Source organism: Paroedura picta, chromosome 6 (assembly GCF_049243985.1).
Source record: "Paroedura picta isolate Pp20150507F chromosome 6, Ppicta_v3.0, whole genome shotgun sequence".
NCBI classification, from domain to species: Eukaryota; Metazoa; Chordata; class Lepidosauria; order Squamata; family Gekkonidae; genus Paroedura; species Paroedura picta.
Genome location: NC_135374.1, coordinates 37,106,214 through 37,178,302, shown reverse-complemented (window position 1 = coordinate 37,178,302; position 72,089 = coordinate 37,106,214). Strand labels below are relative to the sequence as shown.

Genomic DNA, 72,089 nt, shown 5'->3' with positions numbered 1-72,089 from the left:
GAGCCAGGCCAGGGTCTACACCTTGGGGAGTTCTGAAGCCATATAATGGTCAAGTAGCTGGGGAATGGAGACAAAAGCTAAGCCGGAGTCAGGAACCAGGAATAAAGTCAAGAGCTAAGCTGAAGTCAGGAACCAGGAACGAAGTCAACAGTCAAACTGAAGTCAGGAACCAGGATCAAATGGGCAGAGCTTCACCACATCAACTAGGAACATCGGACATCTAAGCTGATGGGCAGGGAATATATACATTGCACCCCTGTAGAGGCTTGCCCTTTTGCTGGGTGGGGACGCCAGTTACTGAAGGAATTTATAGCTTAGCCTAGTCCTCATCTGAGGAAGGACCCCTAGCTGGGCACCATTGGGACTGACAGTGTTCTGACAGCCGGGCCGATCTTCTGACAGCTGTCAAATTCATGCAGCGGTGCTTCCACTGCCACTCCAGAGAGTCCTCCGGGCTGGACAGGGTCTTCTCCCGGAATCTTGAGGGTGCTGGCAGGTAGGACTGGGTAAAAGCTTGGCTGGGCCCAAGCTGTTCATCATCTGTAGGAACAGACTGGCCCCGATTGTCAATCAGATCCTCAGTGGCAAGGTCTGGAGGCAGCACAAAGGGTGTGCACCTAGGTCAGCTATGGTCTCTGCAGTGCCCTCCAGAGCCTCAACAGGAGGTGCAGCAGGTGCGAGCATGATAGTCTCCACATGGAGGTTGGCTACCTCTGGGCTGGAAATATTCCTGGACGTTCAGAGGAGGGCCTTAAAATGCTACAACGCCTCAGAGTCCACCCTCCAAAGTAGCCATTTTTGCCTAAGAGCTGATCATTATAATCTAGAGATGAGCAGCAATAGTAGAGATGATGGTAGAGGTTTGCAGACTGAGGTTGGGTGGAGTGATGTGGGTGTGTCCTGCCTAGGCTTTGGCTGTTTGTATTTTCTTTGTTTGTATTTTGGGGCACACACTGACAGATCAGCATGGGTCCTGCGAGTCTGGAAAGTGCAGTAAGATCAAAATAAAGAATATTTACAGACGGAAATTGTAAATGGTGAACAAGTAAATGTTAGATAACAGAACATAGGAACTGAAGTGACTTTTCTTGAGTGTGGCCTGGTAAATAAACACCAGTATTTGCCAGGAAGGTCCTTCAAAATCAAAGGCATAAGTGGCCCATAATTTCACGTTAGTTTTACAGGAAAGTAGACAGTGAGACCCTGGGGCAAACTAGGTGATCCACTTTTATTAGGCAACGACTTGCCCCGCAGACATCAGGAATTGCAGTTGCCAGTAGTAGGCCTCAGGCATCAGAAGGGAAGACATCACCAGCCAAGCAACAGACTGTGCTAGCCAAGGGGTGTCTCTTGCCATGCGCATTTTGAAGGCGAACATTTATTTATTTATTATTTATTTGATTTCTATATGTGAGGGGAGAGAGCTTTCCCTTCAGCCTAACTGCCTGGAGATAAGCTGTACTTCCAGGAGATTCTCAGACAGCACCTGGAGGCTGGTGTCCCTAAACCTCAGTGGGATACAATGCTACAGAGTCACCTCTCCAATGCAGCCACTTTTGCCTGGGAAGCTGACCTTTATAGTTGGGAGATGAGCAGCACTTCCAGGAGATGTCCAGGCCCCACCTGGAGGTTGGCTGTCCCTGGTTTGGAAATATTCCTTGAGGTTTAGAAGTGGGGCCTCAAAAGTGTATAACACCTTCGCTGCCACCTAACCAGCCACATAGCACCCCCTGGCCTTTTTCAGATCAAGAAAACATTGCAGAGAGGAGGTAAGGTTGCCAGATTGATGTAGGTTCAAGTTCTGGAATTCCACACTACCAAGGTGTGCATAAACCTGACTAGGGTCAAGACTGCTGTGCACAGAGATACCTCTTCTTAGGGTTGCCAGCTTCCAAGTGAGGCACTAAATCATGAGCTAGCACCCGTTGTATTACAGAATTTACTACTAGTCAATGAATAAAATAAGTATGTTTTTGTATATTGTCCTATATATGATACTATCTGGCCAAAACCCTAAATTCACTCCCAGTTAATGGAATAGTGACTCCGAGAGCCATAAGATATCACTTCTTCCTAGTCAGGATATAGCCGACAGTGTGGCAACATTTTTGCAATTAGCTATTAAGCTCTGGGAACTTAAGTCCTTACTGATTCTATCTTGATTTGTCTCATTACATATTTTGTAAATATTTTATATGCCAATAAAGGTGCTTGTTGTTGGTATGATAGTAATTTTGCCTTCTATTCTGATCCACTGGGGATCCTAAAACTGTGATTTGCAGGTATGAAAGCACAAGACCATTTCTGTGGAAGCGCCTTTAAGATGTTTAGTTGTCACACGAAACGGTAGCAAGCTTACTGGCAAGTCCGCCTGCTGCAGCTGTTACTGCAAAGCAACGAAAGAGAGTTCAAAAAGTTCCAAGCCTAGAAATATCAAGATTACAAATATGGATCTTTGCCCTTTGATTATCTGTACACCGCCCGTGGCGCCGCGGGCGCCACGGACTAAATAAAGCTGTAAGCCCTCCTGGGGCGGGATGTGTCCGGGATGAGGAAGGGTCCGGATTGGACCCTTCCTCATGACAGACAATCGGCAGGACCAATCGGAAGGCGCGAAGCGCCTGCCGATTGGTCCCTCTGATTCCCTGCAACTGCGAGTCGCGCGCAGCGCGGCTCGCAGTTGCTCCCGGCCTGACGCGGCAAGAGGCGCGAAGCGCCTCTCGCCGCGCCAGGCCGCCGCTCGAGGAAGCCCCTGCCAGTTGCTCCCGGCCTGATGCGGCGAGAGGCGCAAGCGCCTCTCGCCGCATCAGGCCGCCGCCCGAGGGAGCCCCCGGCAGCCGCGCGGAGCATGGCTGCCGGGAGCTCCCTGCACGGCTGCCTGACGCTGCGAGAGGCGCGAGGCGCCACTCGCAGCGTCAGGCCAACGGCCGACGGAGCCCCTGCCAGCCGCGCTCCGGTGGCTCCCTTCCTGCCTTCGTCTTCCCTTCGAAATCAGCAAACTGCTGGCAGCTATTTTGCATTTTCCCTTCCAGGCTCCCTTCCTTCCTTCGTCTTCCCTTCGAAATCAGCAAACTGCTGGCAGCTATTTTGCATTTTCCCTTCCAGGCGCGTCCCGGGGGCTCCCTTCCTTCCTTCGTCTTCCCTTTGAAATCAGCAAACTGCTGGCAGCTATTTTGCATTTTACCTTCCAGGCTCCCTTCCTTCCTTCGTCTTCCCTTCGAAATCAGCAAACTGCTGGCAGCTATTTTGCATTTTCCCTTCCAGGCGCGTCCCGGGGGCCCCCTTCCTTCCTTCGTCTTCCCTTCGAAATCAGCAAACTGCTGGCAGCTATTTTGCATTTTCCCTTCCAGGCTCCCTTCCTTCCTTCGTCTTCCCTTCGAAATCAGCAAACTGCTGGCAGCTATTTTGCATTTTCCCTTCCGGCCGCGTCCCGGGGGCTCCCTTCCTTCCTTCGTCTTCCCTTCGAAATCAGCAAACTTCTGGCAGCTATTTTGCATTTTCCCTTCCAGGCTCCCTTCCTTCCTTCGTCTTCCCTTCGAAATCAGCAAACTGCTGGCAGCTATTTTGCATTTTCCCTTCCGGCCGCGTCCCAGGGGCTCCCTTCCTTCCTTCGTCTTCCCTTCGAAATCAGCAAACTTCTGGCAGCTATTTTGCATTTTCCCTTCCAGGCTCCCTTCCTTCCTTCGTCTTCCCTTCGAAATCAGCAAACTGCTGGCAGCTATTTTGCATTTTCCCTTCCGGCCGCGTCCCGGGGGCTCCCTTCCTTCCTTCGTCTTCCCTTCGAAATCAGCAAACTTCTGGCAGCTATTTTGCATTTTCCCTTCCAGCCGCGTCCCGGGGGCTCCCTTCCTCCCTTCGACCCACGAGCGAGCGACGCGGGCCCCCTCCCAAATCCCCTACCAGGTTAACACTGTCCAGCCAGCGGGGGAGGGAAGCTGGAGCCCGGCGAAGGGGCAATACTATAGCCTGATCTTGCCGTTTGGGGACTGCTTTGCATCTATGTTGCTTTGCCGGGTAACTTTATTTGCTCTAAAAGCCACAACGACGCCAGGGACTGTGCTCTTATCTGCTCTGCTATGAAGATCCTCATGTTTTCCGACTCTGAGCATTGGGAAATCAGCAAACTGCTGGCAGCTATTTTGCATTTTCCCTTCCAGCCGCGTCCCGGGGGCTCCCTTCCTCCCTTCGACCCACGAGCGACGCGGGCCCCCTCCCAAATCCCCTGCCAGGTTAACACTCCCCAGCCAGCGGGGGAGGGAAGCTGGAGCCCGGCGAAGGGGCAACACTATAGCCCAGGGGTAGTCAAACTGCGGCCCTCCAGATGTCCATGGACTACAATTCCCAAGAGCCCCCTGCCAGCATTCGCTGGCAGGGGGCTCTTGGGAATTGTAGTCCATGGACATCTGGAGGGCCGCAGTTTGACTACCCCTGGGCTATAGCCTGATCTTGCCGTTTGGGGACTGCTTTGCATCTAGGTTGCTTTGCCGGGTAACTTCATTTGCTGTGAAAGCCACAATGATGCCAAGGCATAGGCTCATCTCTGCTCTGCTATGAAGATCCTCATGTTTTCTGACTCTGAGCATTGGGAAATCAGCAAACTGCTGGCAGCTATTTTGCATTTGGGAAATATACAATTTGCAGGTGAGCCAGAGGCATCTTCATGCAGAAACACAGACCCCAAAAAGGAAAAAATTATGGGTTGGGGGAATACTTAAAGACAATTTTCTGGGATAGGTAGATGAAAGATAGCTACAGTAGTACTCATCTAAGACCTGCTTACTCTATACACATAATTTATCCTAAGTGTATTTTGATACATAATATGATGAGGAATACATTTTAGTAACAGAGAAATCTGGTAATGCACAGTTGTTTGTGACACAGAGCTAATAAAATATAATCACTATATCATATATGGGGGAAAACACTTAATAATGCAAAACTGTTGCCATGTGTTAGAGTCAGTATTTTTTGAAGGAAATATCAATGAGGAACGAGATGATAAGCATCTTTGTCACAATTCACCACAGTTGCTATGTCACTACTACTAATACTTCTTACAGTATATATTGCACTTCCTTAGATCTGATTGTAAGATTACCATCCTCAGAGTCCATTCCATTCAGAAACATTGTGCTGTTTTAAAACAAGTCACACTGTCTTATATACATGATGATACAATTAGTTCTCATGTTTCATAGTACATCCTTAATGTTACATATATTTACTAAGGTTTGCTCTTTCTTTTGTAGCTGCTGTGTATGATAATTTGGACTGTTCAGGTATGCTTGATTCTGCAAACTTTACCATTGCAACCAAACTACTTGAGGTATTGGCTTTATGAATTATCTCACTTGCTACCAGTTTGCTGATTCTGTAAGAGTTTATATAGTCTAGAAAAAGAATTTTATCAGCGGCCGCTAGGCAAGGGATCCTGTTAGGTCCCTGCCCAAGGGAGCCTCCGGCAGTCGCGCGCAGCGCGACTGCCGGGCGCACCCCTGGCCAGCAGCCTGACAGGATCCCTTGCCTAGCGCCCGCTGTATTTAATTTACAGCGGGCTTGATTACTAGTGTACATAGAAATGTCATTGTGTAGTTCATGCCAGATTCTGTACAGGTTTATAATGGCCACTAGTTTTGCTAGTACATTTTTTCTCCACACAGCTGTCTTGCTAAGCAGCAGTCCCTTTTGAGAGGCACCATCAAGAGCTGGTTGTATGTACGTGCTGCTGTAGCTTGTAGCAAAGGGTGGGTGTGCTAGGCAGCAGGGAGTGGGTGGGCTCCGAGAGCTGCCTTGGCAGCAAAAATATGAGTGGGTGTGCTGCAGCTGCAGCTTTTTGGACTCAGCCGCACGGAGGTAGCTTGCACTGTTATCTAACATAGACTGTGTACTGTGTGACTGCACATTAGTGCAATGTCGCCACAAACATCCAGCCTGTGTCTCTTTCTATTCAGTCATTATCTCAAGGACTGAATTGAGAATTTTTCCCCTTGTATTGCCTGATTCCTTTTCAGCTTTATTTCTGCTGGCTATAAACGGCTGCTTTTTGACTCCCACTGCCAAGAGGAGACTGGTTGTGTAGCGACAGACCTCCCCCTTGCGCAGCCTTCCCATTCCAATGCCTGCCCTTTTTACAGCCAGCTGGGTGGAATTGCTGTAGGGAACTACGATCACTGAAAGACGTCTGAGTGCTTCATGACTTCTCAGGCAGAAAACATAATTAATCTAGGGTCAAGGGGCAAAGAGGCATCCGCTGAGGATGGGAGATGGGACTGTAATAACCTCCCATCCGGCCCAGGCTTACATTTCTTAACTGGAGTCACAAATATTGTCACTTATACAGACATGTTGTGCTCATTTATGACTGAGGATCCATTTAGCTATTCTTTTGCGTGCTCTTTTAGATTTTCCACCAAATTGGCATTGTTTTTCCTTCCAGCTGGCAGTCCATGCCATTAATTTTGACATGCAACCAAATCTTTATTATGAAACAGCATGGTCCCATGTTCAGTGCTGCAGTCCCCAAGCTGCACAGAAAGAGAGCTGGGACTAAGAGAGTAAGGGAAAGTGGAACTGCTGGGATATTGTTTTGAACCAAAAGGAAAGAAAAACCTATCCCAAGGCTACTAGCAATGTTTGCAAACTTTATACAGAATAAAGAGAAATAAGATAAAAGGTCTCTTCTTTCCGTGTGGCTTTATTGCAGGATCCAACCAAAACGGATTTCTAGATATCTCCCATTTTCAAGGTAAATTTTCCTCAGTGGTTGTTCCTAAACATAAATGCTCCCAATTAGTACCTTATAACATTGAAAAAATAGACACATATATAAATAAAGCTATACTCTACCTCTCACTTGTAAATGAATTGGTACTTCAATACCTGAAAAGGATATAATCCTAAAATAATTAAATGTTCTCTCACATAATATGCTGAAATGCTCCCAAATCTTGTATATATCTTACCTCTATGAAAAGAAATTATTTAAAGTATACCCCGGCCTTTGGCTCTGCAGTGTAGGGATGCTAGTAATCCAACTGCTTGTTTTGAGCACAAGTAGTCATACTGTACAATCTCTGTTCTGCTGTCATGGTACATATGTTAACAGTGCAGCCTTAGCTTGAAATTCACAGTTGTGTGGGGGTTGGGAGGTGTGGGTGGGCAGGAGTATGAGGGAATTGGAGAGTAATCCTAAACAGGTGAACTCAGATTAAACAAGGTTTACTGCCAGGAAGTGTCCCAACAATTGCAATTTCAATGTTTTGTTTGTTTAAAAAATTAGAATCAACTTGGTTTTTGTTTGTAACCTCATCATTTTAACATACCATGGATTTTCACCAGACACTGGGATATTTGTACATAGGAGGAGTTTCCAGTATCTAAAACCTGATCATACACTTGTGAACTTCTATAACACTATCGTTTTATACATTTCCCTCAAATCTGTATCAGCTGTCAAGGATGATTCCTGGTGTTAAATTTCAGACTCCTGGGACAATTTGCCTTTAGTATATGCAACAGAATTTTCTGAAACTATGTTGTTGTTATTGTTGTTAGGTGCGAAGTCGTGTCCAACCCAGTCATTCAATACAAATGAACATAGTTGTTGTTGTTGTTAGGTGCGAAGTTGTGTCCGACCCATCGCGACCCCATGGACAATGATCCTCCAGGCCTTCCTGTCCTCTACCATTCCCTGGAGTCCATTTAAGTTTGCACCTACTGCTTCAGTGACTCCATCCAGCCACCTCATTCTCTGTTGTCCCCTTCTTCTTTTGCCCTCAATCGCGCCCAGCATTAGGCTCTTCTCCAGGGAGTCCTTCCTTCTCATGAGGTGGCCAAAGTATTTGAGTTTCATCTTCAGGATCTGGCCTTCTAAGGAGCAGTCAGGGCTGATCTCCTCTAGGACTGACCGGTTTGTTCGCCTTGCAGTCCAAGGGACTCGCAAGATTCTTCTCCAGCACCAGAGTTCAAAAGCCTCAATTCTTTAACGCTCAGTCTTCCTTATGGTCCAACTTTCACAGCCATACATTGCAACTGGGAAGACCATAGCCTTGACTACACACACTTTCGTTGGCAGGGTGATGTCTCTGCTTTTTAGGATGCTGTCTAGATTTGCCATAGCTTTCCTACCCAGGAGCAAGCATCTTTTAATTTCTTTGCTGCAGTCCCCATCTGCAGTGATCTTGGAGCCCAGGAAAATAAAATCTGTCACTACCTCTATTTCTTCCCCATCTATTTGCCAGGAATTGAGAGGGCCAGATGCCATGATCTTTGTTTTCTTGATGTTGAGTTTCAAGCCAACTTTTGCACACTCCTCCTTCACCCACATCAACAGGCTCTATGTTAGAAAACTGTAAAATTGCTATGACTTTACCATACAGTCACACAACTTTATAATCATTCTCAGAACATCATATAATTCTTAATTGGAGGCCATTTTCTGAACTTTATAAATTTAGAAGAAGTGGGTTCTTATATGCCACATTTCTCTGCCAGAAGAGGTCTCAAAGTGGCTTACAATCACCTTCCCTTTCCTCTCCCCACAACAGACATCCTGTGAAGTAGCCCTGATATTACTGCTCAATCAGAACAGCTTTATTATGGCTGTGGCGATCCCAAGGTCACCCAGCTGGCTGCATGTGGGGGGAGCGGGGAATCAAACCCGGCTCTTGTGATTAGAGGTCCTCACTCCTAACCACTACAGCAAGCTGGCTCTTAGTGAACAGATTCTTGAATACATTTTATTATAATTTGATTATAATGTAGTGATGTCAGATGTTGAGTGCTACCTGTTTTCTCGAAATCAGCAACAGTTACAAAGTTTTGCTACTTTTATTCTGTAGCAAAATGTGCTTATGCAAAGCACGTAAATGAGCACATGCCAGCACTCTAAAGGGATAATTCACACAGCCATCTTAACCACAGCATCTGTGAGAAACTGCCAGCTCATGTTCACTTCTTACAACTGCTACTAAGAAGTCAATTGGTCTATTGTGAGTAGAATTCTGTCTGCGAACACATGTACATTACTGGTTCAGTATGCCCTGAAGCAACTCAATTCTGGATAATGTAGCTTTTTCTCTGAGTTGCCACATACTGAGAGAGTCTTGTGAAACTGGCTGGAATATGAAACATATATCAAGCCATGTAGTTCAGGAGTAAAAAATGGGCAGATATTTGGAACAGAAATTACTGAATCACATTTGCCTTACCATGTGAAGACTAATCTCCCATACACTGGATAACATTTTAGAAACATGTAATATACTTTTGTTAGGTAACTGCATAAATACAAAAATAAAACATTTTCTTATTTTAGAATTCAAAGGGCTTACAATGGCAATTTGCACAAGTCTGCACTGGATTTATAGCACCCACTTCTTGTCCAATCAATTTCACCTTAAAGTAAAACTCTAAAGATTTAAAAGGATTACATGACTCACTTTAGAAGAGTTTCACACAGAAATGTATTGCTAATAGTCCTTATCTAGTGCAGTCATACCAGAATGGTCATATCTATGGCAGCAATGCTGTCCATGCTTCTAGGAAGTTAATCCACTCCCCGCCTCCCAGTACAACTTGAAGCTCTATTAGAAAACTGCAAAACTGTCTGGACTGGAAAGTAAATAAGAACACATAAAGCAGTTTGCCCCATAAAGTTTTATTAGCCCAATAATTCATACATCTGCCATGGACATTTATTGTATACTGAGAGTAGTCTAATAAAGCAAGCTCAGTAATGTGTACTCTGGTCTTCCAAATGATTACTGCAGACAGAGCCTTTTTTGTAGTGACATCTCTCTTACAGAATGCCCTGTCCACAGCTATCCACGTTTGAGTTGTAGGTGCATATTAAAAATGTTTTTGTTCTCCCAGACCCCTTCCACATGGAGGTCTAACTCAGCCATTATGCTGCATGCCCCCCTAGTTTTTTGCTGCAGGCTGGCTCTCCCAATCTTTTCTAATGACCACACGGGGAGCCCTTGCCCCGCTCTCTCCTGTTTGCCTCCAGGATTTCTTTACACGTCAGATAGCTGAGGGAAGTCAAAACTTTCCATCATTTGTTTTACTCATCAATCGTAGTCCAAAAATTCCACCAGTCCTTCCAAGTCCAAAATAATTTGTTTTAATGATGACAATTGTGTTGTAACACAAAACTGTTACAACTCAAACAAGGAGAAAAGAAACTGGACCGTTTTATCATGCCATCCCCCCCCCCTCCCACACACACACACAGTACACAGATTGTCCCTGATCTCACTAAAACTAAGAAAAAAGAAAGGAGGATAGGTGCCGACCAAAAACGGCAGCAGGTGTGGGGTGTGATATTTTACTTTGATATCGCATTGTAATGCAATCAGACTTTAAAAAAAAGTTTGCGAGGGTAGATGACAGATGCTTGGGGGATAGAGAAACAATGTCCAACTGGGGTTGACCCAGTTTTCCCCCTTACACATGGCCCAGCCCTGCCTGTGGGGTAACTGTGGGCCAGAGTCAGGCCAGGCTAGGACCTCCCCAACTAGTCTTGATTCTATGTGATAGTGGGATTCAGACCCAGGTGGTGATCACAACCTAATCTGTCATGCAGAAGATGCCTCAGTGGTGGACTGGTGTCACAGTCTTTTCAGATATGATTTATCCCTTTGTTCTGATTTAACATGTAATATTTTAAAATAACTTCTCTTGTATAAGTTACTATGCTTAGTTATTTCATAAAATTAAAAGGATTATTGATATTTTGATAGTGTATTTATTTTCCTTATCCATTGTTCCTCTTAATATTTGTGAAACAGCCCTGGGGGTGGAGAGTGTCCTGGCTGTCCGAGATGGAATAAGGCCAATCAGAGTGCGGCCGCACCCTGATTGGCCTCCCTCTCCAGCTCTCGCCCTCCTTCCCTGGATGCTGGCCACTTTGCTCTCAGACATCTGGGAGAGACACACAGAGAGCCCTGCCAAACCACAAATGACTCCTGATTACCTGGTATGGCTCCTGCTGTGTGTGTGTGTGTGTGTGTGTGTGTGTGTGTGTGTGTGTGTGTGTGAGAGAGAGAGAGAGAGAGAGACCGTGTCCCCTGGCTCTTAGCATTCCTGGTTGCAATGGGCTTTCTTGCTAGTTAGTAATAATTTGAATATTTATCGAATATTTATTGTACTTTGGAAAAACGTTAGGTTGAAAGACAGGATGCACACTTAAAAAAAACTAAAATGAGAAGCACGGATCATGCTTTTTAGAAGAGGCAAAGGGGAAATTGTTCCAGGCATCATGCATGGGGGTACTCCCATCCAAATTATACTTCAGTGTCTGAAATGATTGGTTTGATCATTTTCTTTACAGGCAGTAATACTGCTCAGTTAACATTATTTTTATTTCTTATATTTATATACCGCTCATCCCTTGAGGCTCAGGGCAGTTTACAGGGAACACCAAGTCATAAGGCAGATACAATGTACATTCACTGCATCAGTGAATAACACAGCAATAACACCGCTAATAACTGAATTGTTAACATATTGATTGTAATCCCGCAGATTAGTCAATGCAGGATTGCCTCATGGTGTACTTAATGTTGTTGTTGTTAGGTGCGAAGTCGTGTCCGACCCCTCGCGACCCCATGTACTTAATGGGCATATCCAAATGGGGGGAGGGATTTGGAGGCCCAGATGTTGCTTCAACTGACCTCAACCTAATGCCTGGTGGAAGAGTTCTATTTTGCAGACCCTGTGGAACTGAGATAGCTATGACAGGGCCTGGATTTCCTCTGGGAGTTTATTCCACGGGGGGGGGGGGCAGGACAGAGAATGACCCGGTCCTGTCATAGCCCAGTCAGTTGGAGTTTGCTGAGCATAGGGCTCTTTGAGGGGCATACAACCCCCAAATCAAGAGTTATTTGAGTTTCCCAGTGCAATTCAAATTCAAGTGAATACAAACAAACCCAATTTGCTGGGTCTTGCATATTTATCTCTGGAACCTGCCAACCATTTTCATTATTCTGTACGTTAATTTATTCTCACACTCAACCTATAAGTTTGAACTGATTACTTCCATTCGATGACACTGTATCTGAGGGAGTGTGCGTGCACACTTGAATAAAACTTTTATTTGTTTTAAAGCTGCCACTGGACTCTAAATTTGTTTCCCAGTAAATTACACTTCCTGGCTCACTTATGTCTGTGGACAATGTTTCTGTTACTTGACCTACAAATGTAATCAACATATGGCCCATTAAGTCATTGACTTTTCCTTCCATGATTCATGGTGTGGCTGGAAGAAGTGGTGAATGAATCAGCTTCCAGTCTCTACCAGGAAGCAATGCTGAACACGCCATAGAAACAAGAATGTTGGTGGCAGCTGCAACAACTATTAGGTTTCATATTTGGAAGCAGAATCAGCTGTTCTAACAATGTAACCATTATGAAATATAAAGAAGCCAAGCTACGTGGTTTGAGAGATTATCATTTTGCAGTCAACTCTGAGTTCATTTTCTCCAGACAGACTAATTTCCAGATGAATCCGTTCATGAAAACTTTTCCCACAGTAAATCTATTAGTCCATATGATTCCACAAGACTGTTTGCGGTTGGCTAAAACTCAGCTACCCCTCTGGAAGATGCTGCATGATAAACAGTTCTCTGTTTATTGTACTGTTACCTTTTATTTGCTATGATGATAACTCAGGCATATTGTTCTGTTTAGTTCTATGTGAACTGTCCTGAGCCTTGGGGGAGGGTGGTATACAAACGTAGCAAACAAATAAATATCTTATTGACCTCCACCCACTTCTGCCAATGAAATTTCACCTCTGTACATGTTTAAGTTTCCCAACTTGAAATCCAATTCAGGAATTCCACAGAAAACAAATGACCTCACCCCCATCATCATTATTAGGCATTTTTGCAGGAGATTAATGTATGTCAGTGACAGAGATCTCATGCAAGTAAATCCCTTGTGATAATAATCTTCACTTGTCAGCAGAAGTCAACAGTAGAAGGAGACAGGCACATCTCCTGGAGTAGAGAGTTCCTAGGTTTTGGTGCCATGCCTGAAAAGGCCCTATCTCAGATTGCCAACCATCTAGCCTCAGACGATGGAGCACCAAGGGGTGTGTAGGTTCATATAGGAAAAAGTGGTCCTTATGGTATGCTGGCTGGACTTTGTGGACATGACCTCTCCTCACAGTGGAAGGTTACTGAGGGTCACTAGGCAATAGTCCAAACAGGTCTCTCAAGAAGCCCTTCTTGTACCTGCTGGGATTCTGTTCCTGTCTGTCTTGCTGCAGTATCTAATGAGTGGTGTTTTGTTTCATAGGTGTTACGCAGCAAGAAACTTTACCAATAGTTTCTTCTATTTTATTGAACACTGACCCTTTCCAGATGGGTAGTCATGTTAATCTGTCTGTAGTAGTAGAAAAGAGCAAGAGTCCACTCACACCTTAAAGACAACAAACTTTGTGGTAGGGTGTGAACTTTCATAATTGAGTTACTGCTAAGTATCTGAAGAAGTGAGCAGTGACTCACAAAAGCTCATACCCGGTCACTATTAGTGTTTAAAGTGCTACTAGAAGTTTGCTCTTTTCTGCTGCCCATTTCAAAGGAGAAAAAACTTTCTCCAGTCTATTAAGGTTGATGTATAAGAAGTGATCATTATGCTCACATCAGGACTTAAAAAAAAATAACATTGTGCACCATACCTAAAGTCAGGTTTGCAATTGGGGAATGTTGCTTGACACAGCCAATCACCTTAAAATCCAGGTAGCTGCAGGGTTTCAGAGTAGTTTCCCACCTGCCTTGGCTCCTGTGGTAGCAACAGTGTATGTTCCTGGTTCGGTCAGATCTAGCCATAGCAGTCTATGATTCAGTTACACCTATAAGGCAGTGGTCCCCAACCCCCAGTATGCGGCCCGGTGCCGGGCCGCGAGAGCTTCGGCAGCGGGCCGTGGCTCCCTCTCCTCGCAGTGAGAAGCTCGCCAGGCCGCAAGCAAATTGGCCACCAAAACGGCTGATTAGCTTGCGGCCTGGCAAGCTTCTTGCTGCGGGAGGGAGGGGGGAGAGGGAAGCGCAGCCACCGGCATGCTGACGGTGCAAACATGCATGTGCGGACCTGCCACACACAGGTGTTTGCACCTGCTGGGGGCCCAAGCACATGTGTGGCAGTTTCGTGCACGCAGAGCCACTGCGCATGTCCGTTTGCACTCCCCACCAGGAGCACAAACACACATGGAAAACAGCTAAATATGGTTTAAATTAGGACAACATCCAATTAGTTACTTCCCTCTACTCAATGGTGATAAATTGTGATTTTAATCTAGGATTTTGGGTGTGTTTTTTAACTTTTTGTTTTGTTTAAATTGTAAGCCACCTTGATATCTGCAAGGTAGAAAGGCAGTTAATAAATGTCTTAAAACAAAAAATAAATTTGCTGACATGAAAACGAAAATATAACTTTTAAAATAAGCCCAAGAATGCAAATATTTATGTATTTATTAATAGATTTCTATACCGCCCTCCCATACGGCTCAGGGCAGTTCACATACAACATTGAAGGGGTATACATGGGCAATATGTTTACTGCTACCTATTATGAAGACCACAAAACATGTAAACTTTCAAATTCTATATAATTCTACCTCAGGCAGTACTTAAAAAAAAACAGACAAAGGATAACGGCAGAATTTGGGTTCAAAGTAAGAAGAATATCTGTCTCATCCGGCATCATGGTGAGCCAGTTAAGAGAGCATGGTTATTTTATGTGAATGTGGCATTTATATTTTGTTCATGAAGCACAGAAGAGGATTCCATCTGCATGTGCTGCACACTTTGCAAGTGACCCTAGTCTCTGTCTTTCCACTTCAGATATACAATGTTAAAATCTTGCAATCACTGTGGTTCTGAAAACAGAGTATGCAGATCTCAATCCCTCCCCCCCCCCTAACCGAGATGAAAGGGTGAGGGGCTCTGCAGGGATCCAAGTGTTCAAAAAGCGGCTGGAGCAATCCGCGCCTCTTTCTTATTACTGGAGCAGAATGGAGTCCCTAGCTGTAGAAGATGTCTGGCAGTCTTTGCTTGTTTGCATGGCATCCCTAGTCACCTCTAACGGGTTGACTGAAGGCGGGGGTATTCGCCTTAGAATAATGCAATAAATCTTTAAACGACATGTCAGTGAATTCCAACATCGCCCCGGTTTTAGCTCCTCTAAATTAATTCGGACTGGATGTCTGCAGGAAGATACTGCATTAACTTTGCTTCAAAAACTTCAAAAGCACTATTTATGAAAACTTTATGAAGGATGCCACAAGAACAAGGCGTCAGCAGAGAGACGGCTGACAGATCTGAGGGGAGATGTGGGAGCCTCGGAATAAAGCGCCGCGACACTGTCTCGATCCCGGTTCCTACGGAGTAACGGCGCGGCACGGATGGGCCACGCCGACGGCGGGATTCAGAAACGCGTCGAAGAAACCCAGGCTGCCATATTCGGCTTGCTGCCCCCTTCTCGCCGGCGCCCTCGCCCTTTATTGACAGCCCCAACATCCCGGGGGGGGGGGAGGGAGGCTCGGCCCGCACTCTGCTCACGGTTACCGGCCCAAAACACTTTGCGAAGACACGAACGAGGCAAAATAAGGTTTCATTTAAAAAAGGGGAGGGGGGAGATTTGCTTCGTCCCAACTCAGTCCTCCGATCCCTGCACTCCCCGCTGCCCGAGATACAACAGGTGAAGGGCGAGCCCCGACGGCGCCAAGATGCAAAGAACTCCCCCTTCCCCTTCCCCCCCTCCAAGGTCTCCTGCTCCCTCCGCCACTCGCGCGCCTCCCGGGAAGGGGAGCGGGGAGGCGACAGAGGGCCAAGCCGAGCAAGAGCCCCCCCCCCCCCCGGCGCAGCCACGGCAGAACTCCGCGGCGCGCGACTCCGCCGCTAACCGCCCCCCGCCCCGTTCCCTGCGCCGCCGCCTCTTCCCCTCCCCGCCGAAGCCCAGAGCAGCAGCAGCAGCCGCAGCCGCCGCCACTGTCGCCCGGATCGCTCCCCCCTCCCTTCTTCCCCTCGCCCACACCCTGCCTGCCTCCCTCCCGCCTGCCTGCCTGCCTGCCTGCCTGGCCGCCCTCCCGCGGCGTAGAGCGAAAGCGAAAGCCGGGTGTGGCCCCGCCCCGCTCGCTGCGGCTGGAGGGAGCAGCGGCGGAAGCTCGTCAGGCTGCGGGTTGGGCGGCTCCAGCTCGTCGCTCCGGCTCCTCGGCCCCCGCCCCGCCGTCCTCCGGTGTCCGAGGCTCAGCGCGGCGCACAGCGGCTCCCCACCCCCCGCCCCCGGCTTGGACATGCGGCTGCTCCGAGTCTGGTGGGTGCTGCTGGCCACCTTGGGCGCCGGTGAGTTCCTCCCTCCCTCCCTCGGTTGGGCACCGCCGCTGCCCCCTCCCTCCTTAACGGCCCCCCCACCGGTCTTTGGGCTGTCGCCCGAAACCTCGCCCCCCCCCCCCGGTCCGTCCGTCCGTCCGTCCTGCGAGAGGCCAGCGGGTTGGAGCGACGCAAGTGACAGCGCGGGACCTCCCTCCCTCCCCCCCCCCGCCCGTCCGTCGATGGGTCGGTGCCGCGGCCAAGGGGTCTCCGCGGGGCAGGTGGCGTTGGACTCGGGAGCCCCCTGGCTCGAGGGGGTCGCACGAGGGGTCAGGCGGCTGAGGCGGCGGCGGCGGCGGCGCGCCGTCCTTGCGAGCGACGGAGGGCTGGCTCGTCCCAGCCAAGTGCGCAATGCCGGGCAGGGCTGCCTCGTGCCACTTCCCCTCCCCATCCCTTGGAGCGAGCCCATTTTCGGCTGGCGTCGTCGGTTGATGCGCTCTGGGATTGGCTTCCTCTAGGACGCCTGATGCTTTCCATAAGCTCCGCTTCAGGATTCCTGCGGCTGAGAATTGACAGTGGCAGAAGTGACAACAGGCTTGTGTGGGACCGGGAGGGGGGGGGGAGGAGGCGTCCTGGGTGGGTGGGGGTGGGGGGGCTTCGGCTTTCTCCCGCTCGCCCACATGCTCTTCTCGCTTGTCTTGGGTGAAGCTGCGTGACGGCTGGGGGCTGGTTTTCGCGCCAACTTGCATCTTCTCGGCTAATCGGTTCTGATGATGGCTGGTGGCCTTTCCAGAACCCACCTAAAGAATTATGACAGTGTGTAATCCATCTGTCGGCTTGGCTTTTGTTGGGTGATGCTGCGTGTGGGTTTTAAACTTTGGGACACGTGTTCGCAGCAACTTTGCAAGATCTTAGTGCTGCTGGACGACAAAACAGGAGTGGCATCCATCTCAGGAAAGAGGCAGATTTCCTCTGGGACTTTCGGTGCCAGTGAATGATCCGTACCAGCTCTTATCGGTCTGGTGGTTAATGGAGTGGGGTCAGCATGCATTCAAGCCCTGGTATACATCAACTGCAGAGGTGGACACTGTATTAGATGGAGAGCATGTTTTTTTTTAAAAAAAATTAATCAACTTGTGTTTATTACAAAGGTCCCACCACAAAATGCAGGTATTTTTATGCATTTAAAACATTGATAAGCTGCCTCTTCAGAGTTAGCTTACAAAATGAAACATGAAACATTAAAAAAAAAAACATCTTTGACATTAACATCCATTAAACACCAGGTAATACAGCCTGGAAGCAATAAAAATATATTTTAAAAAGCATATATGAACAAACATGTTATTTGTGGCCTAAATGGCTAAAAGCAGGTTGTAAAAAACAACTGATTTAGCAGCTCAAATAGTTGGTTAATAGACTGGGTAAAAATGTTTTGACCTGACATTGAATAGAGGAGGCACTAGGTAAACCTCAAGACAGAGGACATTCCCTATAAGTCGGAGACCATCACTGAACAATCCCTGTGTCTGGTTTGCTAGTTGCCTCACCCCTACAGGTGAGGGCACAGAGAGCAGGCGTTCTAAAGAAGAGCTTAAAAACTTGGATGAATCTGAGACTGTTGATTTTGCCAGGAATAACTTCATATAATTGCATTGTAAGGAGATATGATATGAGCTAAGATTTGCACAAAACTTTTTCTAATGATCAAGCAGTCATTTTGAGGAGCTTTCGAATGCTGTTAATTGACTCATACCTTTCCAGATCTCTAGATAGCAATTTGGGAACTGGAGAAAGGAGTAATAGTTGGCTGTGTCTTGGTGAATTAAAAGATAAGGAGATTAGGTAAGGGTCTATGTTAGTATACTAGAAATCTGGGACTCAATAGTTTGTCATTGCTTTTAAAGGCTGTTATTCATACAAATCCCAGAAAGTACGAATCAGCTAATGTTCTGTGAAATGTAAACCTCTAAAATGTAGACATTTTAAAATGATGCAGTTTATATTGGCTGATGATTTCAGTAAGCAGCGAATATTAAATACAATTTATTTGTGTACATCTCACCTCATTGTTATGCTGATGTAATACAAAGCAGTTTATTATTTTATTTTGGAATATATTTAGTGCATTGAATTATAGTGTAGCTGACAACAGTCAGTCAACAAGCACCAAAAGTAATTGCAGCAAACAGTGCACAAATATAAGAATCACAAATAATCTGGTGGGGCAAAAAAACCCGATAGCTGGGTTTGGCCTCTTCTTCTGCTGTTCTTTTGGATTTCACTGATGTAATTAATATGATCTTCAATCCTAGATGTTCACTGTTTCAGTAGATAAACAAGTCATCAAGTAATACTTTAAATAATTTCTGAGGAGTTGGGAGAATAGTTTTTTATTAGATAGTTCTAAAATCAAAGCTTTGACACAGCCTTCATTTGCTCATAGATTTAAGTCAGGATAATTAGTAACACTTGTTTTTCTTTTTCCAGGTTCTGCCCAGTTGGTGACTGAAAAGTTCACAAGTGTTCTAATGGACAATTGTAATGCAAGTGTCATCTTACCTTGCATAATACGTAACCTAGATAAAAATAATACTCGAGCAATGTATGTTAAGTGGAAATTAGGAGGAAACGAATTTTTTAGTTTTGATGGATATGCAACACCTCCAATACATAAGAAAAACAGCACTTTTCAGTCTGCCAAATTTGTTTCTCTGCCAAAGCTGACTGCTGGTATTGCTTCGCTGTCTCTATCAAGGAAAGAGGCAATTCTAGGAAACTACAGTTGTGAAGTAACAGAATCAAATCGAGAAGGAATGGCTACAATTGAACTTAAGGAAAGGTTAGGTAAGTTATTGGTCTTATTCTTCTGTATTAAGAAATGGGACTGGTGCATTGAAACTGTTGTCTATTAGTACAAACTGCTGTCTATAAGTGATTTTGATAGGGTAGGGTAGGTAGGTAGGGACCACAAATTATGGCTTGATTCAATACCCAGCAGTAATGTCCCACTAACTCATATAGTTCTGTTGAATATAGCAAAAAAGACCCTTGTGTTCTAAAATATAGTGAACTCTAGGCAGGACTCACTGTGCCACTCTGTCCCCACCTCAGCCTGCAGGCCGGCCTTCACCTCCACTATTGCTGCTCAGTCAGAACAGTGCACGGCATTTTGGGGGCCTCAGAGGGCCACCCCGGTGCACGGTGGCCCTCAGATAGGCCTGCAGATGCTGGCACGGACCTGGTTGGGCCAAGAGGAGGTGCCTAAGGGGCCTTCCCTCCCCCCTAGAAGGGTGCCACCGAGGCCTTGCCAGGCAGGGGGCCATTTACGTGCATTGGTGGGGCCTTCTTGCCCCCCGGACACAGACAAGTGCTGCTGAGGCACTGACCTCCCAGCCTTTCTCCCTGTTCCAGGAGCCTCTGTCCAAGGTTTGTTAGGAGGGAGACTCACTTCTGCCTCCTCCTCTCTCTCTGCAGCCACTCCTCAGCCAACTGCCCACCTAGAGGCAGGTCAGTTTCCCTCTCAGCCACCTTTCCTTCTCTCTCCTGTCCAGAGACTGCACCTGGAAAACAAAGAGGAAAAAAAAGGTTGCGTTTGGGAGGGGGGGTTGCCATTGGCACTCTCCACACCAACAGTCTCTGTGTTGGCACTAAGCAGCAGCCCCTTCTCATCTTCTTCCCTCTGGAGAGAGTAGCCCCTCTATGGGTGGAAAGGCTCAGAGGCTATAGTCACCCCTTGTGTGACCCAGGGCAGAATCTGCCTAGCATTGTCATATGTTTTGAATGCTTCCCTCCTGGTGTATCTTGGCATTCTGGGACTATCTGCCTCCTTGGCACAGCTCCAGACTGCACCCTAGGAGGTGTTGGTGAGATGTTGTCTGTTGAGAAAAGGTAGGTCAGACCTATGAGGCAGTTCTTAGCATAAAATGAGGAGCACAATAAAGGGTGTTGGGAGACGGGAAGCCTTCTTTTCAAATTGAAACCTTCTCTTCAAATGGAAGCCTTCTCCTGGTCAGAGAAACCTCACTGGGAAGCTTAGAGAATAACAAAAAGCTCCCCCCCCTAAGAATGATATCCTGCTGGCAAGAGCACCCATCAATCTCTGTGGCAGAGAGTCACTTCCCTGGGATTCCTCTCCACGAGGAGACATCTCATGAGTCTCTGCACTCTCAACGTAGAATAAAATAATAAATTTGTAAATGTGGTTGCTGCCATGCGCCACCAACATGTGAATGTTGCCATAAACTATGTACTGTTAATATATTTATTTTGGTGACCATAAGCAGTGCAGATGCTCACTTTGTGTGACATGAGTATATATTAAATGGTTTTCTATTTTTGAAAAGTCACCTACATATGGAAACACATACGCCTGTGACACCATTAAAAAAAAATTCTGATGCCCCAGAGCACGGGAGAAGGGGGGCAGGTGTGAGGGCAGGATAAAGCTGCCCAGACTATAGCACATTTTCCCCTCTATACAGTCTTTTTGCTGGTTGCTCACTGGTTGCTCACCAGTGGTTCATGTGTTTTAGGGTGGTAAATCCACTTTTCTCGATTCCCAGAATCGCAAGTTAAAACTGCTGAAATCAGGAGGCACCTACTGGATAGCCTCGGGGTGTTGGTAACATCATATGGAGCGGGATGAATATGCTGCCAACATTTGGTGGCTGTCCAGCTATATTTTGCTCATGCGGAAATGGCCATGATAATGCTGTAGTACATCAGAACATATCTAGAACAATTCTGCAGGGCCTACAAAAGAAAGCTCCTCAGCCAGACATTCAGTTGAGGTCCACTTGTTCCAACAAGCCTTTGTCCTGGGAAGGTTTACTCATGAGTAAGTCATGTGAGGTTTGTAATTCACAATCTGAAAAGGGAGAGATGCTTTGGGGGTAGCCATTATGGGCACTTGTAGCAGAGAAAATAATGCTGATGTGGGTGGGACTAGGAAGATGTAGACTTTTCCTTTCTATATGGATACCACCTTAGTATTGCTGCAGTCTTTCCAAGAGCATTGCAACAAAGCAATTTGAGACCAATGGCATAGAAGATGGGGAAAGTGTTGGCAGGGCATAGAAGCACCATGAGGAAATGTGGCTGGGGGGGGGTGACACAGTTTCCCAGTAGCACCTTCCCAGTAGAAGAAGAGTTGGTTTTTATACCCTGCTTTTCACTGCCCAAAGGGGTCTCAGAGTGGCTTATAGTAGTCTTCCCTTCCTTGCTCAACAACAGACACCCTGTGAGGTTGGCGAGGCTGAGAAAGCTCTGAGAGAAACTGCTCTGTGAGAGCAGTTTCTAACAGGACTGTGACTAGCCCAAGGTCTCCCAGCATGTGGAGGAGCAGGGAATCAAATCCAACTCACACACTAGAAACTACTACACCAAGCTGTACAAATTGCCATTGCCTTAAAGTGATGTAGCTAGAGCACAGGCAGAAAAAGCTTTTGCACGGAGAGCTGATTATGTGGTTTATAAAGCCTGCAATTTCAAAAGAACGGAATACTTTTGTCTTCTGTGTCTGTTCTCTCTGTCTGTGTGTGTGTGTGTGTGTGTAGAGAGAGAGGAGTGCAACACAGCCTTTTCCTCCAGGGAATTTATCTCTGTAGTGTGGATAGGCACTTTCATTCTGTGGGTTCTCCAGGTCCCACCTGGAGGCTGGCACCCCTGATCAGCAGTGGAAATACTGGCCTCCAGCTGGTACCTGGAGGTCCCACTTCTGGAGTTTCTCAAAGCCTGAACAATATTTCATGGGTCTTTCAATAGTAAAATGTTGAGAAAAGCTGACAACCAATGTTTTCATGTTTGATTGCGACATCAAACAGGTATTCAAGAAAATTTTGCTATCGAATATTTTCATTGTCGGAAGAAACTGTGACAAGTTGATGAATTATTTGATGTTTATTGTTACTAGCAATTACTGCCAACCAGCATTTCTGTTTCCCACCTGGAACCCTGCACCACTATGGGATCCAAAGCAACCCTGGCAACCCTGCACCACTATGGGATCCAAAGCCAGGGTTTTTCTCCAGCAGGCCTGATCTCTGTTGCCTGGAAATGACCTGCAATTCCAGCAAATCCCCAGGACCTAACCTCTCCCATCTTGCAACCTCTCTGCTACATAGTTCCCCCCTCCAAAACAGCCATTTTCCCCTCGGGACCTGATCTCTATAGTCCAATTCCAGGAGATTGGAGGTTGGTGATCCCTGGGTCAGGAATGTTCCTTGAGGTTTGGAGGTGGGGCCTCAAGTATCCAAGGATGAGCAGGAGCTTTTGCCATGTAGCCAGTCCCGAGGAAGGCCACAGTGCAGGTTTGCGTCGTAGTGCTTGTTGTATTCCTGGGTATAATGGGCATTGCCTCTAGTTGTCAGGATAAAATGGAAGAGAGGAGAGCAAAATAGGCCGCTGTAACGGCCATGTAACGGCCATGCATGCCCAAAGTGGCCAGCGCCGTCGCATGTGGGGGGGGAGGGGTAGTGCCGGCGCACCAGTCAGCGCCCTCACACAGGCACAGAGCTCTGCACCTGTGTGCTGATGCAGAGTTGCGCACTGCCACCTTCGCCACCCCTCCCCCCCATGCTGCGGCACTGGCCGCTTTGGGCATGAAAGCTTTGGCAGCCAAAGCGCACAAACCTAGAGAGCATTGTAAACTGCTTTGGCTCAGTGACCTGGTGCTTTGCCCTCTCCCTGCTGGGTATGTGGCCTACCTCACAAATTGTCATGTTTCTTTCCAGTTTTCACAACTGAGAGCTGGAATGTGTGAATTTTAAGTGTTAACCAAGTTTATAAATAAAGCTGATGTCAACTGAAACCTGTGGAATATTGATCGATCAGAAGAAGAACTCCAAAGAGGGATTTTTCAGGCAGTGTATAAAAGGGAATAGACTGAACATTTTTTTTATAAAGAGAAGACCTGTAGTAAAATGAAATTGTTGAGGAAGATCTTTTACAAAGGGAATATTAATATAGTTTATTGCACTGTTACTTGTATGTGTTATCTTGTTTTTGAAGCATTGTTTTCTAATTTATAATCTACCCTTATTGCTTTTTATTTCATACTATTGTATCTTTATACTCTAATTTGCTTTGAGTCTCAGTGAGAAAGGTGGACTGTAAATTAAATAACATTTTGATCCAAGGCGGAGCTCTGTCAGAATGATGAAAAGCTAAATCCTTCTACTACCTCAAGTTCAGAAAGTCTTTGTAAACTCTGGGCTATAAAGATTATAATTCAGTAGAACTGTTTGGTAAGAACAATTCATATAGGAATTGATTTGCAAAATGGATTAAATATATTGTACCTTGGGAGACTTAAACGTAGCTGTACAATTATTTTAAACAAACATCTTGATTATATCCTAAGCTGTCTCAAGAGAAAATTCTGGTTGTCTGTGAGTGCACTTCATAGAGAACTGACAGTCCTGTTGTAAGTGCCAACTGAGTTGGGGTTCAACTTGACTTGTAATAGCTATCTCACAATTTCTGCAGGAGCAGAAAGTGGGGGCAGAAAGGCTTGCAGAGGTGGGATTCTCCAGCACCTCAAAAAAAGCCCTTAACTATCTTGAAGGTAGAAGAGTGGGACTTCAGATCTTTAGATCTACATTGATAGGTTCAGGACCATCTTGGGTCATGCTAGAAAGTATCAATTCAGTTAACAGTGGAAAATGCAATTGTGAAATTACTAGGAAGTGGTATAATTCTTTCACATAAATCTAGGAAGCTTCCGCATTTTAGAAAACTATGCAGTTCTCATTTCTTCACCTCAAGATGGAAAGCAGTTCTAGAAAATATACTTAAAAAGGACAACTGAAATGATCGCAATGGATTGTCTTTTTTATGAAGAAAGGATTCTTAAAATGGTAATGAAATCTTGGTAATGGTAATGATACTAGCTGGTAATGGTAATGATACTAGCTACAAGGAGAAATGAGTAGGAGTGTGCATATTTTTAAACCAGTATGCCTTGGTTCATGTGTACTGGACCTGAAATTTTTTGGTATATTGGGAAAATCCAAAATCCCATTACTGCTATGATATCTGGATGGCAAAAGCTAAGAGCATGAGGTACAACTTTTGCACAACTTTCTTTTTTGTATCTGTCTTAAGTATTGGATACATTCACAAGACATTTCCACACATCAGTAAAAATAGCGTTTTACCAGCTGAATGGCAAAGTGCTGTTATCTCACTTCCTAGTCATTCCTCACCTTTTCTGCTGTCTTGCCTTTTCTGCTGCCATTACACGTTTCTTACACTCCACAGGTGCTGCTGAAAATGGTGGAAGAGAGCAACGCGCCCTATATGCAACTTTCTTCCACTTGTCAATCAATCCTCCATATTCTATAATGGGAATTTTGGCATTCCCGCCTTTCCCGGGGCCTGAGGTTTTTGGGGCTTTAGATAGAGCCGCCAAACTTTCAGGGTAGCTCTGGGAGACTCTACCCTGACTCGCTTTCAAATTTCAGAATGATTGGTCCACGGGGTCCATGTCTAGGGGCTCCCAAAGAGGGTGCCCCTATCCCTCCATTATACCCCATAGGATGGACTCTCCATAGGATATGATGGAGGGGTGGGGGCACCATCTTCAGGATCCCCTAGAAGTCAACTCCATGGACCAATCATTATGGAATGTGGACGGGAGTCAGGGAAGAGTCTCCTGGAGGTACCCTGGAAGTTTGGAGGCTTTACCTCAACCCCCCAGGCCATAGGAATGCCAAAATTCCCATTGTAGTCTATGGTGCCATTGACTTTCATGGGCGCTGAAGCCCAGGCAGTTGAATTGGGCCCTTAGTGATTTGAGTCCTTTGATCAGGAGGGGGAGGGGGAAGAATTGTTCCTGATTGGGGGGGAGAAAACTTGGGAAATAATTATTTTTTTGCTTTGCCTGCACGCTTGAACACCTATTCGTTGCTCCATGCAGTTTGCTCTAAAAAGTCCAACACCCATCCCCGGGAAATGGGAGAGGGAGGTGGGTGCAAGGGCAGGTCATTGGAGGTGGAGATAGCGCTTCTTCGCCTCCTTACATTTCTTTAGTGTGTGGTCTGCTGGTTGGTGTCCTGTAGCTCACGCTATTTAGGTTGGGGAATCCACTTTATGCGATTTCCCAGCGAGTGCTTTAAAATGAAGGATGTAGCTAGTGGTTTGCTGCTTGGATGCTGGATGTTGCCAATGTCATACGAAATGCCAAAAATGTAGTGTCTTCACCAGGTAACCATTTCACTATATTTATGGCGTGCGGAAAAGCCCACAGTTTTGCTTGTAGGAAACTAAGATATCTATAGCACTGAATTCCACATGTATACAAAAAGCACATTTTTATATTCTAAATATAAGCTAAGCACTGTGCATTTTATGTTATTAAAAAGTGGTAAATATGTTTAGGTTTGATAAGACAGTACTGCATATATTTCAGTTTTTCCTAAAATTGTTTTCCCCCCAAGAGGAATATGATTTTTCCCTATGGCTTCACAATGCTGCATTTTTAGTAAAGTGGTTTGACTGTTGGTAAGCTCTCCTCCCCATTCCCCAACACACACACACACACACACACACACACACACACATGCTTCTCAATTTTCTACAGCAAGGGTAGTCAAACTGCGGCCTTCCAGATGTCCATGGACTACAATTCCCAGGAGCTTCTGGGAATTGTAGTCCATGGACATCTGGAGGGCCGCAGTTTGACTACCACTGTTCTGCAGTTACCAAAGGTAGACATTAGGCAATAAAAATGACTGTCATGACAGGATTGTTTTTTCTACTAGATTCTATCTGATAAAGTGTGCATGCACGCATGTAAAAGCTTATACCCATAATTAAACTTAATTGGTCTAAAAGGTGCCAATGGGCTCAGACATTGCTTCAGACCAAGACTACCTCTCACCTGAATCTTTCTACCCGCTGAGGTAATTGTTAGTATGAATAGACCTAAAGCTTTTTATGTTGCTATAACATAGCATATCAGATTCAGATTTCTGAATTACATACTACAGTATGGTGGGATTTTGTTCTTGTAGTCAGTTTGAACCATATTCATGCCCTAGAGAATATACATCTGTTACTGCAACATAAATTGCTTGATTTCAATAATGCATCCCTGATTTTAGCTTTACAAAAGACAGAAGTGGCTATTGTAACTGTACAATGTTAGTAAAAGGCTCCTGCAGTCTCAGAAGACAATGTAGAAGTGGTAAACTCTAGAAAGTGATATATTTAAGGCCAACCTACATGTTATGTTTGGTAATGAGTTGTGTGCAGATTGCCCCAAATAATTTCACTACTAGTGGCTGTTTCAGCTTGAAAAAATGGTCTGGAGAAAGAAGCCCTCCTCCCCCTATGCCAGGTTCCTAGGATAAGGTCACTGAGAACCTTAAAAATGCCCTAAAAGGACTTAATAAAACTATTAATGGTTTTGTTTGGACTTTTTAGTATCTGTACCCATTATGTATAACAATCAAATCTGTTGCTGTTGATTTCATGGTGACTTTCCTGAGTGATTTACAACAGGTATCTCTCTGCTGCAATTTCATCTCTTCCCCCTTTAAACTGGATCATTAAAAAGTATCTCTGGCATTTAAATACCACTTGAGAAATCATTAGTATTTCATTTGCCAAAGTATTCTGGAGAAGATGCTGCAGTACAGGGAAGACTTCTGGCTACTATGATAGTCCAAATATTGCCACGAGATATTTCTTCATATTCACCAGTGAAACATACTGAGAAAAAATTACAACCATATGAACTGTGTTTACAGGCGAGACAAGTGTTGCGAACAACTTGGCAGATGGATTGCTATGGATTGTCTCACAGTCTCGTTACATAAGAACTGTGGTTAGATATTGTACTGTAGGTTAATTTCTTATTGAAAACAGTAAGGGAAACATATATGTCTGTTTACAGTGACAACTAAAAGTCTAAAAATGAGAACATTTCAGGGAAAGGAATGCAGCAGTTTGCTTGGCATTTCAAAGTATTTGTTAAATACAGAATTATGTAATATAATTCTTGGGTTCATATTGGATAATATTCCTTCGGTTCAAGTTGGAAGTGTAAACTTTTGTGCAGACACATTTCCTAATTATGTCTGAGCTGTCAGATTGGGCTATATTATTATCCAGTTTAGCTAATACTTTTTTGTGTTATTTCATGCATTTGTGGATAGCAAACTACACTTCCTTTAAATGTTTGCATTATACAAATCAGTATGATGACTTTAGGATACTGTAGCATCCATTCATGTTCAAAGTCTAAGTATTGAAAATTGTGAACACCTACTTTGTGAGAGCCAGCTTGGTGTAGTGGTTAGGAGGGGTCGCCTCTAATCTGGAGAACTGGGTTTGATTTTCTACTCAACATGCAGTCAGCTGGGGGACATTGGGTGAGTCACAGTTCTCTCAGAGCTCTCTTAGCCCCACCTACCTCACAGGGTGTCTGTTGAGGGGAAAGGAAGGGAAGACAATTGAAAATGACTTTGAGATTCCTTCAGGTAGTAAAAAGCAGGGTACAAAAAACTTCTTTTTTGGAGGCCTGCTTACCCATTTCACTCATGGTTTGGCAGTACGTACCAAAGTGTAGAGATTAACGAAGCAAACTCATTCTAGTCAGAATCAATTTAAATCAGTGGGCTTAGACTGGAGCAACTTTGCGAAGGATTGCACTGTAAGAGGCTTTGGGAGTTTCTTCTTGCTGGATTTAATGTTTGTATTGTGATTTTATGAATAATTTCTTTGTTGTTGTTTTCTTGGTCTGTCTTTTTACATATGTTGTAAGCCAGGAATTTACTGGGGTAAAAGTTGGGTCAGCTGCCAGCCAGCTTCTGACAAGCAGGATTCTGAAAGTACACAGGGAGAAAGATATTTCTAAAACAGGCCAGGCCTGCATTGTTTCTCTGTAAACTGAGGAGCAGGGCCACTAAGCCAAGACAAGTATGGTAATCAGTGGGGCACAGGTAGGATCACTTCTGAAAGTAATGATCTGTGTTGCAAAAGTTCAAGGTTTGTGGTTTATATAGTGAACTGATGGTAAAGAGAAGCTCTTAAGTAATAATGTGTTAATGAAGCATATATTTTAGAAACTTAAATGAGATGGAAATTGTGACAGTGAAATGGATATAGAACAGCTTACTAGTATTGCAGGGGAGAAGGCAAGGAGCTTCAGGACATTAGTGAGGATGGGGAAATAGGGTTGCAAAGAAGCCATAGACATCATTGAGACTTGTAAGATGGTTGGTGATGCAGGAATGCTGAGAAGGAATCTATTTAAATAGCAGGGTGGTTCAATCTGGGCAGGTGAGATAAACATAGAACTAGACAGTACTTTAATTCCTATAATAATGCTTCTCGAAATAAATTTATTTTAGCTGCAAAAACCAACATCAGTTCATAACAGTAAATAATTATTATTCTCAAAACTGTTTTCTGTGGACCTATCACCAGACTTTGTGTGTTTGCAAAAGTTGCTTATGTTCCTAAAGGAAACACGATTCCCCCAGTAAGAAAAAATAGCAATATAATACATAAGTCATTCCTAAAGCTATATTACCTGATTCCATTTTGAGAATGACCAAGAAGTAGCATCCCAGAATGTGGAAGTTTTCACAGTAAATTGTTGCTCTTTAATGGACTTTTTTTGTTTGTTTGCATCTACTATGGAACCTGTTGAAAAACAGTTGTTAAAATTTCTCTTTAGCTTTAATTTTGGGGTATGATTGGTTTAAGGATAGCTAGATAGCCATCTGACAGAAATGTGGATTTTCTGAACTTAGGCAGATCGAGAGTGGGTGGGCAGGAAGGGATATTGCCAGTATTTACCTCTTGTGGCCCTTCCTTGTATACTAAGGGAATTGCTGATCGCCACTGTGGGATGGTAGGTGAATTTCCTCCGGGCCAGCCTGGATTCTGGAGATTTTTGTTGGAGGGATAACTTGGGCATGAAATGAGGGTCACCGTGGGTGGACAGGTAATTTCCTGCATTGTGTAGGGTATTGGACTAGATGGCTATGGAGGTCTCTTCCAACTCTATGATTCTAAGGATGTCTAGATCAATATAACTTTTTTATACCCCACTGTTCCAAAGGAGTCCCAATGCGGGTTACAAACACCTTTCCCCACAACAGACATCCTGTGAAGTAGGTGGGGTTGAGAGAGCTCTAAGAGAACTGCTCTGTGAGAACAGCCCTAACAGAACTGTGACTAGCCCAAAGTTACCCAGCTGGATACATCTGGAAGAGTGGGGACTCAAAGACCGTTTATACACTGGAGGTTTCATGCCAGGCTGGAGTTTTAGTCATGGCAGGTTGCCCTACTTATTCCTGCACCAACGTGGGGGAGCATTTGGCCTGGTGCACCTCATCCGCTCCCGATTTGTGTTCCTGCACGGGAGCTGGAGCAGTGAGGTTCCCAGTGCATAAATGGTCAAATCCAGTTCTCCAGATTAGAGTCTGCCGCCCTTACTGCTGTACTGCACTGTCTCTCAGACACTGCTTCTTAATGTTTTAAAGGGCCCGCGATGCCCGCTAATTTTTTTTAATCCAATACTTCTCCATTGGAACACCTATGCATCTAATCATAGAAGCATAGTTCTTTTCTATTAACACCTGTTATGGAATCACGAATCTTAATACTTTAAAAAAAAATCTTGTTTCTGATTTTTTTTTGTGGGGGGGACTTTAGAGAGGCATGCTTTGTGTGACAACTTTTGGGGGGGATTCTTTTTGGCTTTGCCTGCACACTTGTATTCCTATTTGTTTCTCCAAACAGTTCACTTAAAAAAAAATCCCATCCCTGGGAGAAGGGAGAGGTAGGCAGGTGCAAGGGCAGGACATAGGAGGTGTGTCGGGAAGCAATGAGGAAGAATGACACGGAGAAGGATTTCCTGCGAAAGACCTCTCGAACAGAGGGGAATCCTTTATTTATACATACACGTAAATCATTTCAAATAATCCCGCGAGGTAGCGTGGAGCAAACTGATAGGCTTCAAGTAATCCCGCAAGGTAGCGTGGAGCAAACTGATAGGCTTCAAGTAATCCTTTTAACATATGAGGTAATTGCTGTGCTGTAGTATCCTGATTGGTCTAGGTTAGATGCAGAGGTGCAGCCTCAGAGAGCGTGGTTTGCCAACGCCCTCAGGCCGAATCTCTACATCTCCCCCTTTTTTGTTTTAAGGCAATGATAAGCCCGATACATGTTTCGGCGCTGAAAAGTTTCATGGGATTGGCAACACATTACCCATATTCTATCACTGTGATTTTTGGGTGTCCAATTATGAAATGCCGAATTTTTTGCATGACAACAAAAACAAAGACCTGGCATTGTGCGCTGCTATCGAAATTGTTGAAAGCGCTTAACTTGTGAAAAGTTCCCCGCAAATAACTTTGATTTGTCTACATTTTGTAATTCAGCCAGCACCATCTCAGGTGAATTAAAGGGAGTGGGGATAAATGACATAGAAGCTACCGACAGACGGGATTCATAGATTAAAGACACATTTTTCCCATGAAATTGAAACATATAAGCAGTATGGCGGACCCAGTGATTAGGCGCAGACATATAATGCGGAGTGGCAACCCCACTTGGTAAAAACCCACACATACAACATAACCAAATAACAACAGAATTAAAATGTAAGGCTGTTATAACAGCAGCAAGAAAGTTTTCCAGAGTTTCTGGAAGTCCTTGGTCCTTGAGTTGCTGCTCGGCTTGATCAGACAGGCCCTTTATTGCCCCCCAAGTCACTGGGTGGTTTGGATGTCTTCCCTCCCCGTTTTCTCTTGACCACGGGCTCCATCTCCTGCAGCTGCAGGTTGAACTGAGGAATTGGGTTGCTTAACCCCTGATGCCAACCATTAAGTGCAGGGCGGACACAACAAGCAGGAACCCACCCAGAGGGAAGGGCAACTGCTGCGTAGCCCCAGCCCCAGGTAATCAATGGGACTGGCCCGTACCACCTCGGGTCTGGTAAATGACGGTATTGATCCTGGGCCCGAGGAAGAGGGACGTCGGTCTGGAAATGATGCTGAGTCCTAGCTAAAAATTGAGAATTAAAAGAAATAAGATTAAGATGATTTAGAGTAAACAAAGTACTTGAAAGCAGGGATTCCTTGTCTAAAAGGGAAATCCCAATTCCCCCTTTTTGTTTTAGTTTGTCGAGCATGCGTTTCAGGGTCCCATTGGCACGCTCTACAATAGCTTGACCCGTGGAATTATAGGGAATTCCAAAGACATGTTTGATGTTCCATTGCGTGCAAAACTGAGCAAAAGCTGTGGAGCAATATGAAGGTGCATTCTCTGTTTTTAGGGTGCCTAGAACACCCATGACTGAAAATGCTCAGAGTAAATGTGCATGGAAGTGTTTTTCTTTTTCTCCTTTTTGCATGGTAGCAAAGATGTACCCAGAGTAGGTATCAATGACTACATGGAGATGCTTCCAAGGGGAAAAGGGTGGAAAAAGAGTGACATCCATCTGCCAAACTTGGTTAGCTCCAAATCCACGGGGGTTCACCCCAGTAGTCGGATAGGAGGCCTGATTAGCGCATAGTGGACATTGGCGCACAATAGCCTGTACTTCTGCCAAAGGAAGGTGGAATCCCCTGGCTAATGCCTTTGCATTTTGATGAAGCAAGGCATGACTCTCAATTGGAGAGTGAACAACAAATGAAACAAGAGAATCAGCTCAAGCATTTCCTTCAGTGAGAAAACCAGGAAAAGGCTTTTCACATGAGCTACATACATTGGAGCTGTTCACTGTTACAGTGATTTTTGTACAGCTAAAAACACACTTAATAGTTGTTCATCACATACTGGAGACAAATATGAATATTCAGTTACAGATAAAAGATTACAGAGATACAAACTATCAGAATTTAAATTAAATTAAATTAAATAGTTGAGACTCAGAAAGACCAGGGCCAATACTGCTGCTGCCAGTTCCAACCGGTGGCTGATTATCTGCGGACCTGTAAACTTACTGTACCATATACCATCTGGTTGTTGCCAGATTAAGACTCCTGGTGAGGGAGATCCATCGGTAAACACCGTCTCTTGGGACATCAGTAATAACCCTTTTCAAAGAAAATGACAACTGAAAACATTAGAAACAATGTAAAGCAAATACTCATTTGGAAGGAAACCTGGAGGCTTAGAGCTTTCATAGTGCTCAAGCATTGGACCAAACAAATTCAAAGAAAGAGAGGGACTCCACGAGGCAGTCTCATCTCCTGTTGAGGGCTGGAATGGCTGGAGCGCCAAGAGAGAGCTAATCTCCACACATTCCAGTGACAAAACAAACAATTGACCTGTGAAAGATTAGGCCTGTCTGATATAAATCAGGTATCCTGAGTCAAAAACAAAATTGTAGGTTCTCCTTTAAATAGACAACCCAAAAAAATTGACCAAAAGAAAATATTCTAACTGCTAATTACACATTAAAAAATTGATGTAATAAAAACTGTGGACACATTCCCCAAAGAGGTTCTGTGCCTTGCTTTTACCCAAAAGGTAGCAAAACATAAAATAAAGACAAAAGGATTTTGTCTTATATAAAAATTTCTACCTCCATCGTAGCCAGGCATTTCCCTGACCTATAAATATTACGCAGCTAGACAGCTCTGACTGATAAAGCTCTATTGAGACACAGCAGCATTTCAGTGAGCATACTTCCTAACTGCTGACCAAAAATTTTAAGACAGAACTCCACTCCCCCCCCTTCTTCCTTGAAGCGGGGGTCAGGAATCCAAAGCTAAAGTTCTTCCTGGGCTGTAAACAAAGGATCATTCCTGTGCTACGGAAAACCTTTTAGTTGTGTAGATTAGTGGGTGATAGGTAAGAAAGCAAGATAAGTTTCTAACTAAGCTCCTAGCGTAGGAACTGGAAAAAGAGAGCCTGATTCCAAATCGCTAAACAGCACTCCTGCTACTGCAGCTGGAGGCTCTACCAATTACAGCCAAATGTTAAATTTCCAAAGCACGTTGTAGAAGAGAAGAAAGCTGAAAAACTAGAGAAAATGCATACTTTGTAAGAGGAACAGAAATTTTAATAAGGTCAGTTACTAAGAATTAGTGATCCCTGATAAAGATCGTTGCAAGCATCTGGAGAATGAACAATATTCCCGAGGGCTTTACCCTGAGTCAAAAGAAGCTTGGTAGTCACCTATGCCAAAATCCCAGCGAGATTTTATCATGCTTGCAATATCTGGATCACGGCCCAAACCCTGAATAATGCATCTATTTTCTGAAATACAGTTTTCTTTAGCTAATTTCTTGAGCAATTCAGCTTGGGCTTCCTGATTATTAATCTGTGCCTCTGTAAGGTGCTTGATGAAATCAAGAAAGAATTCAGAGACTTTCTGCCTAACATTAGTGATCCCCTCTATCATTCCTTGAAAATAAGAGGATTGTAAACCATTTTCCTTTATAGCCTTGTTCAACTCACGCAGAATTGAATAGGGAATGGCTTCCCACGTTAACGGGATCTGCCTGTTTTCCCCTTCCCCACGTGGTTCCCCCCTCGTTAAAGGAAAGAACGCTGGGGTTTCTCCCTCCCAGTCCTCAGAGAGATCGAGCTGACCGGCCTGATGGGCAGCTCGAATCGCGTTAACGATCTGGGAGTGGCCCCCAGTCCTTAATGGCTGCAAGGCGACAGGATTGGGAGCGGTCAATGTAATGGCCACTGGTAAGAGAGTGGGATAGGGAAGGGGTGAAGGTGCAATATTTTTCAATAGCAGATTTCCAGCTTCTGGATTCATGACTTCCAGCGCTTTGTGTACTTTCTGCCATGTCAATAAGATCAGCATGGGAGCATGGGGCTCTGCCTTTAACTCCCTCCCTATTTTTTCCCAGTCTCCTAGTCTTCTGGTCCCCGCTAAAGGGTACCACGGGCACTGGCAAGATACTTCTTGTATCAGTTCCCGGAGGTCCTTCACCGAAATCACCTCTCCTGTGCACTGTCTCACTGCCTGTTGCAATTCGTCAGCATGCTTTACCTGTTCCTTAGACAATGATTCCCCCATACTCACCAGGGAGCCGTAGCTGATCGTGCACGAAGACTCTTTTTCTGGTCGCGGTGAGCACAGGGCCTGGAATCACGTCGGGGGTCACCACTTGTCGGGAAGCAATGAGGAAGAATGACACGGAGAAGGATTTCCTGCGAAAGACCTCTCGAACAGAGGGGAATCCTTTATTTATACATACACGTAAATCATTTCAAATAATCCCGCGAGGTAGCGTGGAGCAAACTGATAGGCTTCAAGTAATCCCGCAAGGTAGCGTGGAGCAAACTGATAGGCTTCAAGTAATCCTTTTAACATATGAGGTAATTGCTGTGCTGTAGTATCCTGATTGGTCTAGGTTAGATGCAGAGGTGCAGCCTCAGAGAGCGTGGTTTGCCAACGCCCTCAGGCCGAATCTCTACATCGGTGGAGATAGCACTTCTTAGCCTCCAGATATATTTTTTTGTTGATGGCCTGCTGGTAGCTCTCCTCTGGCTCTTGCTTTTTAGTTTGGGGAATCCATTTTATGCGATTCCCCAACTAGCACTTTAAAATGGAGGATGCAGCCAGCCGTTTGCTGCCCAGACGCTGGATGTTGGTGATGTCATGTGGAGCAGCCGGAATATAACGTCTACCTAAGGTAAGGATTTTGCTACATTTAATGGGTTCAGAAAGGCCCTTAAATCTAGTGATTTGGGCCATGGAAAGACAAGAAATATGTTTCTACAAACTAGATAAAACCCAATTTTGCAGAAAATCTGGAAATACACACACACACACGGGAAAGGTTAACCCCCTGAAATAAGGGGAAATGGATACTTTCAGTGGCTGTTGCCAGATAACCACAACAGCATTTTCAAGGCTTGGTTTCTGTTGGTAACTGATAAAGGGGGTAGGGACTGCTTTGGCCTTTGAGGAGGGACTTGTTGGAGCAAGTCCCAATAGCAGCCATTAAGCAACTTGGTACCACCTGCCTTGTATGACTTACCTAGGTCCAGCTGCTTGCTACTATTTAACAGGAGCCACTCCATGAAAATCAGTATGGTAAAGTGGTTAGAATTTCAGATTTAGATGTGAGGCGCTCTGATTCAAATCCCTATTTTACCATAGAAGCTATCTGAATAAAACTTGGTTGGTCTTAAGGGTGCCAAGGTGTTCTGGGTGTTCTTGGGCAAATTATATGCTCTCATCCAAACACAGGGCTCCCCATCCTTTGTGAGTCTGCAGGCACCTTTGGAATTCTGACATATGAGGGTGGGCACAGCCACAATAGTGGAGGAAATGCATATAAGACTATATTCTTCAGTGCCGTGATCTACTATGAATGGTTACATCTCAGTGAATTCAGCCTTTGATTTCTGAATAAAGACGCATAAAACAGAATTTGAAAGAATTTCTGAATAAAGATGCATAAAACAGAAGTTGAAATCTCTGTATATTGAGTTTAATTTGACATTAAAACATGTACTTATTGTGCATGATCGTTCCTGTTGTAATTCAATAGAATTGCGCAGGGGGCACGTTTTACAAAGGAAATGGGGTTTCAGTTTTAATTGCCTATGAAAACTTTAGACATTGTAAAAACTTGTTTATTGGATGTATTATATTGTTTCTGTTTCATGGTTTTATAATTGTGTAATCTCGTTTTATTGTATTATGTTAAAGCAGTCGTTATTCCAGTATCTCAGTGAGAAAGGTGGGTGCTAAATGAAATAAATAAGCAAGCTGGTTGAGGAAGGCCAAAGAATGATACAAAGTCTAGCCACAGCAAATTGTACTCAGTTGCCCCTTAATTTTTGAGACCAGCAGAAAAGACTGTACTATAAAAAATACAATGGGCTCTAATATCCAACCCCCCCGGCAGCCCCGCCAAGGCTTCCCAAGACCGCTGTGAGGGTGTTTGGGGCATGGGCGAGCTCAGCCAGCTACTTACCGCCACCCTGGGCAGCTCCATCATGGCCTTGCAAGGTTGCAGCAACGCTATTGGGGCGGGGCGAGCTTAACCAGTCTCTCCCTGCCAACAGCACTACCCAGCCAGCTAGCTGCACTGTGGACTCACAAGGCTGCAGCAAGGCTGTTGGGGCAGGGGGGAGTTTGGCTGGGCGCTCCCTGCCTCCTGCGCCCCGCTGGAGCTTTGCAAGGCTGCTCGGAGTAGGGGGAGCTCGGCTGTGTGCCACCCACCCACCCAGCCCTGCCATGGCCTTGGTGAGTCTTTTTGTAGTGGGGGGAGCACTAGGAAGCAGTCTGCTCCCCTCACCACCCCCATAAAGCCCCGCCGAGGCCTCTGCAGGCCTCAGCGGGCCTTTTTGTGGTGGTGGGGAAATGCTGGGGGGGCCTCTGCCCCTCTCCACACCGCCTTGGGCAGCCCTAGTGGGACAGCTGACCTGATGAGGTCCAACTCGTCCTTCGACCCCTTACCAGCTTTATCATAATGGTTACTGCTTTTGCCAGGCAGGGAAGCTCCCTGCCATGCTTTCAACCATCACCCTCCTGGCAAATATGCCTCACTTGTTGCCGGGACCCTTAGTGCTGCAGAACAGTGGTGAACTTAAAAAAAAAGCTTTCTAAGCTTTAAAGGAGTTTCCACGCTATGGAGCAGTATGGAGGTAGCTCTCCAAACAGGGCAGTGACTCTTCCTTGAGCCCCGCTGCTTTGTGCTATGTTGCAGGCCGGAGCTGGAGGCAGCTACCTGAACACGGTGCCATCGGCTGTTCTCCAGTCTGCCTGAACATAGTGTTCTGGCCATATTTTGATGAGCAATGAATTTTATGTAGGAAGCCCACATGTAGAGAATTGCCCTTTTCTTTGTAGCAACAAAGAAAAGTTTATCTTAGCTTGGATGGAATTTTTAAAAATTGCAGACTTGCAGTGGGGGGTGCTTCCGGAAGGTGATTGGCAATCTGTGCCACATGACATTGATTGACAAGCCAAAACAAACATACAAAAAACAGCAGGATGTCCTGACTTCTGGCCCATTGGCTGCCTCATGTGGAAGCATAAATCTGAGGCAAGATGGGGTGAAGCAAGCCAAAGGATCCCTTTGTTGTTGTGGGGAAAATCAGGGCAACTGGCCCCGAGCCAAAAACCAGGTGGCAGCAAGGCATAATGTCTCCCGTGTGGTAGACATCCAATAGAGGCCGCAGTGTTCAAAGTCCTTAAATATACTGGATACATCCCCCACATTGCCAGACCTAAGTTTGCCGTTTATGTAACTGCATTGCTAGGTGAGGTTAACTTTTTCTTCAATTGACTATCTAAAATAACCTGAATTAGGGATGGGCATGAATATCCCCAAAAGTGGTTCGGTTCAGAGCATCTCCTGAACCAAACCCTCACCAACCTAAGTGCCGCATCTCAACTGAGCCAATCCAACCAGTGAGCCACCATCTGGAGAAAGGCAGTGGGAACCACCCTAGAAGGGACTTCCCTCTGACCTTTTCCCTAGCCACAGCTTGCCAGGGCCAGGAGAAAAAGGGGTGGGGGGAGAACATTCAGGAAGGGTTAAATGAGTGCGATCCATTCAACCCATCAATTTCAGTTTGCCCTATTTCAAAAGTGGGGGAGCAAAACCAAGATGTTTAATGGCTCACAACCATTTAAATCTAACAGCTGACCAGATCTGCTGGCCAGCTATTAGATTTAAATGTCTTGAAACTATTTCACTGGTTGGTTTTGTTTCCTCCCCTTCAAAGGGAAGAGCAATACTGAGAGATTTAATGACTGATAGTCATCTGACTTGGTTGGGCTCACTTCCCCCTGCTTTCAGGAAGCTGCAATACAAATTGGTTTAACAGCTTACAGTCATTTAAACCTAATCACTGACTGGGTCTGCAGGCAACTAGCAATGGAGAAAGAGGCAATGGTGGCATAAAGAAGCAGCAGAAGAAAAGGGGGACCAATTGGGGTGGATATAATTTCCCCTTCCTGATGTGTTTTACAAGTCATCAGCTTATTATAGCTAATTCTCAACAAGATCCCAGATGTGGATTGTTATATCCAAAGATTGGGGCCATGGTAAATGTGGTGGGGCATCTATATATTCATAAAAAACTCAGATCTTTTGAGAAAAATGTGTGGAGGGGGATTTACAGAAAACCCAAAACAGTTCTAACTTGACACTACATAAGCCAGGCAGATAGCTGGGCAGTCCAGAGAGTAAGCAAAAGGGGATGAAGAGGGATGTGTTCCCCTCATAAGCTTTGTGGATGACCCAAAAAATATAGTCATGAGCAGGGAATGAGGAGAATAACTCTCATGTTAAATTTTCTGAGTTTACATTAGGATTCTATATATTGTTCTCTACTGAAATTTTAACAATTGGATTTATCTGGAACTGTTCTAAAATGTGTCTTATAGACTTCACTCCACTATGTTGATTTTTATCTTTACTTTTCTTAACCAAAGAATTCTTGTATTCACCAATACATTCTAATATTAATGTGAGATTTTGAATTTGGATATTATGACACAGTTTACTAATTTGCCATAATTTGCTTTTGCCTTATATCTCCACAGTTACGATGTTTTTTTTTTCATTTAGTCTGAGGAAAACTGCATGCACTTGAAATCTCACACCTTGAATAAATCTTTGTTGGTCTTAAAGGTGCTATTGGAATGTACTTTTGTTGTGAAGCCCTTAGATCACCATGGATTCTTTATATGTTTGGAACATATAATAAGCCACTAAAGTGAAGCTTGTTCATTTTTCCAGTGTGACCATTATATCAATACAGAATTAGCATGAATTAATTAAAGTTATGGTAGGCACCAGATCAGTAATTTTTTATTTGAGGCAAAGAGTGTCTTCCAAATGCTGTAAACATGGCACAACCTTTACTTGCGATCCTAAATATCATCAACTTGCTATTTTTACTTATTTTGATAACAGAATAAAAGCTTTGCACCTGTATTCACCTTAAATCAATTTAAATGCTATATTAATATATTTATGCACGTACACATTTTTTGTAACTCTATTTGGGATATACTGGCAGAGGGTGGAATATAAAGCCCTTTGATTCTCTCTGCAGATAGTCTGTTCTTTCTTATGTTCTACGTAAAATACCTTACAGTGCCAAATGAAAGCAGGAAGCAATGTTGTGATGTTCAGTTTGTACTGTACTCCTGAGAGTGAGAGACAGATACTTGTAATGTAAGAAATTGGGCTGGGGATAAAAAGACATCTTTGAATGGGAGAAACATATGCAAACCCCGTGTCATTCTGCAATGAAATCACTGAACAATCAGACTGAATGATTCACTAGTAGCTTTGATCACCAAAGTATGCCTAGGTGTTCATCTGATGAATGTACCAAAGCAGAAATGAGAGGATTTGTGTTTGAAATTTGTAGTAATAAATGAAGTCACTGTTATACAGCAAATTTAATTGTATGAGTTGTATTTCTGCTGCAAAATTAGAATTTATAATTACTGCTATTTGTTCTAATTTTAGGGACCTGGTTTCAACCGGTGGAAAATGTTCTCATAATTGTCACCATGATATTGGCTGCTATTTTTTATTTGATCCAGTTAGGTTTTGTGGGTAAGTTCTACGTAATTTTATAAAAATTGGAATTTTGTAATAATATTTTGCTTGCATATACCAAAAGGAAATTCTGAATTATTATTTGTTTCCTGATGAAAATATAATTTTTAGCAGCGAAACATTTCATTGGTTTCAGTAGATGAAACAAAGGTAACAATCTGCAACTTTTTTCCCCTAGAGAATTTGAAAGGGTTATAAGTCCTGACTTGGATGGCCTAGACTAGCTCAGTATCATCAGATTTCAGAAGCCTGCATGACAGAGCTGTTGAGGTCACGAAATTAACACAGAGAAAACTCTGGCTTCCCTATCCACAAAAATATCAACCGACTACTATTCTTGCTTTTTATGTGAAACATCAACATAAGGGGCAAGAGTCCTTGCTCCCTCCCTCCTTGCATGTCTGCTAGCAGGGACAGGGCCAGGGCCAGCCCAGCGTGACACAGTGCTGTGCATTGCTGTGCTGGCCCCGCCCCCTCCAATCTTCCGAGGCTGGAGGGCTGGAGCTGCCTTGGAAGATTGGCAGAAGCGGCAGCAATGCCAGAACACTGAGTGTGTCTCAGTTCTCAGGCGCCACTGCCGCGGCCCATCTACTGGCATGGTCCCTGGAGGGCAGGACTGCTTATGTCATGTCCATAGACTTCCAGTGGAGGGACCGCGCCAGTAGATGTTACACATCACAAACACCAATTCACCCTGCAAAATCAGGTTCCTGCTATAAAATTAAGAAGGCAGTTTAAGAATACAGTGTCAATGTTAAGTTAATTGCATAAATCCTGTTGTTAACTGCCCTGAGCCAACCGGGAAGGGCGGTCTATACAAATAAAGTTATTATATTATTATGCATAATTAAGCTAAGCAATGTTGGCCCTAGTTAGTACTTGGGTGTGAGACCCCCCCTCCCCCCAGAAATTCAGGGCTGCAGTGCAGTCAAAGGCAATGGTGAAGACCTCTTACCTTGTAAACTGAATGGGATTGCCTTAGATAGGCTGCGACTTGAGGGCACTTTCCACCACCATCTTGTACAGCTGTGTTCATTTAAGGAGAAGAGAGATTTGGGAATGAAGAGTTGGGACTTGTGGCAGAGCTTTTTCTAACCAGCACTTGCAAGTTATGGAATTCCCTGTCCCGATAAATGTGATTGGCATAGTCTTTACAGGGATTTTTAAATTTACATACTGGTTTTATGATATGCCATATTTAGCTAGACTGCTTCTTGTACAATGGCAAATTAATTAATTAAACTAAAACACATCAACAAATGGAAGAGCATTAAAGAGAAGAAGTGATCTATTCTATTTTATGTTTCTCTTTTTATTTAGAGATTCAACAAGCCATCTTCTTCCTGTTCCCCCAGTCTTTCCTTACATTTTATTGACGCCTATTCCTCCAATTCTCATGGTACATAGCAAAAGAAGTTCTTTGACTTTAGTGAACTCATAACAGAAATGCAAAGTGCGGCTTCCCCATCTGTGATGCTCTGGTAGAAAGAATCACACTTTTTAGAGGTTCAAAGCTTCTGCTAGGAATAATGTGTGAGTTCTAGAAGACATACTGCAACCACTCATACCTTTTGGGTATCATTTCCAGGTGTCTGCCAGTAAAATAGCTGGGAGGGTGGGTGTGCAATCTCAGAGCCAATCCTAGGTTCCAGATGTGGAGCACACTTGTGAGAGCTTGGTAGACAGTATTAATAGGATTCCCCTTCAGTACTGAATCTCATTTGTCTCCATTTTGTGGTATTCATCAGTGTTTGAATGAGCTGAGTCTTCTGTTTACAAAGTTTAATAGACAAGATTTATTTGTCCAATTTGTTCTTAAAAATTGCACTTGCCCTGATAACTCCAGCGTAAGCACTTGAGAACTCTGAGCATTATTTATAATACTGTGTAATTTAAAATGTCACTCATGGACCAATGCTTTTGTACCAGTCAATGTGAACTTTGAGGGAATTTATAATGCAAGACATGGATCTTCAAAGGCCACTAATCACTTTAGACATCACTTTATACACAGTATATATTATTAAGCTTAAAACAACCCTATTGTATTGCAGAATACTTACATCTGTGTGATGTAATTTTTCATGGGGAGGCTAACACAGTGTCTCTGAACATTATTTCATGGCATGCTGCTTCCATAAGCATTTAGTGTGGTAACCAAGGTTCATCCTGAGCATTTCCAATTTATTGCTGTGCTTCAGAAGTAAACAAAAAACAACTGCACTGGAATATTAGAAAACTTGGCTGTAATAAGAAGGAATTACTGTTGACTGTTCAAGCTTTTAAATGCTACTCTTTAGAATTGTACATACAAGATTGCTTTCTCATTCATACCAAAAAGCATGCGGTGTCTTTTCTAATTCATGCACCAGCCACAGTGAAAATTTTGGAATAAAAATGTACCTGACAGTTTGTTAGAAGTGCCTAAGGCAGAACAGAACACAGCTGGTGATAGTGAGCTTACAATTTTTCTAACTTCCTCTCTTTGGAAGATTCCCAAACTGCTACGTGAACCTATGAACTATCAGCCTTTGAAATGAACCACTTCTGTAGTGATGTTAATTTAACTGAATTTTTAAAAGACAAGCATGTTCAGTTGAAGTGGAACGCAGAATTTAGGGTCTGAGTTTTCTCATACATGAATTTGATTGAAAGTGAATTGAACTTATGTAGAGAACTTATAGTTTGAAACAGAACCATAAAAATGCCTGAAATAAATGCTTGACATAAAAGTGCATGAAAAGGAATCCTTCCTTTTTTAAAAAAAAAATTTTTCCTGGTGAAAGCCAGTGTTACATAGCTGACAGCAATACAAAAGTTACTGGACTGGACTGAGGCCAGAGAGGCAATCAGACATTTAGGTTCTACCAAACAAAATGTATAAAACACAATTTGTTTGTGAAATGAATAAGCCTCAAATTCCTTTCTATCATCTCATATACAAGAAGCTGCAAATGGAGACATCCTGATTTAGAAAATGTTTGGTCTCACTTCGGTTTGTTGAGATGTGCACATTAAAAATGTGCTTTAGCCTCTTAGAGGTTGTTCATTTCCCTGTTATAGATTAAACCAGGAATAAACAAAGCCCAGATTTGTTAAGATGCTTGCATTTGAATGGCAGGACAAATTAAATTTAGATATGTTCTGTCCTTACTGAAGCATTTTCTACAGACATTATTTTAACTTTTTAAATGTTTGATTGTTTTAAATTTATTTTGTATTTCTTTAAGCAATAAAATATGGCATCCCAGTTCGAAAGAAGATCACCTTGACTATTGCAGGACTAATAGTCATAACTGCTGCTGTGATAGGCTATGTTCTTTTAGTCCCAGGTAAGTGTCAACAACTAAGATGGCTTGGCATAAATAAATAGTTTCTGAAATAAAGTACTTGAGCCTATAGCTTTTAGTGTATGCATTATAAGGAAGGAGGGTTCTGTATTGCATGGTCAATGGGGGGAAAATCTTGTATTCAAATAAATGTTGGAAATCAGAAGGTGTTCCCTTTTACATAAGAGTAGGCAGAGGGAAGGAAGGGGAAAGGATATTTGCAAGCCTGATGTCTGTTTCCAGTTTTGCCTGTGGTGAAACTCCAGAAAGAAGCATTATTTAAACATGACCTAGATTTGCATGTGCAGAATTTGGCAGACTTCCACTTGGCAACTGCAGGCCCTTTGTAGAAAATCTCTAGGCTCAACCATTGCTGATACTGAGTCAGGTTGGGTGAATGGGCTGGGTAGCAATAAACCCTTCTCTGTGCATGGTTGTAGTTCTGACTCGGGGTGTGCAGCAGATCCAGATATAATAGAGTTGAAAAATATTGGTATTTCTGGTTTTCCGGATACTAAGTAGCAGTATGGTATTTGGATTTTATTTTTTAGAATTTCTGATATTTGGCTCCATTATTCCCTATGCAGAATCTTTCTAGGGTGCTAGTGGGGTGTTTTTGATGGTATTGATGTCAGTATTTATTTGCTTGTTTATTTATTTCACTTTAGCATTAAAATACAGTAATTAAAACCTGTTAAAAACAAGTCATCTATTACCCAATAAAACTTATCCAGTACCATTTATGTAGCAGTATTTCTATTTTTTTTTCTATTTAGTTGAACTCATGATGTCATAATTTTGGGAGGTATTATAGATACCCCCACCTCAGTTAAGGTCAGGTGTACTGTACAGTTCAGTTATGTAGGCCTCTGAACAAGTTACCCCCAACTGCCCTCCTTTATTTTCTATGGAGGAAAAAAAACCACTATGAAAAATGAATCAACTGAGAACCATCGAAGGCTATTTTGAGTTATTGCTAAACCCAACCAATACAAACCTGAAAATATAAAACTTGGGAATCGTGATCTATGTAAAATTCAAGAATCCAAACCTCCAAACCCATATGAGCCTAGCCCAGATCAACTCCAACGAAGAATATATGTCTTACAAAATAGGGGAAAAAATAGTTGAAACTTACAGAATCTTACCTAAAGTGATCTGACAAACCCAGGAGACACAGAAATGCTTTGGGGGGAATGCAAGGGGGTCCAGTCCATCTGGCTCCCAATATTTCTGATTAATGCCAAATGTTTCCAGGAGTTTTCTGGATCCATTTTTGTTATCCTAAGAACTAAGCTGAGCCCTGCCAGATCAGACCAATGGTCCATATAGTCCAGTATCCTGTCTCACAGAGGGGGCAGCTAGTTTCTCTGGATAGCCAACAACAGGCATAGAGATTATGCTTCCCCTGATGTTGCTTCCTGGCTTTGAATTTAGAAATTCCCTTCAGTCAGCATAGCTAGTAGTCATTGATAGATTTATCCTCCATAAATCTATCTAATCCCCTTTTAAAGCAGTAAATTCCACATTTTAATCACTTTCTGTGTATAGTATTTCCTTTTGTCTGAACTGAACCTGCTGTCTACCACTTTCATTGGATGCCCTTGAGGTCTATCCTTAAAAATCCCACTTATATTTGAGAGACCAATAAGTTTATTTCTATACATGACTGTAAGTAAGCCCTGGATAAGCAAGAACATATTTTCCCCACAGATTCACTTTAAAAGGTCTCCTGTTGAGCCTAGCTTTCTACCTGAAATGTTGAGGAGTTACTATTAGAATTAAGATTAACGTCATGACATTTTGTGATTGGCTGCACCTCCTGAGGCAGTTATTTTATGATTGTGCCCATCATACAGTGTCATATTTCCAAAGGGGCTTACAGGCTAAAAAGATTGGGGTCTTCTGTATTGGCACTATGACCTTTTATCCACTGGAGGTTTCATGCCAGGCTGCCGGCTGGAGTTTTAGTCATGGCATATTGCCCCAACTCTTCCTGCACCAGCATGGGGGAGCATTTGGCCTGGTGTGCCTCATCCGCCCCTGATTTGTGCTCCCGCATGGGAGCTGGGGCAGTGAAGTTCCCAGTGCATAAACGGTCTATATATAAAACATAGACACCGTTTAATATTATATATAGGAAGCATCTGGTTTTGTGTTCTCTTTTGGCAAATGTTCATTGCTTGGCTGTTTAAGTTTTATCGTTAAAACATTAAAAGGCCTAAATAAATATAGTGGAAAAAATACCATAATACTTATCTAAAAGGCCTGCAATGGAATGGGGGCATCTGAAATAAAAATCCAGTATTCTAGCTTGGTATAGTGGTTAGGAGTGTCTCATCTGGTGAGCTGGGTTTGATTCCCCACTCCCTGACATGGGACCTTGAGCTCTCTACAGTACTGATAAAGCTGTTCTGGCCGAGCAGTGATATCAAGGCTCTCTCAGCCTCACCCACCTCACAGGGTTTCTGTTGTGGAGGAAGGGAAGGGAAGGCGATTGTAAGCTGCTTTGAGACTCCTTCGGGTAGAGCAAAGTGGCATATAAGAATCAATTCTTCTATTTAAGTTGTTCAGTAAAAAGCAGCAGTGGCACTAGCTTAGGTGATTAAAGACTGCCCACTATTTAGCTATGTCAGAAATCTTCATATCTTTTGTTTTTTTCTTGGTGATTTGTATTTTGCTAGAGTGCTTTAGTACTCATTCCTGTATAAGTATACAAAAACAGAAAGCCCTTTATTTTGTAAGGCTTCATATAAATAGATTGGCTTCATAATTTGGTTCTTCTTTTCAGTATTGTACTAGGGATGTGCATTTGGCTAATCAGATTTAAAGTTGAATGGTGTTTAAAAGGGTTGCAGTCCCTTTAAGCATCTTCAGGATGAACTCATGGCTTGGAGAAGTTGTTTAAAGGGATTTCAAGCCATTTAAATATGTTTGAAGTTCACTTGCACCATAACTTGCATTTAAATTTCAAAGGGACCTTATTTCAATTCCTTCCCCCCCCCTTCCATTGAAAACAATGGAGGATGGGAGCACTTTCTTAGGGTGTTCGTAGAATTGGTCCCCCTATTCCAACCGTTTTCAAACTTGGGGAGCTTTTTGAGGAGAGGCACCAGAAGCTATGCTGCAAATTTGGTGCCACTACCTAAAAAAACAGCCAGCCCCAGATACCCCCAGTCTGATTCTCCTTATACCCTATGGGACCATTGACTATAATGGTCCTTGTAGAGTATAATGGATCTGGAAAAATTGCATACCTGAATATTTACCGAATATCAATACCATACTAATATTGGGATTTGGAAATACTAGATTCAATATATCTAAACCCAAAAATACTGGGGAGGTTTTTGCACACCCCTATATTGTACTCTTAAGTACTGTTCTTATGATGGATCCAGTTCAGCTGTTTTGTCTCACTTCAGTACTAGCACTGAACAGTGTGGATCGAAAGAACTCAATGTATATCTGTTGACTGAATTATATTTTCATTCAAGAATCAATGTATTTGTGCAGTGGTTTCTGGGATACAAGGCAGTAGGGTTACTTTCACTCTTGTGTAAGATCTAGCTTGAGTGATCAGAAGGCTTGCAGTAAATCTGTATTGTACTTAAAATAAAGATGTACAAATATCCTTTGATTTGCTTATGGTATTTTATTTTAACTGATTTCTTACAGAGGGATTTACAGAATCAAATCAAATTGGACTTAGCTTAATTGTACTCCCTGCTGTCATTTTAGTACCTCTTCTCTACGTTCTCTTTGACTTAGGTAAGAATCTGTGAACTTTCTGCCTCCTGAATGTCTAATGATTGAATGTGATTTGTGGAGAGAATGGAGGAACTGGTTATAATTTGGTAATCGGGTACAATTTGGATCCTGGGCTATTTCCCAGGAAACCTCTTTGGTTGGTGGGTGGAAACAGTAACAGTTTTCAGAGATGCAGGTTTCCCCAGGGTCATGCCATTGTACTGTATACAGAGAGGTTTTGTTTTCATCCCTGCAACTCACTGAAAGGTAGCTTTGCTGTTACTTTCACTATCAGAGACAGGATACTTAATTAGGCAGAAGATTTGACATCTAACCCAGTAAAGCTTTTTCTGTGAGTCCAAGCCTCCTTAATTCATGGTAAAAAAATGGGCTAGTTCATGAGATGTGATTATTTTTTTATTTACCATCGGCATATTTCATAGATTTTACCTGTTGTTATCTGTTTATTTATTGTTAGAAAGCCTAACAATGCCCCATTATACATGGGGGAAATAACGCACATTCGGGGTGGAATGGCGGCGACTAAAATCACCGATAACGCACGGTGCCGGTTATAACCGGCCGCAAATTCGATGCATGCCGCCGAAAAAGCCGTGTTAGTGAAACGTGGAAGAAAGCGCAGCTTCCGGGTGACCGGGGCACAACCAGAAGCGGCGCCGGGGTCACCGCGTGCATAATTGGTTACTCTGGGTTTTGCCGCCGTTGCATCCCGTCCCGTGCAGAAGCGGTTTGCTTCGCTTCTTCCCCCTCCACGTTTTCCATGAAATCACCGTTTCGGCGGCCGTGCATAATGGGCCAATAAGAGCTTTTTTGTGTGTGTAGTCATTTCTGATTTTTTTTTTGGTATGTGTTATTCCATTTAGGAAATATTGGTGTTGCCATTTCATGGATTTAGATTACATTTTAACATATTATTAAATAACATATCATCATCATTTCAGTGCTTCTGTGGGATTTGCTATTCTGGTTTCCCAACATAAAATGTTTTTTTCAAATAAAAATGTTTATTTCCCCCCACAGTTTTTGAGAAACCACCATGCTTTGCGGTTATATTACTAGTTTTGAAAGCACTTGGATATGTAATTGCTGTGATTGGATTTGCTATGTCTGTATCAGGTAAGCAGTGTATTTACATTATGGAATGAATGTCTCTTTGCATTTTTGGTTTATAAAAATCTTATTTTTAATGCTTTCAAGAGGAGCCTGTTTGCATGCACACTGAGAAATATCCTACAAAACAGCTTTCTGCACTGTGAAATCCACAGGAATTTTTGAAATCCACAAAGGATTTTATAGAGCAGATTCCATGAGCATTCTGCTATTACTGTTTATCTTGTGAACAAACCATGACTTGGAGGTGTTGATGCATTTTCATTAGCATGGCTGTTCCATGAATTTCTGCATCTTGGAAGCCAAACTGAAAAAGGATTGTTTTACATTATTAACTTTGGTAACACTGTGTATCCTGGAGCATCACTCAAAGCCAGTACTGACCTTTTGTGTCATTATTATAATTTGTGCCCACAAGCTTTGTGTATATGTGTACATGCCATGCATGCAGGAAAACACAGCTACAGAGAGTTTCTGATGTTGCATTAGAAGATAAATCACTTATTTATATGTTCAGTTGCATATAAAAGTGTCACCTTCAACCAGAAGGTTTATGTATTAAATGGAAAAGTAATAGTTTAACAAAATGCTACAAACAGGACACAAAACCTGGGAAATGCTTAGTGTTGGAAAAATAAAATTCAGAGAAATGCCTGCAGTTGTTAAAGGTAATTATTTAAGGTTGGTTAACCTGAAATAATGAGGACATATTCTGCATTTATATTGACTGTGCTCTTTTCTAAATGTTTTTGGGGCATTATATATTGCAAAGTTCATACCTAGGTCTTTTTGTATAGACTAAGATATCTGTTGTCTTAAAAGCAAAAAAAGTAAATCTTTCTTTTAAAAAGGTACAATGTGTCATAGAAAGACAACTGTTTAGAAACATAATTTCTTAACCATTAGATTTTATAAATCACCCTTCAGTGCAGTGCAGTGAGACATTACTGACATAGCTAAAACTACATCTCATGTGAGTCAAATAAAATATGCTGCAAACACTGACCTATTTGCTATGCACACTGTATTATGCATGCTTAATACTAGATACAGCTAGTACAAGTTCACAGTATTTTGTAGCCCCACAGATCACATTGTTAAAAGAAAGCAAAGGAAAATTGGCTCTAATAATACCATAGATATGGGTGCATTTCTAATAAAATTATTTAGTTTTTAACGTTATTTTCATCAAATACATTGCCAGGACTTTGACGTTTTCCCCCATGCTTTTTGATATCTCTTTTTTAAAGCACAGGCCTATCCATTGTAGTTGACAGTTTTCAACAGAAATTTATTAGCTTTGGATTAGGTGGCATCTAGAACCATAGAATTGGAAGGGCCGAACAGGCCATCTAGTCCAAGCCCCTGCTCAGTGCAGGATCTAAAGTATGTGGGCAGTTTTTGGAATTCAGATTCTGACAATTTCTCCTTCTTTTCCTATCCCATTCTAAAACAAACATAAAAAAGTAGAAGAGCTATACTATTTTGAATACCTTCATCTCTGTCTTCTCCTGTAAATGAAAACGGAGCTTCTGCTTTAGCCTTTTATCAAGAATGTGTGGTATATAAATATAAATAAATATATTTTAAAAAATTAAAGCTTGATGTAGCGGAGCAGCAGCGTCTAATCTGGTGATCTGGGTTTGATTCCCTGCTTCTCCTCCACATGCAGCTAGGTGACCTTGGGCTCAACACAGCACTGATAAAGCTGTTCTGACCAGAGCAGTAATATCAGGGCTCTCTCAGCCTCACCTCCCTCATAGGGTGCCTGTTGTGGGGAGAGGAAAGGGAAGGCGCCTGTAAGCCGCTTTGAGACTCCTTCTGGTAGAGAAAAGCTGCATATAAAAACAAACTCTTCTTCTTCTACATTGTTGAAAGTTATTTTAGGCATTTTATGTTACAAATTCTGCCTTAGACAATTTATATACTGGGAACTTTGCTGCCTCGGCTCCCATGCAGGAGCACAAATCCGGGGCAGTTGAGGTGCACCGAGCCAAATGCTCCCCCATGTGTGAGCAGCCGGGGCAACCTGCCCCAGCTCAAACTCCAGCCTGAAGCCCAGCATAGAGCCTCCAGTGCTGAAATGGCCTTATAATTAACAGAATTATTGAAATATGTGGAGATATTTACAAACTTCTTTTTTACAGCTGATTTTGAATCCATAGCTTCTAAAGATGTTTGTCTTACTGTTTCTCCAGTAATTAGCACAGAAGGCCATGCTTATGCACTTGAATAGGAATACAGATAGTAAATGCATCTGGTTGTTAAAGTAAGACTTGGGACTTTCCTGTAGCAGTGAACATGGATGATTCATTTGGATAGGCCTCTGCTTCATTCCGTATGTATTTTGTATTGGTATTGATGTCCTATAGGCGTCAGCCTCTATTAGAGTGCCTACCTTCACCCGCATGGCGAGGCAGCTCCTTCCAACCAGAGAGGCGCTGTGGCTCAGCGTGTACCCAGCCTCTTATGGAGGCCCCCAATACTAGCAGAGCCTGGCACACAGGTACGGGCTCCAAACGAAAAGGATTCACCCCTTAACATAACCGCCAGCTGTGACAAAAGTAGGAGATAACGAAAATAAATAAAGGCATAAAAAGAATGTAAGGGAAATACAACAAAATAGGGTGGGAGGGTGGAGAAGCAATTGAAGAGCTGGGAGGCGAGAAAGAGGGCCAGCTTAGGCACGTTCCTGACTGAATAGCCACTGGGATTGCCCCACCCAGCGCACACACCTTGTACCTTCTCTCGTGGCCACTTGAGCTCGCACGGCTGGTGCAGGAACCTGCAAGGGCTTCGAGTGAGCCACGCCACCTCTGCTGGATCCAACCGCGGCAGTAACTGGCAGCTCACTGCCAAGCCAGCAGCTGCATTTATCTTGTATAGTAGGTGGTTTGTCATGTATGAGAACTTATGAATTTGTCTTTGGATGAGGAGTGAATTGTAGCCCTCATGAGAAGAGCTTTTAGAAGACAAACTCACTTGAAGCTTAAGGACATCCACATGTACTGTCATTTCTCCACTCAAGTGAAACAGGCGTATTTTGCCTCTCATTCCCCCAAGTGTTCATTCATCTATGGATGTTCAACAAAAATTGTTCAAGAAGGGTTGCCATTGACATCCTTTGTGTCTGGTGATATGTTTGCAAAATATCTTGGGCATATCAAAAAGCCCAGTATGGACTTGCCACAGTGGCATCCAGGATGTAATTTGTCCTTCTGCTCATTATCATTATTCACAAATATCCCCGATAAAGGCATCAGCTAATGACTTCTTGTGGCACTATCATAGAAGAAGGGTCTCAAAGCAGCTTACAATTGCCTTCTCTTCCTCTCCTACAATAAAAACCTTGTGAGGTAGGTGGGGCTGAGAGAGCTCTGACAGAATGGCTCTGTGAGAATAGCCCTGTCAGGACTATGACTAATCTTAGGTCTGCCAGTTGGCTGCGTGTGGAGGGAATCAAACCTGACTCACCAGATTAGAAGCCACCACTCTTAACTACTGCACCACTTAACTACTCGTGGTCCAAACAACAGCACTGATTTACATATACAGTCTCCATGTGTCCAAATTGCTAGCTCTGGCAAATTTTGTTTTGATAATAAACATTCACATGGGTAAACACTAGGGAAAAGTTCAAGAGGGATTTCTGTTTGATCATAACAGAGTTGGAATAATAAGCAGATACCTGTTGGTTCAAAGAACAGTGGTTGCTCCTTTGTATATATTTAGTGTTTCTAGGATCCTGTACATTTTCACCTAGTTTAACTCCTTCTGTTTAAATCTCAATTTGAAATGGACTCATTGTACAGCAGAGATGTGCAAGTGTAGGTTCAAGATGCTTCTCCCAGTGCTAGTCTGGAAAACTAGAAATTACAGAAAGAAAGAAAAAAAACTGTTATTCAGCCATATGTTTAAAAAAACTGGTCACAGTATAAAAGATTTTTTAGTTAGGACTTATATCTCTGCTTTTCATTAGCATGTTTTAAACAAAGGAATTTTACTGTGTTTCTTTTTCAACAGCATGCAACCCACAACAGGCTGCTGTCATGGTTGCAGGCTTAGCAATTATTGATCTTGTAGCAGTAATTGCCTTAGTTTATGTGATCATTATTGGTAAGTTCTTCCTATTTAAAGTTATTTCCACAATGCCTAGTATGTGTTATAGACAATATATTTTGTTGTCTCCAGTTAATATATTTCTGAGAAATATTTTATTTGAATTTTACGTACAAATGAAATAAATGGGTTTTTGCTGTTCCTCATGTAAGGTTCCATTGCATGGTCAAAATTCCCTTGATGAGGCTTGCATAATTAGAATGCAAATTTTAAAAAGCAGTTTTATTGAAAGAAGAGTGTGGCCTACAAAAGACAACAGTGTAATCATGATAATAGTATGGTTGTATCATATTGTCTGTTCATAGACCTCAAGAGATTTGCTTTAGCTGAATTAATAATTGTATTACATATTGAAAACATTGGCAACAGTCCAGGCCTTGAATGTTTTTATTCCTTCACCCCTGCAATGGGACAGAAGGCTGCTGTTCACAGGAAAACAGTCAGGTCTTTCTGAATATGTATTTGAGACCACCTAAATGAGCTATTCAGGACATAGAGCAGCATTTTTCCCCCAAGCAAAGCTTGTGCAATGAAAATTAGTTTGTGCCCAGGAAATCTTGCTTGTGTTCCCAAGTTATTTCGTATAAATAACAACAAAATAAATAGTGTTTCTCTATAGATCCTATATTGCACAAGTACTTTTTTATGGATTTGTATACAGCAACTTTATAGATGCAGGGCATGTTATCTCTACCTTACTATAATTTACTGTGGATTCTCTCAGCTATGTTATAGTAAAAATATATATGTCTTCCTTTACAACAAAGATTTTTAAGATGCAGACTGTGAATTTTTGAAAATACATTTAAGATTTGCTTCCTAAAAGACCTGTTGTTAAGAACTGTTGACAACTCTTAAATGTGTTTACAAAGATTCAGTCTGCATCTTAAAAATCGTTGTTAACTTCATTTAAAAACACTAAATTAGATCCTTGACAAGCTATATAAACACTACTGCTGTACAAAGAGAGGAGGGGCTTGCCTTTTGTGCCGTTAATTGGTTAACAGAAGAATAAACAGATCGAGAAACATAAGCAAAAAAGAGATCATTGTGTAAATATATTGTAATCGGAAAAAATTATTTCGTTTTAAGAGTTGCCTTTCTTGTTGACCCCTATTGACGGAGTGCACAGGGTACAAGTGCTGAAAATAGATAATAATACAGATGATGGGCCATTCACTATGGGCCATTCACTATGGCAGAACATTGGGATTGCTACAAAAATTGTGCCAATAAGGAAATAGGGGTTCATGCTGAAATTAGCAGTAACAAGTGGGTTCTAGATCAAATCAAGCCTGAATTCTCCCTAGAAGCTAAAATGACTAAACTTGTATTTGTTGCATCATAAGAAGGCCTACTAGTAAGGATAATAATGCTAAGAAAAGTTGAAGGCAGCAGAAGACCCAACAGGAAATGGATTGCCCCAGTAAAGGAAGCAATGGTCTTCAGTTTCCAAGACCTGAACAAGGCTGTTAATAGTAGGATGTTGTGGAGGTCATTAACTCATAGGGGCACCATAAATTGGAAACAGCTTCATGATAGCATATAACACACACTTAGAACTAAGTGTTTGGATGTCTGATTATCTTTCAGCATGTGAGTTGGTAAAGCTAACTTGAATTATGATGAGAGCCCAGGATGTGTTGGTTGTAGTTGAGTCCCGTGGGTGTAGTGTACAGGGTATAATTCATTGTTCTTTAGCACACTTACTTTCAGTGGAGCCCAATCATATGTAGGGTTGGATCCAGATTAAATTTCCACTACCAGAAGTGATCTGACCCCCAGTTTGCCTCTGGGGCTGTTCCTGAGGGACTCCAGCTTCACAGGGAGATCTGGGCTGCAGCTGTGGGGGTAAAAGCAAGAATGTTCTTTTCTACTGGCAGAAGTGCATTCTAGGAGCAGAACATATAGTCTGACTCCAGCCATTACAATTCAGTTCGTAGCCATATTACTTGGAAGTAATTAAACATACAATGCAGATTGTTCTTTGGCTTATTTGAGCCTCCCTGTAGTGCTTAGTGTACACAACAGAGCATACTTAGAATTCTTAGACATTTAGAAGTGTGTAGAATGTTCTTTTAATAACTAGGATTTTCCAGTAAAAGATTACAGTCATAAAAGATTTGAAGCGGCTGATTCTTAGCCACACCAGGCTGATTAATCCAGCCCATTCTGGTTTATTGAGAGGAATGGCAGCAGCTATTCCCAACCAGGAGCTGGTCTCAGCACCTGGTCCCTGAGATCTATTTAGCTGTAAACGTGGGAGGCTATTCCATATTCTCAGTTGAATGCCTCCGTGAAGAAAAATATTCATACATTATTATTTCTAAATATAATTTTCTTAATGGCATTAACTTGTTTTATTAATAAGTGCTGAACAAGAATCATTAAAATTATGTGCTGCTTATTTATTTCATTATAGTATATAATAAGAAAATTTGTTTACTTTTCTTGTAATCCTAGGTTTCAACTTTAAAGAGCATCAACCTCCAAGGGTAAGCTTAAAATTTATGCATTTTGGGTGAGTAGATGGCTCAGGGAATTGGTAATGAGATACTGAGCGTTTCACGGCTGGTGGAAACCAGGTTGGTAGCAAGCAAAATCACCGATAAAACACAGTAATAAGACCTGAGCAGGACTGAACAGCCCTCATTATATATTCAGCACTATAAGAAGTTTTTCCAATTATGTTTTTTCTAATCTTTCATATACAAAGATTTCAGATTTACTTAATATCTCATGTCATCTAGGAATCAATAATGGAAGAATTTGAAAAATAGAAAAATCAAATTTATACATGTGTATTATTAGTGTACTAGGGGCCAAGCCCATTGCATTCAGGAATACAGTGGGCACTAGATTTGGGGGTGGATTGGAAGAACTCTGCCTTCCCCTCCCCACTGGACCTAGAAAGAATGCAAGCAGCTGTTAGGGAACTCACTGGCAGGGGCAGCTTTCACGCAGGGATCTGCAGCCTCTGAGCCTCAGAGGGAAGTGGAAGGGGGAGGGGCTGGTCAGGGGTGGGAGATGGAAGGCGTCTGGCTGGCTGCTGGACAGACAGGCAAACCAGTTGGAGGAGGAGGAGGAGGAGGAGGAGGCATTCAGGGGCGGGACAGCCACACTGAGTGGGTGTTAAGCACTGAGTGGCACTTAAGCTAAAGGCCCTGCTAGAGGCGGTGGCAGCCTGGATGCTACAGTTTCCAAGACTATTAGTCCTGGGGTACTTTAACATCCTTGCTGAGCTGCCGTCCTCTAGAACTGGGCAGGACCTGGTGTCAACCATGGCAACACTAGGGCTCTTGCAGTTTATTGTTGGTCACACCCTGGATCTTATTTTTGGCGTAGGTCTGAATGTGGATCTACCATGCCATGTTCAGACCACTATGCCCTGAAGGCTCGGCTATGGCTTCTACCCCCTCCACAGTTGGGCACTGAGCAAATTTTAGCTCACCTGCGGAAATTTATGGATCCAATTGGATTCCTGAACGCTCTGCGGGAACCAGTGCCTCCTGGCACTACTCTCAATGGCCTTGTCAGTGACTGGCATGACAGACTACCATTAATGAGATACCTCCTCTACGCCCTCTCTGGCCCCATCTCAAGCGGGTCCTCTGGTACAGTGGTCCCCAACCTGCGGGCCGCGGCCCGATGCTGGGCCGCGAAGGCCATGGCGCCGGGCCGCGGCTCCCTCTCCCCGCCCCCCCCCGCAGTAAAAGAACTTCCTAGGCCGCAAGCTTGCGGCCCGGGAAGCTTCTTACTGCGGGAGGGCGGGGAGAGGGAATCAGGGCCGGGCCGTGCATTCGCGCATTCGCGCATGCGCAATGCGCGGGCGCGGCCCGATGTGCGGGCATGGCCCGCAGGCACGGCCCGATGCCCTGCCAGTCCCCAGCCTCAGAAAGGTTGGGGACCACTGCTCTGGTACACAGAGGAGCTTCGCAGTAAGAAACGGGAACTGAGACGGCTAGAGTGAATTTGGAGGAAGACTCATGACGAAGCCTTGAGAACATCTTATAGAACGCAGATGAAGGCCTATGAGATGGCGGTGAAGTCAGTAAAATGCAGTTTTCACTCGGCTACCATCGCATCTGCAGACTCACACCCGGCTCAATTGTTTAAGTAGTTCGATCGCTCACTGCCCTGGTTGAAGGGCAACGAAACAGTAGCCAATTGGATATCAGCTGTGAGGCATTTGCGAGTCATTCTGCAGATAAAATCTCGACACTCCGCCACGACCTCCCTCCAACCTTAGATACAGAAAGTGAACTAGAGGCCCCTTGGCTGTCTTTGGAGAAAACTTCAGATGACTTATGTTGACTAATGTAGACAGGATGCTAGCAACAGCGAGGCTAACCACATGCCCACTAGACCCTTGCCTATCCTGGCTCTTAAAAACAGCTGAAATAAGGATAAAGGGCCCCCTCCGGGAGATAATCAATCTCTCTCACAATGGGAGAATTCCCAGAAGGATTGAAAGTGTCTGTGGTACGTCCACTGCTGAAAAAACATCTCTAGATCTGCGAGAGCCCAATAACTATCGACCTGTCTCACACTTAGCCTTTCTGGGGAAGATGGTAGAAAGGGCTGTCACAAACCAACTAATGGAGTACCTGGAAGAAGCTTTGGTCCTAGACCCATCCCAGTCAGATTTCCGGCCTGGCCATGGGTTAGATACAGTGCTAGTTGCCCTGATATGTCAAGGCAGGTTGGCACTGATGATATTACTAGACCTCTTAGCAGCATTCGACACAGTCGATCATGAGCTTCTAGCTAGCCTCCTCATCGATGCCGTTATACGAGGGACAGCCCTTCAGTGGCTGATCTCCTTCCTCTGGGATCGTGGACAGACCGCCAACAACTTACTTGCGGAGTCCCACAAGGAGCGGTCCTCTCTCCTATTCAACATCTTCATGTGCCCTCTTGCACAACTGGTACAGAAGTTTGGGCTGTCATCAATATGCAAATAACACCCAGCTCTTCCTCGTGATGGATGGCCACCCTGACTCTCCCCCAGAAGCATTAGCCAGCTGCCTGGAAGCAGTGACGAAATGGCTCAGTCAGAGTTGTCTGAAGCTCAGTCCTTCAAAGACAGAGGTCCTGTGGCTGGGTAGGAAGGGCCCATGTGAAGAAGCGTATCTGCCTACCCTGGATAGTGTGCAGCTCTCTACAGCTCACTCTGCCAGGAATCTGGCCATGATTATGGACGCTTCCCTCACAATGGAAGCCCAGGTCACAAAGGTAGCGCGGCAGGCATTTTACCATCTCCGCCAAGCCAAGCTACTAGCACCCTACGTGGCCCCGGAACACCTAGCCACAGTAATCCATGCAACGGTCACCTCTAGACTGAACTTCTGTAACTCGCTCTACTCAGGCCTGCCCTTAGCCTTGACCTGGAAACTACAGCTGGTCCAAAGTGCAGCGGCCAGGATCCTCACAACAACACCATGGAGATCCCACATACGGCCCATTCTCCACCAACTGCAGTGGTTGCCAGTTGAATTCCAGATCAAACTAAAGGTTCTGGTAATTACCTTCAAGGCCATACACGGTCAGGGCCCAGTGTACCTGAGGGACCGCCTCCCTGTCTATGCCCCCAAAAGAGCTCCACGCTCCGCCGCCACCAACCGGCTAATGATCCCTGGCCCTAAAGAAGTCCGCCTGGCCTCGACCAGGGTCAGAGCATTCTGTGTTCTGGCTCCCACTGGTCGAATGAGCTCCCGGAGGACATCAGGGCCCCGAGGGAGCTTAAACAATTCTGCAGGGCCTGCAAAAAGGAGCTCTTTCGCCAGGCATTTGGTTGAGACCAGGCACAACCAACAGCGACTGAAGGGCCCGTGCTCCTCTCCCTCCCAAAACTCCACCAGAGTGCTCTGTACCTGTTTGCACTGTTGCATTGTTTACATTGTTACAACTATCAGTTATTAATATTATTGTACGGTTATTCATATGTTATAGATTGTTTTATGTTCCATGTAAACTGCCCTGAGCCTCTGGGGAGGGTGGTATATAGATATAAACGAACAAATAAATAAGCCATGAGACGGGCTCCCTCTCCAAGCCACAAATATATCCACAAATATATTATGTGGAGCAGATGCCATTTTTGAACCCTGAAATGTCTAGGTTTGTCCATATTCTGCTCTGTAAAACAATTGCTATATATTTTAATCTTTCACCTTAAAAACCTACAGTATAATCAGCTGTTGGGTTATAATGGGTCCTCTAGGGAAGGACAGGGTATAAATGTAAGAATAAGTAAATAATATACCTCAGTGAAGTCATGGCTAAAAGTTATTTTGAAAATTACTTCAGATTAATATTGTTATTTTTATATAGCAATGCCAATATAACAATAAGGCTATTGGGAAACTAGTATTCCACATTCTAAACAATTCAAATTGACCCTAGTTCTGTTTCCAGAAAGTTTATAAGCAGCATACTGCTTAGTAGCTGTCATTGTTGCTACTTTATGGTGTGGAATGGGGAATGTCTAACTGGATGTCCATTTATGGGCGGCAGTGGTTCACATCTTGCAAGGAAATGACACTTGGCTTGCAGGAAGCATCAGAGGGCTTAGAAGCCCTCATTTAGCTGTGCATACTTGCTTTGGGTGGTGGGTGGGAATGATTGCGTGACTTTGCTGCATGTACTTGAGAGTAGCGATCCCCAACCTGTGGGCTGCGGACCACATGTGGTCCTTCGACTAATTGGAGGTGGGCCCCGAAGGACTCCTTCTCCCCCCCCCCGGCCCTTTACTTCATCTCCCCCAGCCCTTTACAACACACTTCATTGTTGTGGCATGTCTGTATCTTATTTTGAAGGGATGTTTAAACAATACCATAGTGATCAGAGAGCACTAGGGCAGTGGTTGAGAGTAGAGGAGTAAACTACAACCCCCCACCGGGCCTCAGTAAAAGGCGTTGAGTGGTCCCCGGCGTTGAGTGGTCCCCGGTGATAAAAAGGTTGGGGACCACTGCTTGAGAGCATTTGAGAGTTGTTAATAGGTTGTACAAAAGCTGAACAAAATGACTGGGTTCTATGCAGTGCCAGGGAAAGAAACTGGAGAGAGGCAGTTTTCTCTTCCCTCAGCAGTCTCTGTCAAGGGCCAAAATGGTAATAACCAAGGGTTGAGGGATCTTTGTGGACTAATAAACAAGCAAACTAGGCAGCTGTTGTGAGAAGGAGGAAGTGGTTAAATCACCTTTGCTGCCTCTTGAGACAGCAAAGCCTCAGCTGGCTCTTTGGACCAGTGGAAAGGAAGCATAAATAAGTCCTGTTGTTTCAGACTAACACAGCTACCCATCTGAATATAAGTTTCAGATGTTAATGTGGTGCAAATAGATCCACACTTTCTGTAACTATTATAGTGACTAATGAAAATTGAAAAGATCCTGTTCAACTTAAGCATGCACACTGGAAGACAAAATATTGAGACATTATAGTAGGGATTGTAGTCTTTGTTAGATTACGAAGGAGGACCAGCATGGATACAGATATTATACTCCCAAAATCCCAACCCTTCTTCCTGTACTCCTTCTTGGAACAACTTCTCTCCTTTCTTTCATAGCTTGGTTCAACAGTGGTGAAGTGTGAGGTCTCCATTCATACAAATCAGATTTTTTCTAATTAGGATTTGCAAATCCTCTTTATACCTTGGTTTCAAACTGATTAAAAAGTCAACTCAAGCTGCAGCAATGGTTAGTGCTGACATAGGCATAATGCTACATCAGCTGCATCAGCTTACTCTGCAGCTTGTGAAAAGCCTCATTTGCAATTGCTATCAACCAGAAGAGCCCATGGTTCTTATATGCCTTGGTCACCAGTCCACAAAACAGACACATATGTAACATTAAATAATTACCAGTAATGGCCTGGATCAAGTTCACGGTTTTGATTCTAACCTTTAAGGCCATACGCAGCTTGGGCCATGTCTTTCTGAGGGACCACTTATCTGCTTATACCCCCTGCAGGGCCTTGTGCTCTGTGGGTACTAATCTATTAGTGGCCCCTGGCCCTAGAGAGGTATGCCTGGCCATGACCCAGGCCAGGGCCTTTTCAGTCATGGCCGTGATCTGATGAAATGAGCTCCTGGGAGAGCTGAGGGTCCTAATGGAGCTGTCAGAGTTCCAAAGGGACTGTAAAACAGAGCTCTTCTGCCAGATCTTTGATTACTTTACTATATTATCAATAGAACCCTTTGTGGATAGTTGTGAAGGGGTTGAAAAGCTTTTTCTCTTTTCTTTCTGCCATCTGGAGAGAGGTTGTGGTTTTTAAGGACTGGGATTTTATGGGTTTTTATGTAATCCGCCTTGAGTCCAAACAAGGAGGAAAGGGATCTATAAGTGCAATAAAGGAAGCAAGCAAACAAGCTGTGACCATTTCAATTACCAAATAGCCTCTGAGCGTGTAGGGCTATCTCTACTCACCCCTGTGGAACCTGAACAAGCCCTTCTGTATCTGGAATGAAGAGGAGGCTTAACTCTCTGCCTCTTCATTCTCTACTCAGCATGAGGCATGCTCACTCAAGAGAGTGATCTTGCCAAGGGTCCTGGGGGAGACCAAGCTGGTCATAGAAAAAGGGGAGTCAAAGCAGCAATACCCCCCCCCCACCCTGGCCATTTTGCTGTGTTCCTGGTGGCTGCTGTGGTGCTTGTACTCTCTTTTCTTTGTGGCTAGTTTGTTTTCCTCCTGACTACTCATGTGCTGGCATGAAAGTGCAGAGGCTCCAAAGTAAGTTAGAGTGTTGTTCTAAAGATTAGACCCTTTACTTCCATCAATGATAAGAGTCCTGCAGCTCAGGAAGACTTGCAGTTTACCTGTCTTTCAATTGATGCACTGGTGACTAAAGCCCGGCAGAAGCCTCGCCCGCCCTTTGCTGCCGTTTCCTGGCTTCTGCCGGGCCCAGGCGCTCCCTCGCGGCCGCGAGGGTGTGCCTGGCCCCGGAACAAGCCTACGCCGCCCACCACCATCCTTCTTAGGCTTCTGCCGGGTCTCGGATGCCCCTGGGCCCGGCAGAAGTCCACCCAACACACACACACACACACACACACACACACACACACTGCTCTTCCCCCTGCCCAACCCACCTCGCCTCTCCCTTAACCCTCCCTTCCGGACCCACACAAACGCACACACACACACCTTTTACCCACACAAATGCGCGCGCAAACACACACACTGCCATTTCCCTCCCACTTCCCCCCGCTAACGCGCCCCTTCACATATACCCCTCTCCCATCCCATTCTATCTACCTCCCTGCCTGCCTTCTTCCCTTCCTTCCTTCTTTCCTTCCTCCCTTTCTCCATCTCCTCCTTCTCTCTCTGTCTCTCCCTCTCACTTACTTCCTCTCTTACTTCCTTGATCCCTTCCTGTTCTTCTCCCTTCTATCCATCCCTGCAAAATCCTCTTCCCCTCCTTTCTCCCTCCCACTCCTCCTCCCCTCTTCTACCTTCCTTCGCGACATTCTTCCTCCCCACGCACTAGCGCCCGCTGTATTTCCCTTCACAGCGGGCTTTATTTCTAGTCACCCAATAATTTAAAAAAATACATTAAAAATTAACTCCTACCCAATTGGCAAACCCCTTTCAGGGCTATCATGAATCCCAGGCATTGAGAAAGCCTGGGTTAAAGACTTGAACAGCACCTGGAATATAATTCTTACGTCCATTTTAATAAGTTTAATATACTGTTTGCATAGGTTTTTGCTTTTCTCCTTGTCAGCAACTGATGAGGTTCCCATTTACAGTTAGATGTAAAAAGGATACCCAAGTATCCTGAATTATTTCCCCATTCACATTTCATATGAGCACTGAAGGGTTTGTTTGTTTGGGGGGGGGGGGTTTGGAGCAAACAACTACTGTAGTTTTCTGGTAGCTTATTTTCAGGCCTTCCTTAATACAAGATTCTGAGGGAAAATGTAATTATCTCTTCAAGCCAACTCTTGTCCAAGAGAACAGAGCAGTGTCATCAACATAAAGCAGAACTCGAATATTGCAGCTGGTCAAATGGGGTAGATCAGTGGCCCTCAACCTTTTTCAGGCTCTGGACCCGGGGGGGGGAGAGGGAGGCCCAGAGATCAGGAGGGAGAGGGAGGCGTGGGCGCTGGCGCACCGGCACCCACAAACCAGCAGGCACACCTCCCCCCCCGCGGCTCGGTGTTCACTGCGCTGGGAGAGATCGGCCACCTCCCGATGCAGCAAGTACCGTGTTGTGGGGGGAGGCGCGGGTGCTGGTGCCCACAAATGCACATTTGTAGCAGGTCCATGCCTGCACATTTGTTGGCACCTGTGCCTCCTTTCCTACAGCGCAGTGCTCGCTACACCGAGAGGCGGCAAGCACATGTTGGCGGGGGAGGTGTGCCTGTTGGCATGCCAGCGCCCGTGCCCCCCCCCCACTGCGGCCTGGTACTGAGGCCTCCATGGCCCGGTACTGGGCTACGACCTGGAGGTTGGGGAACACCAGGGTAGATGACAAAACTCATTAAAGAAAGTCAAAAGATCATTCATATATAGGTTGAACAAAAATGGGATCAAAAGTCAGGCGTGCCTATCCCCTTTATTGAGGTTAGATGGCTCAGTCAGCTTGCTACCATAGCCACAATGGACCTGAACTAGAAGGTCTGCATGAAATTGTGGCACCAGCCATAACAGCCTATTATCAATTGTACTGTGTCACAGCTTTTCTCAGAATATCAAAAGTCCCTTTCAGATCAATAAGTCAAATGTAAAGGGCACCATTTGGGAAATTGCTGTATTTTAAGATCAGGTAATACAGAACTAGATACTGGTCCAAGATTGAATTACCCCTCCTGAGCCCTATCAGTTCCTGGCCAAGAATATCACCCTGTTCAAGCTAATCAATTAAGGCCGCTAACATACAAAGAGTATAATTTGCTCAAGCAAGATAATAAACTGATTGGATGTCTACTTAGCTTGATCCTTCTTGAAGATCAGAACTATTATTGTGTGTTTCCAAAATTCTGGGATGACATGTTATTTGTGAAAATAACAGAATTAGGATTGCTGCCCACCAAGAAGGATTTAATTTGAATAATTTGTTTGGGATAAGTTCTGCTTCAGGGGCCTTCCCTGAGATCGTTTATCCACTGGAGGTTTCATGCTGAGCTGCAGGCTGGAGTTTTAGTCGTGGCAGGTTGCCCCACCTCTTCCTGCATCCACACGGGGGAGCATTTGGCCCGGTGCTCCTCATCTGCCCCTGATTTTTGCTCCTGCACAGGAGCTGGGGCAGTGAAGTTCCCCGTGCATAAACGGTCTGAGTGAAAGCGGTTGATAAAGTCTTGATTCGGGGTTACTTTAAACCCATCATGAAAAGATCTACCAGGTTCAAGTGTCTCAGAAGTAAGAAGTTCACTTGCAACAGCAAATAGGTTTTTAAAAATACAACATGCAGACCTGTGGATGAAGACAAAAGGGATAGAAAAGTTTAAAAATTGCTCTAAAAAATACATTTTAGTGGTATATACTGTGATCCTTCATTCAGTGGTAAACTGTTTCACCACTCCCACAAAGAGTATTGCTGGACAATGAAACTATTTTTTAAATGGCAGATCACAAGATGTTTAGATGTGCATGTAAGTCACAGGTGAAATCTGTCTCTGTTAGCCTGTACTGGGTTCATGATGTTCCCGGGAGCTGTAACTTATCCGTGGCACATTATATACATAATGAAATCCAGATGTGAGTAGCAGTTGAAAGCAAAGATTTGAAATCTAAATAGGTCTTTTAAAAATCAGTTTGAATGATCAGCTCCATGACTCCACTGAGTGTAGTTAAGCATGCTTTGATGGCAGGATAATTATGTGTTTTTCCTTGGTACTAAGATTATAATGACATGTAGCAAAATACAAAGGAATGTAGGTTGCAATCTAGGTTGAGTTTTAAAAGGTGGTTCTTCTAAAGTTGTGGTATGGTCACTAAATACTTTGACTTATTAAAAAAAACTGTTGGCGCTGAGGAATGCTCCGTTAGACCATTTATGCACTGGAGGTTTCATGCCAGGCTGTAGGCTGGAGTTTCGGTCATGGCAGGTTGCCCCACCTCTTCCTGCACCCACATGGGGGAGCATTTGGGCCGGTGTACCTCATCCACCCCCGATTTGCGTTCTTGCATTGAAACTGGGGCAGTGAGGTTCCCAGAGCATAAATGGTCTTAGCTTCTATGAAAAGTTTTGGCTTCCAGGTTGTTTGTGACCAGATAAGCCACATATATGTCTATCCATTCATTGTAGACTTGAAGCTACAAAATACTGCTCTTTTTTCTTGGTGTCTGCAGTCAGATGTCTAAGTAATGCTATTGTCATTGAAGTACTTTATGAGGATGCAAGAATGTTGTCATTAGTGGCCTTGAACTTGAAATAATAAATCCTGTCACACTAACCTGTCTGTCACACTAATGTTATTAACTATCTGTTACTTCTTACATTTGTTTCTTAGAATCACTATTTACTGTATATGTCAATTAGAATTATTTAAGTTTGAAGATTGAAACTAGACAAAAGGATTTATATATATAAATATATATGTACACACACATATTTTAAATATTTTACAGAAAGCTGTAGAAGAACCACTAAATGGTAGGTAATTATTGAAAATTTTACTGTGTTTCAGGGACTTGGTTTGATTTCTAAATCAGGCCTGTGACTCACTGCTGATCTTGCACATATATATGTTTATATGTATGTAAATATATGTAAATGTATGTATGTAATATATGTAAATATATTATATATATATTTATATATGTATATAAATATAAAAATGATCCATGGTCTTGTCCCTGGATGCTTATTGATCTCTTACTGGTAGCTTTAGGTGTTTGGAGATCCCTAGTGGTGGTTTTAGGGTATCAGGAGCATTCTGCTTTTTAATAGGTTTCTTGGCTGTGTAGTTTGGCATAGTCTTTTTTGTGTGTGTGGAGAATATAGATCAGGGGTAGTCAAACTGCGGCCCTCCAGATGTCCATGGACTACAATTCCCAGAAGCCCCTGCCAGCGAATGCATTCGCTGGCAGGGGCTTCTGGGAATTGTAGTAAATGGACATCTGGAGGGCGGCAGTCTGACTACCCCTGATATAGATGTTAAAACTGACTTTTGTGTGGGGTACAAATGTTGAAACGTTTGCCTGCATGAAAAGTATAAGTTTCTAGCTGCTGTTAGGATATGCCAGTCTTTAAAAAAAAAAAATCTGGATGTCTTAATTCCTCATTTGATCCAGTTGGTCTTGAGGGGAAAATTCATTAAAGAAGATATAAAATCAGAACAGTTACTGGTTATACATGAATTAGGGAGACACATCAGTAATGGCCCTTTAATTACTTCCACATCACTAAATGAAATTCTGGCATGCTGGAAAATAGTCGCAAAACTAATCTGTTATAACAAAACTAACTGTTCTTAAGTGTTTGTGTATTCTAAATACTAACCTTTGCTTGGTTTTTCAAAGATGCAAAAGGAGTGATGTTAGAGTGATGGTGAGTGCTTGTATTTATTGATCACATTTTTTTTTCAATAGGTGCTTTTTGTTAATTTTTAAAATAAACTGTGGGTACATGATGATGGTGCCATACTTACACAATTCCCATCCGATTGAGACAAAATCTTGTTTATTTCATCATAAAATTGGCCCTGTAGTCAAATTTACTGATATAAATTTCAATACTGTCGCTTGAAATGGTAATATACCGTAGTTTTCATACTTGAATGTCATTCTGAATTTTATTGCTGCTACTAAACATTTGCAAATTGATTCACTGGGGCTAATGTCCCTTATCCTCAGGTAATGCAATATGCCCAGTAGCACAAAAATCAACACACAGGGATGTATACCAAGTTTTTTGTGAATTGCTGTGTTCCAGAGCTTATCAGAAGGGATAGATGCTGCCTTATCCTATTTCAAAGCCATAGTTCATATAAGGAAATCTATTCCTTCCTCCAGGTTTCTTGGTACATGCAGGGGAATGGGTTTTCAATCAGAAAAACTTGCACTGAAAACCCTTTTCTTAGAACTCATTGAATGTGTCAAATAAGCCATTAATGTACCTATGTTTTTAGAGCCAGCATGGTGTAGAGGTTAAATTGTTGGAATAGGATTATTATTTCACTAAGAGAATAGTGGAAAATAATGAAATAATCAAATTTATTTCATTTAATGATTTATTTACCTAATACTTAATTAACTTTTATTATACTAACTCATTATGGAAAGTCTAGATTAATTAATCCCAGACTGCAATCTAACTAGCAAGTAATTAGATTTTAGTCATTCAAGGAATTCATCAATGAGGTAATTCTGAGTAGTTCATCAACTTATTCTATAGTCAACTTCCTAGGCTAATTTCTTCTGGAAACTAATTGAAATGTGTTAATCAAAATTTGCTCCCAATGCAGTAAAAATATAAATACCTTGTATGGGATCCACAGGAACATATGCTGACTTCCAGGGTAGCCTTTTGTATTTCCTGAAAAGCTTTACTTGCAGGTGAAAATTGCACATGTGAAAGTGTCTTATGTAGACTCAGGGCTAATATGCCTACTATTTCCTGAAAAAGAGTTGATGCATCTTCAGATGCTTGCCCACTGGCTTGTCTCCATTGGTTCTGTTATAGTCCATGTCAGTGGGCAAGTGCCTTTTTGCATAGTTTTTCGGCATGTTAATCACGCTTGGTGTAGTGGTTAAGAGCAGTAGCCTCTAATCTGGCGAGCTGGGTTTGATTCCCCACTCCTCCACATGCAACCAGCTGGAAGACTTTGGGCTCATTAAGGTCGTGATAAAGCTGTTCTGACCAAGCAGTAATATCAGCGCTCTCTCACCTTCACCTACCTCACAGGGTGTCTGTTGTGGGGAGAGGAAAGGGAAGGCGATTGTAAGCCACTTTGAGACTCCTGGTAGAGAAAAGTGATACATAAAAAAACAACTCTTATATCTCACCCTTCCTCCAAAGTGTCCATCATACTTGAAATCCAGTTTTATCGTTGTAACAACCTTGTGATGCAAATTAGGCTGCAAGATTGTACTTTGTCGAAGACCTATGAATGCCAAGTGGTGAACGCAGTGCAAATCCAAGTGAAAGCTTTACCAGGCTGTGTAGATACTGCAAGACATAAGAATGGTTTTGTCAGGCATTGGAAAGGCATACCATTGTGGCCTAGTTATCATCTGTGTAGATTGATTGAATATTGACTCCAGATCCAAACAACAAGTCACTACAAATCTCATTACAATGGAAGTTTTAGAATAGCCATACCTGGTACATTTCTTAAAATTGTCAGATTTGAAACTTTCCCACCTTATTGTTTTAGTTTCATAGAATGCAGTTCTGTGAAATACAGTTTAAGAACTGGCTAGATTTTCAGATATTTTTAAACAGTTGTGAAATTTAGTTGTGATATTTTACTAATATGCTTTTTCTGGTTTTCAAATCTAATGCATCTCATTAAACTCATGAACCATTTTAGTCACTTGGATTATATTAACGCAAGATGAAATGTTTTGCTGGCTGGTACAGTAAATGGTGTTACAACTGTAATCAAGCAGAACAAGTAAAAGAAACAGGACTCTTCTTCCTGAGCTGTAACTTATTACGGCATGCTTTTTTTTTTAAGAATGCAAAAATGGCACTTAATCACATATGAAAAATTTAATATTTTTGTTTGAATGTGTTAACAAGACTCAGAAGAATCATCTCAACTGAGTCTAAACTTAATGTTTTAATTGTACTTGTAAAATGACCTTCATAATCTGCTAATTAGTCTGGGGTTAGTGTGGTTGTGACCATCAATTGATCTTGTGCTGTGTAGTTTGGCATACATTTTGGAATCATAAGAACAATGTAATATAAAAAATTTAGAAGTTTTTAGAAAGCAATGCAGATTTAAGAGTGTAATTCTAATGAATGATTCTGTTTTAATTTTCTAGCACGTGATGTCAGTTAATTGAATCTGATATGGACATGGAAACAAGTGGAGAGAGAATTTTGTTCATACACCGTGGCCTTGATGATGCACTACTCAAAGAAAAAAACAAATCAGGAAATTAGTTGTTTTGCATGTGTGGAAAAGTGCTGTAATGATTTACATGATGTAATTTTATAGTCACAGCAGCTGTAGTTGAGTTCAAAAGAGAAGTGAGTGTTGTATGCACGTGAGGTGTTTTCCTTTGGGGGGTGGACAAGGACAAGAATAAAAAAGGACTCTTTATCCACTGTAATAGGTCTCTATAGCGCTGCACTTCTCAGAATGGTGTTGACTGCCACTTTGCATTAAGACCAAAACTTCTTCTTAAAGGATCACTTTCAGATATTACAGAGTTGGAAATTTGCTGCCTTCTGCTATAGGTCAATTTTAGTGCCACTGTCCAACAGCTGCTCCTCATACAGAATGGCACTTCCAGCCTCAAATTGCAGTAAAAGCTGCATAGCAGCAATGCCAGAGGGATGGGAAGGGATTTCTTGGGGACTGTTTGCTCTGTTATTTCTCCCAAAATACCAGTCCAGGGCCAGCTCATTTCCTGCTCCACTTATAATGCCTAACTAAAGTTTTCAGGTACTCTGAAAATTGGCCAGCATCAGCCTTATGCTTAGCAAAGGTCAAGCTAAGTTAGTATTGGTACGTCTGAAAGAACCTTAATCTCATGGGCCAGACTTCTATGGGACCATTTACGTAAATCTTTGTACTGCATGATAAATGAATTGCTAGTGTTTTCTTCTTCATTTTACTCGCTGACCTTTAGAAACCAATCGAGAACCAACCTATCTTTTGACATTTTTATGAAAACTTCAGAAATAGCATTAGAATAAGAGAACTATTTATATAAACTGTGTTCATACCTATATGGTATGAATAGGAATGGATATAATACAGGGTGAACCAATAGCATTCCTACTAGCCATTTTTACAAACCAATGGGACTTAGCCTTTTTAAAGAGAAATCTTGATTTCCAGTTCTTTCAAATGATCACAGAAGTCCCTATTGATAATAATAATATTCACCCACTTGCTGCTAGTATTCCTGCTGTATATTGTGTAAATCTGTGTGTGCTTTGGTGTTTAGTATTTTAGTCCAAGTAACTCTTCTCTTTTTCATATTCTTTAATTAAAATAAACTTTAACCTAAGGGCCAAGTCAGCATTAACTCTAATTTTCATAAAGTGGAGAAACATCCAGTAAGGCTTCTGCTAATTAAAGCATCTTTCATTCCTTGCAGTTTGCAGTTCCCCAAATATATATACACTGAAACAATAACTGTTCTCTGTCAGACCATTGGCTCTCAGCCCTTCAAATTAGTCTACAGTTCTTAAATTGAAGTCCCAGTTTCTGTGATCTTGCATTTTTTGTTATCTACATGTGGATTATATAGGACTAATTCTATTTCTGTACTTGTATCGTTCTTACAGATGTTAAAATATTCTTTGTAGAGATTGTTCTGCACTTACACATCCTGCAAAAAAAGTCATCTACCCTTCCTGTCACTATCCAAATGAGAGTTTAGACACTGTAACTGTTGCAGTAAAAACTGAATTCTTTCATTCTATTGTTCTGAACCATATCTTGTAGTTATCTCCCTTTTGTAAATATGGGTCAGTTTCATGGCATGATGTTCTTTGTAATAATTATCAAGGACCCTCAATCTTTTGATTCCGGGGCAGGCTGACAGTCTGGATTTTTCCTATCAGAACATCTATTGTGTTTTAGTAGTCAGTTATATCACATCTATTAAGGTTTTTCTTTTTTTATTATTTTAAATCAGCAAGCTAGTTGTACTTCCTTCTTGTTTCTCCTTCCTTTACCATTTGTGTCCCAGTAAAAATGACCAAACAGAAGGCTTGCTTGTATTGGGATTCTTTAATTATCTAAATGGCTTAAACTATAAGTACAAAAGACAGCTCTTCACCTACTACACGGTTATGCAACCTTTAGAGCCCAGTATCCATTTTTATTCTTACCGATGTTTTATTTATTATTGGCTACCATTCTTAGGATATTAGATTTTATAGAGGCCTGAATATCACATACGCTCACTGATTTTTTCCTGAATTATTTTTAGACCTGATAGATAGAATAGTTATGGCTCATATTTTTGCTGTACTTTCCAAATGATTCCTGAGCCCTGGGGTATGCTGCAGTTCAGTCCTCTAAAAACAAATAAACAGGGTAGGGACAGATGGGTTGAAAGCTTAATTCATGAGTATTCTTGTATAATGTAAAATTCAGAATTTTGACTCTCTTAATGATTGAAGAATATAGAAATGTTGAGGAATATTGACAGGGGTAGATGACAGATGTACATTGTTTTCAGTACTTTAAAAGTTAGGGATGTTGGATATCTCTTATCATTTGTTTGTGCATTGATAAGAATAGGGTCATCACCACCCTGAATACAAGCAGAGTTATGGTATCGTATGAGTTGGTAATCAGTCAAATGTTCTATAGCATTGTAGCAGATCTGGTTCTTTACCAATGCGTCTCATTTCTGGAATATGGGGGGAAATGAAAATTCACCTATTTTCTTGAGATGTCTATATGAAATTGAAATCTATTCTGTTTTGCAAGTTATATGATGTTGTTTAAAACTTTATGTTAAGGAAAGGTGAAGGAAAAAAATTGTATAGCCCTAATATTGAAGCAAAGTTCTTTTATATAAACAGAATATTATCAAGATTTACAGAGTTGTGAATTTTGCACATGCCCTTTGAAAATAGTTATAATGTATAAAGGGGCTTTGCTAAAAATGTCCTGTTGGTGCCATTAAAAAAGTAGTTAATTTCTTAAAATTGCCATTTATTTTCCCTAATGTTTTAAGAAACCAAAGTGGTTATGGTTGTGTTAATGATCTCGTGGATTCAGTTTCTGTATAGATATAAAGCCAAATTTCTCATAATTTGAACATTTGGAAACATCTTCCTCTCTTAACCTAAATAGTGTTTTATTTATTAAACATAGCTTTGTAAATAGACCTATTATTTAAATAAAACTGTTTTAAATTTTTTGTGTTTCTGCTTGAGTCAGCACAGCTCCTAACAATAACTTTGAGGTTTGCCAAACTGCTTTTCCATCATAGTAACCCTACAAAATATTGTGAAATGCTATACAGTTCTGTTTTAACAACATGCATAGTAATGCCCACTTTTCTCATTGAAAGTGTAAAATCATTAAAACAGAAAAGGCCAATAGTATAGTGTTGTGGTTAGTGTTTGAGTATTGAGTTCTTTTTCTATATATAACATTAAATGGTTATAAAAATTCAAATGATGTGTAAAAACAAACCTTAAATCATTATGTTTCTGGGAGTTACAAGCATCAATGCAAATTTGATGGCAGTGGACTTTATCAAGTGTGAAATGTGCTGCATTCCTAACTATGGGAGCATGTTTCTGTGTACATAAAACTGTTAAAACACATGTAATGCATTCTTCACATTTTCACTCAAGTCACGCATCGCTAGTTTTAAGAAATTAACTCCTTGAGGAAATTTAGCATTTTAAAAACCTATAAAGGAAAAGACTGCACATGTTTCTATCAGATGGATGGTAGATTAACTGTGTAGAAAATACTTGAAAAGTACACTTCATTTGGCCATGTCAAGTATTTATTTCCAGAATTTGTACATGGCCTTTTTGCCCAATGCAGGCTATTGAGGAGTGGGATGCATGGAATAAAATATGTACTAAGTAAGCTGGAGGTTAGTCTGGAATATTCCTGTTGGCAGGCAGTTATTCTTTATATGATTATTTTAACACACCGAGAAGTTCCCTGCAGATGTGACTCAGAATAGTCATGTATGAGATAAGCTAAAATCAGTCTGATTTAACTTGAGTCTGTTTCAGCACAGGATAGCATTAGCCCATTATATATCTGTTATAGAAATTATTGGACAACGTAGTCTAATATTATAATCTCTCT

At 42.9% G+C, this 72,089-nt stretch overlaps 1 protein-coding gene across 3 annotated transcripts; it reads left to right on the top strand.

The window, feature by feature from the left end:
• The first annotated feature begins 15,988 nt into the window (after window positions 1-15,988).
• On the top strand, window positions 15,989-71,173 carry CD47 (CD47 molecule). 3 transcript variants are annotated; one of them, XM_077342140.1, is made up of 11 exons: window positions 15,990-16,349; window positions 18,807-19,163; window positions 39,752-39,841; window positions 43,075-43,176; window positions 46,852-46,944; window positions 47,965-48,060; window positions 52,078-52,170; window positions 54,637-54,668; window positions 64,741-64,765; window positions 65,635-65,662; window positions 68,107-71,173. In XM_077342140.1, exons 1-10 carry the CDS (start codon window positions 16,301-16,303, stop codon window positions 65,658-65,660), a joined length of 963 nt encoding a protein of 320 aa, XP_077198255.1. In that variant the 5' UTR covers window positions 15,990-16,300; the 3' UTR covers window positions 65,661-65,662; window positions 68,107-71,173. The 3 variants fall into 3 exon arrangements, with proteins under 3 accessions (XP_077198256.1, XP_077198255.1, XP_077198258.1); XM_077342141.1 differs by lacking the exon at window positions 65,635-65,662 and having other exon boundaries at window positions 15,989-16,349; XM_077342143.1 differs by lacking the exons at window positions 64,741-64,765; window positions 65,635-65,662 and having other exon boundaries at window positions 15,991-16,349.
• Window positions 71,174-72,089: the final 916 nt, after the last annotated feature.

What these genes read in the sequence shown, in the direction of transcription:
- CD47 (XM_077342140.1), top strand. Translation starts at nt 16,301, where the DNA reads ATGCGGCTGCTCCGAGTCTGGTGGGTGCTGCTGGCCACCTTGGGCGCC. An exon ending in GCTGGCCACCTTGGGCGCCG is followed by an intron (nt 16,350 to 18,806) that starts GTGAGTTCCTCC and finishes TTCTTTTTCCAG; the next exon opens with GTTCTGCCCAGTTGGTGACT. An exon ending in ATTTGCTATGTCTGTATCAG is followed by an intron (nt 48,061 to 52,077) that starts GTAAGCAGTGTA and finishes CTTTTTCAACAG; the next exon opens with CATGCAACCCACAACAGGCT.